General features: G+C 31.7%; 2 protein-coding genes across 2 annotated transcripts; both read left to right on the top strand.

Moving 5' to 3' along the window:
• The first annotated feature begins 22714 nt into the window (after positions 1-22714).
• Positions 22715-40575, top strand: LOC143071014 (uncharacterized). Its single transcript, XM_076245103.1, has 5 exons — positions 22715-23192; positions 23814-23966; positions 37059-37211; positions 39213-39355; positions 40241-40575. Exons 1-5 carry the CDS (start codon positions 22715-22717, stop codon positions 40271-40273), a joined length of 960 nt encoding a protein of 319 aa, XP_076101218.1. The 3' UTR covers positions 40274-40575.
• Positions 40576-44171: 3596 nt separating this feature from the next.
• On the top strand, positions 44172-54096 carry LOC143070576 (schlafen-like protein 1). Its single transcript, XM_076244819.1, has 4 exons — positions 44172-44799; positions 48370-48522; positions 51788-51930; positions 53802-54096. Exons 1-4 carry the CDS (start codon positions 44295-44297, stop codon positions 53829-53831), a joined length of 831 nt encoding a protein of 276 aa, XP_076100934.1. The 5' UTR covers positions 44172-44294; the 3' UTR covers positions 53832-54096.
• Positions 54097-72089: the final 17993 nt, after the last annotated feature.

Genomic DNA, 72089 nt, shown 5'->3' with positions numbered 1-72089 from the left:
AAAAAAAAGGATTGAAACGTCTCTAAAATCGTTGGGAGACGATTATTCTTTTATTAACTGCAGAAATAAATAGAAATTGGACACTTCACCTAATCTTTATAACAAAGGGTTTAACTTCCGTGTAGGATCAAGTGTAATTCGAAATGATTTATTCACCTATGGTTGTGGTTTGTTATCTATTAATTTTCCACATAAAGTAATGAACGAACTGTTAGTATATGAATAAATGATACGAGATTGCGTAAGTTTTGTTGGCCTGTCATGCACCTATAGCAACGGTGATCAGTGAATTGTTAACAAAACATTCACATGTTTCACCTGAAGTCCACGAAATCAATCGACTAAATAATTGACGTTTAAACTATTTTTGAACTTGTCATTCTGGTATTAAAATGGACTTTTAAAGTTTGTAGGTTTTGAAAGCAATATAGTTTCAATACGAAAATTACATCCCAGCTCCTCTCTGTTTTGCATGCTTTCCTTTGTTCTGTGACATTTTGGCGGGAATGTAAAACTTATATACGGTAAAGACTATCTATCAAATTTTACGTAGAAAAAATCCATTGTCTATGCTGGGATTCGAACTCAAGACCTTTGGCATATCAACCCACGACACATACCACTACACCAGGACGACTGACTACCAACACGCAGTAATTTAACATATTTAAAGGAAGTAAGATATTTTTATAAGTGGGGCGAGTATGCAGACCTTTATTCAGTGGGATTTTAACCATTTTCATAAATAAGGCGAGTTGTCAGACTGGTTGTTCAATGGGATTTTACCCTTTTCATAAGTTGGACGAGTTGGTAAACAAGATTGGGGCGATTTTTTAGAAAGTGGCGATTTAGTGTGGGCCAATTGGCCAGTGGGGCGAGTAGACATGGTTTCATATTTAAACATCGTGTTCGGGGGTCATAAAGGGTATATATTATATAGTAATACATAATGTTTATTATAATGGTTGTGTGGCGTTCTAAACTAGATTTTATGAATTGTTAATGTTTTTTCGTCTAATTTAAAACAGCTGGGATGTAAAATAGTTATCCCATTCGGACTTGGTGTGTCAGTGTCAGATCACCCTCTGGCCTCCGGCCATCGATGTGATCTGACACTGACACACCGCGTTGTCGTGTGCTAACTATTACAGAAACATGTTATATCTGTGATTATTCCGGGAAAGTCACGCGCAAAACGTCGGGACATGAACTTAAAACGTGACGTCACTACACACAGAGGATATCGACAGTTACAGAAGCTAGGATTTTACGCTCACGACAATTTATAGCATTAGCCGATTAAATATCCAAAGGAAAACAATTGGAAGAAATGGCTTGAGAATATAGAGAGGGAATTTAGATATTTTAGAATAAGGGAACCTGACGAAAAAAAGATGCACTAATCATTTATGGAGAAAAAGACATAGCAAGACTAATATAAAGCCTGAGGAATGAAGCAGGAGAAGATGAATATAAAATATTGAAGAGTAAATTCAACAAATATAATATGCCAAAAAGGAAAAAGTATCATGCCATGCAGGTATTGATTTTTGAAAATGAAACCACTAAGAGATAAAAATTCAGAAACATAAGCAATGCTCAGAGGAAAGGCACATGCATGTGAATTTGAAGCGACTTGTGATGAAAGAATATTGGAACATTGAATTCTTCTATAAAAAATCAGGAAGTGATAAATAGGACAATAAGCAAAGGTTGGAATGTGGATAAATTTATTGAAGAAGCGGAACAAATGGAAGATACTTGATCCAGATGAAGGACATGAAAGGAGATCACAGCGATTACAGCATAAGTTCAGCAAATGAAATACAGAGCAACATGTCTTACAATAGATCACAGAAATTTGTATGAGTTATCATTATAGAAATGATAGAAATATAGCAACAAAGGCTGATTGTAGTTATTGTGGATATGATCATGATCAGGAGAGAAGATGCCCAACACACGGGAAACAGTGTAGAAATTATGAACGATACCACAATTTCGCATCAGTGTGCAAAGCAGAAAAGAGAAACTAAGAAAGATACGATAGTCAGCATCAGAGCAGATCTGTGAACATCCGTGAAGATATCTGAAGAAAACAACTGAAGATACAAACGAATCCGATTCAAATATAGACAAATCAGATTATGAAGAATATGAAGATTTTTTAAGAGATACTACCAAAGACATAATGAAAGTACGCAAAGTAAGGACCATACATGTAACAACTGATATTGATAAAAAAAACAACAGTGACAGTGAAAATTGATGATGTGGATGTGAAGGTCTAACCTGAAATCTAGTGTTAGAAAGGAGCACACTCAAATTGCAAACACTGCAAAATTAACTACCTATAAGGGGGAATTTACAATTATAATCAGAAATTAGACATGTGGCACAACGACAAAATGTTTTGTTGTTAAAGGAGAAATCAAATCTCCACCATTACTAAGTAAAAAAAACTTTGATCGAGCTAGGGATTATTATTATTATTTTTTTTGTTTTAATATTTTATTTGAATTTTACATTTGTTAGAGATACATGTACGTAAACGTTAGTATATAGCATTTAAATGATAAGGTTAGTGCTTGTTAGTGCACAATATATATAGAAATAATGACATACATGCAACTGAATAGAAATACGATAACATGATATATTATAAATTCTAATTCATGAAATTAATTTAATTTTTGCTGCAACCGGATGATGGAATTTTTCATATTTGCCTTCTTTATTTATCAATATTTCATGATATTGAAGAAATTCCTTTTTAAAAATTTCAAACACATTAATTTGTTTTGTTTTTTGTTCGTATATATAGTATCCTTTGTATACAGTAAAAAGTGTAATTGTTATTAAATCATTAATACTTTAATAACTTGTATCGTGTATTTTGTATCCGTACAAAAGTGATCTAATTGATATTATATGATGTTCAATTTAAGTTTATCAAATAACAGTTTTATTTGATCCCAAAATGATTTAATACATTTGCATGTCAAAAAATAGTGCTCATAATCTTCGATGACATCACAAATATTACATAGCGGAGTTTTAGTTATTTTCCAAGGGTAAAGTAATTGTTTGGTTGGTAAAATGTAGTGCAGAAATTTCCATCTTAACATTTTGAATTTATCATCTTGAATATAATAAAAGATATAGTTCAGCATTTGGTGTCTTTTGCTTGTGTTGTTTACTAAGATAAGCATGTTGTCCCATTTTTGTAATCCTATTTGTTTTTCATAATATCTATTTAAGAGGACGATGTAAATGTCTTTGGAAGAAATGTTTTTAAATGATACCATTTTTCCTTTTCTATCTTTAAATTTATATTCGGAGTCAATAGCAACTTTTGTTTTAATTGATTCTTCTTTAGTTAGTTCTTGTGAACACTGTTTTGGTATTGCTTTCATTAATTTAGAATATTCCGAAAACCAGTTAGCATGGCAGGATAGTTTATCTAAGATCATGTTTTAATTAAATTTTCCTTTATTATCAATAATGGCATTTACAAATAGAATTTTACTGTTTATCCAGTTTTTGAAAATGAGACATTTACCGTTTAATTTGATATGTGTATTGCCCCATATAAGCTGCTGTCTAATTTGTTCATATGATAGTTGATCTGATTCGTTTTCAGATTTTGAATTTATCTATGATATGATTATTCTTAAGTAAAATTGTGTAATTATTTCTTTCAGTTTATAGACCAAATTGATATAATTGATATTCATTTAAAATATAAGGAATTCTTGTTCAAATTTATAAAAATAAAATTTTGGTAATACTTGGCGATAGATCTTCGTTATCAATGAGATTTTTTACCCAACTAATATTTATCGCTTCTAGATATTTATCTATGTTTATCATTTTAAGCCCGCCAGCATGGTAATTTTCACTTATTATATCCCTTTTAACTTTTCTGGTTTATTTTTCCATATAAAACTATATATTATTTTTTTTAATTTTTGCTAGGTATTCTTTATCAATTTCGGTTACAGATGCAACATAAGTGATATTCGGTAAGATTAATGATTTAACAATAGTTATCTTACCTAACATAGTTAAATTTCTTGTATTCCAGTCTTTAATTATTTTTTCAGAATTTTCGTATTGTCGTAGCAAGTTTAATTTTTTACACTCATTCTTATTTAGTCCAAAGTATATTCCCAAAACTTTTATATTTTCTTTTGTAACATTAATGTTTTCAATCTTATCTTTGCAGGACTTTAAATTGACGAGCCATATTTCTTCTGTTTTGTTTCGGTTAAGCTTTAGACCTAAAAGTGATCCAAAAATTTCTACAATTTTTAAAGTTAATGACACTTCTTGTTTTGAATTTAAAAATAAAGTGGTGACATCTGCATTCTGGCTTATTTTAAGGTATTTTTTTTTTTATCTAGTTCAATTTGAAAACCTTTAATTTTTTTATTTTGTCTTAATCTACTGGCTAAAATTTCAACAGCGATCATTGTTACAACGTTTTGCATATAAGTGTTATTTATACTGCTTATTTATAAATATTTTAATATTACTCACTTATAGTAAGATTTGATTTTTTTTTACCGAAATTCTTAATTTTTCCAAATATACTACGTTGAAAATTTTTGACATTCTAATTTTGATTAACACTTCGGTGTTGACATGAATATCAATTATATAGTCATTTATATAAATTTCCTGTTGACAAAACTTTAAATTTTTCGAAAAACTAAAGATTTTCTTATCCCAGGAATAGATTACCGTAGCCGTATTTGGCACAACTTTTTGGAATTTTAGGTCATCAATGCTCTTCAACTTTGTACTTGTTTGGCTTCATAACTATTTTGATCTGAGCGTCACTGATGAGTCTTATGAAGACAAAAGGCACGTCTGACGTATTAAATTATAATCCTGGTACCTTTAATAACTATTTAATCAAATTTTAAATGCTCCAACAAGTCATTTGGAAAGGTTTGTTAAATCATGTCAGTACCGAAGTGCTGACTACTGAGCTGCTGATACCCTCGGGAACTGATAATCCACCAGCAGAGGTATCAATCCAGTGATGTAAACAATTAGAAACAACACGTTTAATAACTTCATGTGTCCGAAGCGCCTTTCTGGATTTACCTTCATCAGGAACGCTCCAAGCCAAACATTTGAAATCCGAGGATGTTTAAGTACCAAATATCAAAATGGTTAACACTATTACCTGCAAAGAGTATGCAGACCAATACCACAAAAGAAAAAGCAAGCTATCACCTTGAGTATAACGTCGAAAAGTATTTACATAGTACAGTCGTTTAGAAGCTCTTATAAGATTACATTATTAAAAGAAACAAACTCAGTTTCTGATGTATATTTTTTTCTAAATAAAAGGGAAATAATTTTACTTTACAAGAAGAGTTAACATGAAACATGTATCAACAAACCAAACAAAGTCAGGATATGTTAGTTAAGACCAAATTCATGAAACGTGTATAAACTTCTAACTTATGAATACAATTATGAACGCAATGTGTGTACTATAAAAACATAGTTAATTGCAAACTATTTTTTTAAATCGACACAACACAGACATTTAAATGAGTAAAATGAAATGGGAAGTAAATAATCAAAAACCTTTGTAATCCTGTAGTAAACGGTTACCTGGCGTACCTAACCGTTTCCTAACATCGTTTAATAGGTTTCCGTCAATGTTGCAAAAATCCAGTACATATCCAAGTTTAATAAATGCTCTGAAATTTCTGTCACTAATGTAGTCACTGTCTACTACATCGTAGTTAATGATGATTTTTGTTTCCAAATTTATTTTGTAAGTATTCCATATAATTTTCCATTCATTTTCACCATACGTTTAATGAAAATAATTCTGACTTTATTATCCAAGACGAACATTTAGAAATAGAAGATATCATTTCCTCCTCTTGAATACCACCAAACGAAAAGTCTCGACTCGATAAAGTACTTTGTAGCGTTTTTCTTTCAAGAATCGAAGCAAAACTTTAACTATTCATTGTCTTACCATTTCATTTTCATCATCTAAACAGATGTAAACGTTATATTCTGGTAGACTATGTACTCTTCTTTTAAGTTTCTTAAATTTACCTGACCTCCAAAGCAGATAGATTTCATATCTATAATGGCGACAAATGATTGTTATTATCATAGTTATAACCAAAACAGATGTCAAAACAATGCTTATAAAAATTCGTTTTGTTCTATTGTCCTGGAAACAGAATTCACTAGGTGACATACTGCTTGCATTCCTACTATTGCTGATGCATTCAATACTACTAAACATACAATTTGGTAGCTTTTGTTGTTCAAGCCAAATAGGTAGCCATTGTAGTTCACAAGTACACTGCATGGTCAAATGGCCGAATAAAAGTGAACATATAGATTTTAAACGAACATCATTACTGAGTGTATCAAAACTGTTCCCGCGAAAATCAATCAGAATTAAATTCGGTATTTGATAAATGAATGGCGATATCGTTGTTATATGATAATTTGAAACATTCAGTTTTGTAGCTCGGTATAAATAACCTTTTCCGTCTAGATTAGAGAGATAATTCATACTTAAATCGATTTCTAAATTATGAAATATGGCATTTTATCTGGCATAATTCTTAATGCTAGACCCGAACAATTGATGACAGTTCTGTTCTTTGAAGGTTAGTGAAAACAAGTACAGTTATGTGCACAGGTAATATTGCATACTAACAGATGCTGAAGCTCATTTGTTTCATTCTTCTGAAAGTCGGTAATTACATACTTTCGTAATTCAGGAGGATTTGAACTAGGAATACTGTAAAAACTTACTGCACCAGAATGATAGTCAAATGCTTTAAGGAAAAAAGTTAAAATAATCGTTCCAAAGATTACAATCACAAGTCCAATTATTGTTTCTGAAAATCAATTTATACGTATATGCAAATCGTGTTACCGTATATTCACCTGCAAATCCAATCATTGATAGATTGGGAAAATGAGTGAATTCGTTTTTCGAAATATCAATGCTTCCACCAACGGTACGATCGCCGATATTAAATCCTTCCCAACCTTTTTCATTTGTTATTTTTGAAAGTTTGTTGCAAGATAAATCAATTCTATTATAAAAACGGCCTGATACAAGGTTTGCGACATCTATAACTTTTAAATCATTAAAACTAAGATCCATATAAAACAGACTGCTTTCTTTTTACGCAGTTATATACTTACATGTTTTATGTTCTCTGTCAGTTACAGAAAACGAAGTTCATTATAATATGATATTATTACGTAAGTATTTCTGTATTGGCCTTGTTATTGGTCCGAGGCTTGCTGTATTGGCCTAAGGCGAAGCCGAAGGCCAATACAGCTGGCCGAGGACCAATAACAAGGCCAATACAGAAATACACGTAATAATATCTTTATTAATTAACTACAATGTTACAATATTTTTTTAATTTCATTTCAAAAGAGATAAATATTTTTACCTTGAAGTGGAACTATCCAAATCTCAGTTTGTTTCTTTTTATTAGATGTAATACATAATGATCTGGGGCTGTTTCCAGGTGTCTTCAGCATTTTCTCATTTGATGAATTTTTCTACCCTTTTCAGTTACTATAAAGTGTTACAACTTAAATTTAGACGCAACACATAAATAGTAATTGGAAAGGTACTGCCATTGCATGTGTAATGCAGAAACTAATTTAAAATCGATGTGTACAATCGTGAAATTATGAGGTCGTCAAGAAATGAACTTTCATTGTGATAATCTACTCGTTCCCCAAACCTGAAATAGTTTTATCGTCACGTCACGTCTGCTTTCAAAATACCTTTTAAATGAATGTGACCGTCTTTCGCCTGAAATGTATGCCATACTGACATTTTCAGCATGTTTAAGATAACTAAATGACAACTGCGTCTTCAAAACAACTGTTTACTTTCAGTTTGTGTTTATCGTGACTTTCGATGTAAAACCTAGAGACGTTCCGAAATCCTGCACTTGTGTCAACTCGGCCAATATAGAATAACTCGGCCAATACAGAAAAAATCTGTATTGGCCTAGTTATTCTGTATTGGCCCAGTCTACACATTATATTGCATAGGCAGTTTTCATCATATTAAGTCCAATAACAGTGCAGTTAATTAATAATACGTATTACTTTAGCTATTTGTGTAGAATATATTGAACGCATTGTATAACACATTAGCAAATTAAGTGATGGATAATTCGTAAGGACACATACACATGCATAAAAACGTTGATACAACCATGCTCACACATAATTCTATCAAAATAGAGTGTGTATTTTCAAGTTTGTTGTGAATGTTTAGATTGACCTTCATACCGTCAGATTTAAGATTTGGAAGTAAAAATCCGAAAAAGGTACCGCATAAGTAAATGCAATTGGCCAACTTGAACATTGTATGGACATTCTTTGAAGTCGTTATCAAATTACTTGATAAATTCATGACAAATTCGGAAAAAAAAATTAAGTTCTATTTTTAAAAAGATTTCCATGGATTGATGTGGCCGTCCATCATTTTTGTCTATCGAGTTATAGTTCAAATCAAAGTTAGGGTTACTATTCGAGTTAACCTTCGAGTTAGTTTTTGATTTCGATAATCATAGCTCAAAGCCCTTGAATAACTATCAATATGAAAACATTAAAAAAAATTACAAAATGGAAGAAATAGCTTAACAATATATGTCAATGATACGTCTGGAATCAACTATACTTTTATGGCTGGGTTCATCGCCGGAGAACACTAAAACAACTAACGAGACCATGAGGAAAAATTATGAGCCGCTTTACACATCTAACAGAAACATAACTCGTAGGGTATTGAATAACACATCAAACAATGTGACCGTCATAGCAAAGAGGACCTTTAATGGATAGTATGGACCAGAGCTCGAAGTATAATTCAAAGAACACGTGTTACTTCAAAATACCGCTTTACGCGTGTCATGTTGAGTGCTGGCCCATCCCATGTCAAACATAGGTAACTTAAGTATATTTAATACCTACTCTCTAATTATATACCAGCATGTTGAGCGTTGGGCTATGCCATGCTTAGAGGGTATGGTATCTCTCTGCAACCTGAGACGGATAACCTCAAGTGAACAACCCCATTTTCACACTCAAACATGTATCAAAAAGAACTGTCAAACGGATAAACAAATGTTTCTTTCACTCGACGTGATGGTTGCCTAGTTACCCGCTATATTCAGGGCTGCCTAAGAACACAGGTTATATGTTTGTGACCAGTAAAGAATGGATAAAGTCCATTATTACATTGCACTCATTGCATGTTGCTAAAGCACATACCAGAATATCGGAGGTGTTATTTGTGGAATCCGTATGAAGTTAAACAATTTGAAAACATCAATAAATAAGTCAAGAATACGAGATAAAGTAAAAAATAGCCGCTGCATTGAAATAAACACTAACATAATCTTTAATTGACGAACATAAATACACATATAAAAATGTGTTCCAAAATAGACATTCATATAAGTTAAAGAAAAATGGATACATTCAATATGACAGCTATCCAACAAAACAAACAATCAAAATTTTCTCACATCCATATCCGTAGGTTCTAGGTTGATAATTGTCTCGTTGGCGGCCATTAAACATTTCCTTATTTTTGCATATAACAAAAAATAAGAATCGTTATTCAAAGCCGTTTCATAAGATACACAAGGATAAATATTTTCGGACTATCATACGTTTCATTTTAATATATTGAATATTACATGCCTGTAAGACAAGTAAATATTTGAATTATGGATAACATTTTGTTTGTAGTTGAAAAACAATCTGATTAACAGATCAAAACATGCTTAGAAAAATCATGTAATACGTGAGATATATTACACTTATCGATAGTCCAAGTTTGTGATCACGAAAAACAACTTTACATCATCAGATCTTCATGTCGACAATTATTTTTAATAAAAGAAACGTTTAACAGCTGGTAAAATAGAAAAAAAGTACTGCCTAATCATTAACATTAGATTAATTAAAACTATCTGTGAGGCCACACCAATTTGATTCCTTGTTCGACGGACCCGCCCGCACCTATTTTTTTCAAAACAGATTTTTTTTATTTTTTTTATATTCCCGCTTCCCGCATCCGGAAATGTACTCATGTCCATTTCCCGCAAGTTTTTTTTTTTTTGTGAATATTATAAAAAGATATCAACATTTGTTTTTAAAATCACAGTCTAACCTGTATAAAACGATTTTAAACATAAAAGCACCCCACCACACTGTGTAAATATCTGTGAGAATATTTGTTTCAGCATGAAACCTATTTATCCAAAGTGGGAGTGCTCCGTTATAAATTTATAACAGCGGAAATACCTGTAAAGAACAAAAAATTGGTTTCTTTCCCCCTAACTAATATTCCCTATCAAAAAATGTTCGTTGTTTAAAGTACAAAGAACTTCTGAAGAATTTGCCTTCAACTGCAATTATATGGTATGCTGGTGAAACAAAACTATCTATAGCCGCTGCATGTTTATGCACCTGTCCTGATTGATTCAGGGGCCTGTCGTTCAGCAGTTATCGTTTGTTGATGTTGTTCATTGGTATTTTCCCGTTTGGATATATAAATTAGATCGTTAGTTTTCCTATTCGAATTGTGTACGCTTATAATTTTGGGATCCTTTATAGCTTGCTGTTTGGTCTGTATCAAAGCCCTGTATAAAAGGCCGTACTTTGACCTGTGTTTGTTATTATCAGGTTGAGAACAACCCTCCCTCAGACAAGGGGTCATTTTACTGATATAGCAAAGAAAATAGAAATACCAAGGATTTGAATAGTTCTTCTATACAAAACCTTTGAAAACTTAGAATTTTGTACTCAAAAAGAGGAGAGTTACATCATATTATAAACAACTTTTTTCTAAAAGAGCGGTCCACTTATTTTGAATAATATTAAATTGTTAAAGTAAATATGAGCCCTTTTGTACAAACAAATATATTATAACTTATACTGTTCCCTCATAAAACATGTAAAAGGGATATTTATAACATTAAGGGGTTGCCCCAAAACTGATAATGACTTGGATGGAGAATTGTCTCATTGTCAGTCACACATACATAGACCAGATTTAATTATTTCTTGGTGAACAGGGAAAAAATACTTCAGAAATTAAAGAAATGTCAAAGTATAAGTGATAAATCAAGTTTTAATATAGTCAAAACCTACTATTTTAACGTTTACAAAAAAATGATAATCGCTCGCCTTTACTTTTCAAGCTTCGCCTCAAAAATTTGCAAATTAAATATTTTTTTATTAAAATTTTCAAATCGCTCGCTCGCCCCAAATTTTGGAGTCCAAAAATCCGTAGAACAAGAAATTAAATTGGTGTGGCCTGATAAGTTTTAATTCTTTTTATTCATTAATATTTTGTATTATTCATGTACGATATGTCGCCCTTACTATGCTTCTTTTTCGTATTTTTTTCTGTACATGAACCTAATTTTATTTATGGGTGATACCACTAATCTTTTCTTTTTCTATTATACAAACTAGACTATAACACATTTGTGTTAAGGGGTCAGCATGATCCCGCCTCCAGATGCGAGATTTTCTCGCTGTGTGTAAGACCCCGTTTCCATTCCCAATTTTAAGTATGGTTTTTTTTCTACCATAAAGTTCTAATATTTCATATTCCGGTCATTAGGTTGGTTTTCCTAGTCAAATGAAGGAAGTCAAATTCATGCCATGTGTTGTAATATAACATTTAGTTTATGACTCACAATTTATGTGTGGAAAGGTAATAGGATATCAAATATTATTAGCATATGAAATTTGAATAACCTTTGAGTGTTTTGCTTCCTTCGAAATAAGCTCAAGTAGTATATATTACCAAGTGGAAATGACACAATACAAAGCAATAAAAGTGTCTCGATTAACATAATTGGCCTACACTCTCAATTTTGTATATATATTTTGATAAAATCACATAACCAATAAATACTTTCCTAATACAAATATAAATCATTGAATAAGACATTTAGTTTCAGAATATCTTTAGTAGCAAATCTATACAAGATTAAAGACAAAATCTAAGATTGTGGATAACTTGAACTTATACCAACTTTATATTTATACAGATACATTTTATGTCCTGAAGCAGGTCTAGATTATTGGTTTTCCCGTTTGAATGGTTTTACACTAGTCATTTTGTGAGCCCTTTATAGCTAACTGTTCGGTGTGAGCCAAGGCTTCGTGTTGAAGACAGTACTTTGACCTAAATGTTTTTTTCTTTTACAAATTGTGACTAATTGGCACTCATACGTGACTCTGTACTTATACATCCCGTCATTGTGTTATTGTACTATGGTAAATTTGTGTATTCTTGTCTTTAATTTTTGCTAATATGACTGGTCTTTATGCCATTTTGTGCTTCTTTGCTACATATTTTTTTGTTTATTTTGTGATTAAAATTATAACACAATGTTGACTGCTGTACCCATATTTTCTGATATTTTCCCCTATTATGTCTGTTTGTTTTGTTCACGCATCGTTTTCAATATAATGGAAATTGATGCGACTGTCATACAAGTGAGAGGTTTAGCTACCTATAAAACCAGGTTAAATCCAACATTTTTCTGCATAAGAAAATGCCTCTACAAAGTAAGGAATAGGACAGTTGTTATCCATTCGTTTGATCTTTTTGTGCTTTTGATTTTGCCATTTGATTCGGGTCTATTCTTTTTGAAATCTCCTCGGAGTTCAATATTTTTGTGATTTTACTTTCTATTAAACTTTTTTATTTTCTTTTTATACAACAACTTCTAATATCCGTATAGGACTAAATATCTTCTTTATAACGCCACCGACTGTAGATTAAAAACATGATTGCCTACGATATATTTTACTTTAAAAGTGCTATTTTGACATCTTATTATTTATTTGTATGAGAAGATAAATTACAGTTTTATATATAATTTCTTTTTAAATAAATTAATATTTCATTAATTTATAGATACATTTTTGTCTTTTTCGTAATTAATTGTGTCTTCCGCACGACGGGTTGCTAGTAATATATATACCAGTTGTCCGTCCATCCAATTGTGCATACTTGTTAACTTGTATGTAAAATGTAAATTTTGTTTCCACGATTTTAACACATTTTGCCAATCAAATATTTCACGATAAAAAAAGGCAAATTTTGAGTTTTCGTAGTTTTTTTGGGTTAACATTTCTTCCTGTGTACGTATTTTTGATTTTCCTCTCACTATTCGCCCGTCAATGAAAACATGTGTTTTGTTGAAACTTTACATAAAATTAAAAATGGAAATTGGGAATGTGTCAAAGAAATGTAGCGAACCAGGGGTGACTAACCCAACAGAAAACAAAATTTAATCTCTGAATTCCAACCCTTTGGAAAAGTATAAAACTCAAGACTATGACTATTACTGACAAGACTGAATATTCTATGACTAACGGTTCTCCTGTTTTGATACAATCCGGACAATCAGATTATGCTGTCCTGGTGAAAAGAACACCAAACAAGTTTTGAAGTTTCCATATGTTTATTTATTTTTCTATACTATAGGTCATGAAGTTCACATCAAATATGTATTTTAAAATATAATATAAGTATACAGTAAATACATAATAAAATTTCTAGCACCTCTAAACCAGTCTCAGAGCTCTCAATAAAAATGAAGAACTCTAATCTTTTGACAATTTATCAATTCTATACGGTATTATTAAATGTGTTGAAATACATGGAAAAATAGGAGGTTGTGATCTCTGGTCTCATATAGTACTGTTGGTAGTACTATATAAGAATTTGTACTGATATATACGTGAACCTTTTCATGGTTGAGTCTTGCTATATAAATTACTTATTTAACTACAATTTCTATAAATATAAAGTTTAATAATTTGTGCAGAAGTTAATCAGAAACCTTTTCTGATTTAGATAAATAAGTTTAGGAAACTGATTCCTTATCAGTTCAAAATATGTTAAATAACTATCAGGTCCTTCTTGATATAAATACAAAAAAATGTTTAAAGAAATACTGTCAAGTCCTTACTTAGACAGCATTCCATAAAATCAAGGCAACTGCCAGGTCCTTCCTGAAACAGTACCTATTTTAAGTTAACAGTTAGATCCTTTCTAACTGTTAACGAATTTAAATATGGTTTCCAAACCTTATGGAAACCATAATTCCTAATTCCAAAGATTGCCTATTTATTCATATTTAAAGTGTTTTAAAATTTACAAACATCAAATAACTATATAACTAAAGCATTGCCTGCAAAATCCGTAAAATTAACAAAAGGTTTAAAAGTATTTGCTGAGGTTTCTTAAATTTAAATTAACATGACTGATGAGAATAAAAGATTAAAATCTTAAGAGCCCGGCTCCTAAAAGTCCGGTAAAATTAAGATTTAACTTTACAAAAACTAAAAAGACATTGTTTTACCTTTCTATATTAAATAACTATAAATTTAGTTAAAGTAAATGTGGAAATTTCGTCTAAAATTAACTTTCAATGAAAAATCTGCCTTAACAAGCCAAAGTTTTAAGCAAGACTAACGTTTTTAGCGTTTTTTACGTCACCGTTGGAAATGTGGGAAGTTGGAAGTTGGATGTTGGATGTTGGAACGTAGGAAATTCCCGTGGAAGTTAGATTTAAAGAAAATAATTATTTATAAAAATAATTCGTAAATTCAAATAAAATATATTTCTCATCTTATTTATATATAAGAGCTTCTACTATGCTATTTATTTCAATTCTCCTTGGCAACAATAAATAAAGTTACAACTGCGCCACCGGAAGTAGCGGCTTGTCTATGAGAACAAAACATGTGTGTGTTAACGGCTGACAAAATTACAGAATACGCCGCTAAAACAACTTGACAGCTTATAAAAACTATGTGAATACTTTATATACAACTCATGGATATACGAAATGCCGGTGAGTACAACTGTGAAAGCGTTAAATTAAAAATCGAACTAATAATCATCAACGATTACTTGACATGTTATAACTACTGCGCATGAGCAGGAATTTACACATTCATTCATAAAGATGAACACTCAGAACAGGTGCTCGTAATATTTACATTTCAAAGTCTACAATGGAAAACTTCATATAACAACGATTCAATCAACAGGACTGATATCAGGAATAACATTTCTTCATACAACAACTACAGTTTATTTACAACACGCATAAAAATAGCGTTTTCTAACAGTAACTCTATGTGGATTGACATCAGCACATGTTTAAAAATGCAAATTAATTTTGGAACGAGGCACTGGCAGCAGACGACACTTTAGCCTTATGTATCAACATGGAGAGAAGGACAAAAGTTTCAACAATTTCAAATGAATTAACATGGAAGTTATGTTAAACAAGAGTTTGTGATATAATACAGATATTGGGAAGTATGTGATGCCAATTTATTTCTGTTAAAAGCAGTTTCAAAGTTTTAAAACTATGTGCCATAAATCATTCAATATGAGAATATTACAGTTATGAAATTTTCTAGTAAATAATAAAATTGAATAAAATATGTTCTATTTCTATTATGTCACTGTTTCAGTTCTAAAATGAACAATTACAAAAAGATTAAAAATACTTAAAGTTGCTTGTCTAAACAACACATTTCGTATGGTGAACATTCAAATAAATAACATTATAAATCTATGCACAATTCAAAATACACAATTCAAACACTGCATGTACTTGTCATATTATACACACAATAATATCAACAACAAAATTCTTATATAGATGTAAGAATGATTAGGGGCTGGGGCCTTACAGAAACAACAACCCGACCAAAAATCAGACAACAGCCTGTTGGAACTGGGTTATCGAAATTTAAAAATAATGAATCGAATAGCATAAATTAAAAAAAAACTAAAAGTTTTGTATTTCAATTGTATGTGTTGTGTTGGTTTGAAGTATTGTTAGAAATATCTGCATTATGTATCATATTTAATTAGTCATAATAACTAATGTAGACATAATTTCTGACATTTCATAATTTTACTCTTGAACAAATATATCAACTTTCTCAAGACGCCTGTATCGTAGATTTGAGTTTTTCAATCCTGTAGTGTATCGATTAGCTGGCGGACCTAACCGTTTCCTAACATCGCTAAATAAGTTTTTCTTCATGTTGCAAAAATCCAGTGCATATCCAAGTTTAATAAATGATCTGAAATTTCTTTCCTAATGCAGTCACTTTCGGTAACATCGAAATTTATGATAATGATTTTGTTTCCAAATTTGTTTTGTAAATATTCCATATAATGTTCCATTCATTTTCACCATAAGTGGAATGAAGATAATTCTGACTCTGCAAAATTATCCAAGACGAACATTTCCAAATAGAAGATCTCATTTCCTCCTCTCGTATACCACCAAACGAAAAGTCTCGGCATGGTAGAAATACTTTGTAGCGTTTGTTAAGCGAACCTCATTACCAAGTGTATTTAAACTATTCAATCGAAAATCAATCAGATTAAGAGTCGGCACTTCAAAAATGATCGGTGATATTGTTGTTATTAAATTATTAGAAACGTTTAATTTCGTTGCTCTGTATAAATTGCTTCTTCCATCTAATTCAGAAATATTTTTTTTTACTTAAATCTATTTCTAAATTATTGAAAAGTGGCATTTTATCGGGCAAATATTTTAATTCCAGACCCGAACAATCGATGACCGTTCTGTTCTTGGATGGTTGGTAAACACAGTTACATCTATATGGACAGTTGTCTTTAAGAGTTAAATTACATATTAAAAGATGCTGAAGTTTATTTGTTTCATTTTTCTGAAAGTCAGTAACGACATAATTACGTAGTTCATGAGGATTAGAACATGGTATACGGTAAAACTTTTCTGAACTGGGATGGTATTGAAATCCTACAAGCATATATTTTAAATACTCGTTCCAAACATAGCAATCGCACGTCCAATTATTGTCCTTAGAATTCACTGTGTACTTGTACGCTAGTCGTTTTACGGAATATTCTTCAGCAAATCCTATTTCGGAAACATTTGGAAATTGAATGAATTTGTTATTCGATAATACGATTCTGCCACCACCATTACGATCATCGATATTAAATCCGTTCCACCTGTTTTCATTTGTTAGTTTTGTTATTTGGTTGTTGGAAAAATCTAAGCTATAGAAATAGAAATTAACCATAAAATTTGACACATCTAGTACTTTTAAATTGTTAAAACTAAGATTAATATACAGCAAACTTCTTGGTTGATATGCTAATGATCCAGGATCTATGTGCCTTATTTTATTTTTTGATAAATCAACAAGTCGCAGAAATGGTAAAGTAGAAAACGAACTATTTGTTATTATTTCCTTTCAAAATCAAAGTATACAGTCTGAATAAACAATGAATACCTATTAGTGAGTCGATTTCATTTTCAGATAAATCAACTTTGACAATGTCTTCAAACTCACAGATATTGTCAGGAAATTTTGTGAGATATCCATTTTTATGGATAACATCATAAAACGATCCTCTTGTTCCAAGAAGAAGATCTGCTGTTCCAAATCCAGACGTATATTCTATATGCAAGTTTACTATCAACTGGGATTGTAAACCCCAAACAGGTATAATACGAATATCAGGAGAGTAGGTGGTCAAACAGCAATGTATTAGTTTATCTACTGTAAAATAGACTGTTGTTAAGAAACACTCTCCAGATTTGCAACAAGGATGACAAAGAAGAAAATTATTTGCAATTGATCTGTCTGTAAAATTGAACCAACTAGCACAATCATCTCTATTCAAAACTATGAACAGAAACATATAGTTAGCAAACATCCCTAAAACACCTATAAAGATTTAAAAAAAAAACATTGCTAAGAATAATAACTAGCTAGATATACGTGTGTTTTGTGGTTAATGGTGAATCCGTATTTTTAATGTTCAATGAATAAGATATTATAAATTGGCTTGGATGCAGATTTTTTTTAAACCACTTAATTAAATATCCACGTTAAAACAATTTTTCCTCAATCCATAAAAAAATCTTTTTACGAACAAAACCCAGAAGAATTACAGTATACGATTTAACAATTTTGATTGATGATATTTTCTCTTGTTGGATTTTATTTATGTATATCACAATTTTCACAAGTAACTAGAAACAATGGATTAATGCATTATCTCATTCGATATATACAATTGATGTATTTCGATAGATTACTATAGAATACTCGTCTTTACCAAGATAGATATAGCAGGAAAATATACATTTTATCGAACATTACTCAAGTATATTTTAATGTCATACACTACTTTTGAAATTAATCAAGTTGGGTGATTCCCTCATTCAGTTTAGGTTTAGAATGTTGAAACAATGATACATGCTAGAAAAGTTTACTATGTATACTATTGCATTAAGATTCTGTACTCTTATATATATTTTCAATGTTTTAGTATCCACATACGATATAAAAGTAAACATATGAATATGTAAGGTATACTCAAACTTACTACTCCCAAGACTTTATATTGATGAATTTTAAAAAGATTTGGAAACGATCTCATTTAAACTTTGTTTCCAACAAAACGTATGTTCTCAATCTGTCAAATTAACATTCAGGTGACTGGAGCTGTCATTGAGATTTATATTTACAATACCACTTACCACATTATCTATAACGTATCAGGTGATTAAAGTTAATGGTTGTTCAATATTTATTCAAAAAGTAATATAGTTTAAACACTTATTTCCTGCAACATGAAATGCATCTTTTAACATAAAAAAACACAATTAGGAAACAGCAATGTATTTTTGGACCATATTTATCTTCAAAGTGCAAATTGAAGAAATTTATTTGAAAAGCTTGCTTTGATAGGATATTTTGACCATTTAGTGGTGAAGGTGTGAATGGATTTTCCAGTTTTCGAACACTACCTTTAAAGTGCTTCGAGTAGTGTTCATTATATTTGGATGACTTGTTTATATCTATCAAGATAACCTCCCTTTAGTTTTAAGGATAATAATGATTCTTATATTTGTTTCTTTCCCCTTTTGTTTCTGCAGATAAATGTTGGCAAATATGTATAAAACAAGATGTAGGTTTACGTTCATTTAACAGTAATAAAACTACACACAAATCAGAATTAAAAAAAGCGCCTCAAATGCATTAAATTAATAAGGAGACGACCATTTGATATTCTGATGGGGACCAGGATGATTTATTTTGGATCGGTTATTTATGTCAGTGAAATTGAAGAAGAGATAATTTATTTCTGCACTGTTGAAGCGTGATTTTTTTCATTTTTATTACAAAAAGGGATTGATTATTAATTTTCACAATTATATTTATAATATTTGAAAATTAATTTTAAACCATTTTGTTTTTAATTCCAAAATAGATAATACGTGTATAGTCAAATCATTGTGTACCATTTAATAAGAATTAATCATCATCCTCTTGAAAAAAATCTTCTAAATCCCAAATTGCATTTATTGCATACGTACAAGGTATAACTAAAGTGGGGCTTTAACTAGGATATTATATATGTGTTTATTTCAAAATACCACAGAACAAACCTTTCATATTTGTTATTATCAACGCTGAGTTATTTATTTTCTAAATCTTCCTGTGTTTTTTTTTCTATGTGACGTTTATAAGAATATATATTTGAAAATTATATGTGTCTAGTGGAAAGTAGACTTTTTCGAGTTGTAACCGGTTTTTTTTTGTCAAAGTAGTTGCTGTGAAGTATATTATAAATCTTCAGCATAAATAAGAAGATGTATTCCAATGACACAACTCTTTTCTAGAGATCCAATGGCTTAGTACGTTTACATTTAATGTCTTTCAATAACACCTTTATAAACAACTCACATGTACAAAGAAAGATAACTGAAATGCTATACATGTTCAACACGGCTTTTGCTAACATTGAAAATAAAAGCTCAGAGTGAGGTAGCACACAGTTTATTGTTGAGCGAGGGCATGATGTGCCTCGCTTTTCAAATAATCATTGTGAAAGCATGTTAAATATTTTATTGCTTCTATTTAATTTGGTACATAGGTGAATTTTGTGGACTAGAAAGGCGCACATTTTTGTGCAAAACAAGAAAAGAAACAGGTCTGTACAAACAGGTAAATAACAGAAGGTACACATGATTGAAACACACGAAAAAAAAAAGGTCGTGGGTGTAGGTCCCTTTTCAGTTCCATGCAACAAATCTTTTTTTGTAGAAACATGCAAGTATTGAAACACCCTATCATTATAAAAAGTACCTTAACATATTTCGTAATGAGTTTTCTTTTTTCTAAGGACCTTCAGAATTTTTGTAGAAACATGCAAGTATTGAAACACCCTATCATTATAAAAAGTACCTTAACATATTTCGTAATGAGTTTTCTTTTTTCTAAGGACCTTCAGAATTTTTTATTTATGATTATTTGAGCTTTTGTACGCATTTCAATTCATTAAATGGTAAATTGATGTTGAGTCGCAGACCACGAGTACTCATTTACTGTATGAATAAACAGTTATAAATGTTAGTTAAAAAAGCGATTGTTGATTATCCCAGAAAATAAAAAAAAATGAAATCTCTATTTTAAATATACAATGTATGTGCATAGCCATTATTGCAGGTTTCCAGTTACATGTAGAAGTTTTTTTTTATGTTGATTGAACTTTGACCTTTCGATAATTCAGGCGGGAGTGGAAAAATGAATATATATCACGCTAAATGTTAGTGTAGATTACTATTAATGAGTTTTTGGTATATTTTGATCTATTTTGTGGGCATTGACCCATGATAAAATTTCCTAGTACTTATATGGATCAAATTTACGATATTTCTAGATCAACATTTTGAACTCATTTTTCTTCGATATAAATATATGTTTCTGAGAAGTAGGAATAACATTAAAGGTAAAATAATTGATGGAATCAGATTGTCCTATGACCTTGACTTTATTTTCTTTATGAAGGACCTTTAACCATTACATCAAAATACCATATGTCCTTAAATGAGTTACATCAACATACCAAACATATATGTCGAGCACAAAAAACGAAATATATATGTTTTTACATGTAACCGAATCGCTTCGATCAAGACGGAACACAACGTTCTCAGGAAGTTACGAACATAGTGTAAAAAATCTTTTAAGCTACCTATATCATATTCAATTTTGGAGTTGCAATGACAAGAAAACCATATTACGTGGAGAAAACTCACAAGTATTTTTTTTAAAAATAAAATAACTTCGATATCATATACAAAATATATAAGCGAAATAAATGAAACAAAAAGGGACATTTCAGAATTTAAAACATGTAAAATAGGCGAAGGTATATAAAAATAATAAGAAAATAAATCAAAAGGTTTTTTTCATGGAAAAATTATGTTAACGAAGTGAAATGAAAGCGCCTAAAATTACATGGTTTACCTAATATATTGATTATGCTTAATTGCCGTTGTTCTAGCTGTAACACGGTGTTCCAATATAACGTGTCTTTACTATTTAAACAAAAAGGAATTGTAAACCTTTCATCGTTTTGAAAACTTAAACTTAGAACAAATATCATGTATAAAAGCGAAAAAATTTTAAAATATACAATTACATTGTTTCAATAAATCACGCCATTGCAATCCGCTATTCTACAGCTAGACTTACTACATGAACCTTCCTTAATTTTTGTTTTCAATTTTGCCGCTTTAATAATTTTACTGTTATAATAAGAGATTCCCATTATACTGACATCTGAGGATGGCAGTCAGTAAACGTATAAATTAGTAAGAAAGAAATAAAAGATTGAAAGGGAATTGCAGCAAGTCTATTCTACAGCCTATGTGCTCAGTTGTTTTAATGAAAGTTTTGCATGACTGGGGTTTGGCCATAGGACGAGATTTCAAATATATCAAAAATAATTATGTAATAATTTGTTAACCCGAAATTGTTTATATTGATAAACTCAATTTTAATAAATAAAAGTAGTTTATACGATAATGATCTTACAATCAAGCGTAATTTTTAACGCTTATCATTAACAAGATTATTGAACCAAATAAGATGTGTACAGTTGCAAACGCTTTCGATGTCTAAATCACTGTATCTATTGAACACATATCTTTTGTTGGTACCAGCATCCAATCATTTGTGACAATGTATGAGCAAATGATTATTGTTTGATTGATATATACAAATGCATATATGTTGAATAGATTTGTATATTTTAACACATAGTTTGTTCTCATGTACATACATTTGTTTATTATTAACATCAATTAATCGTTTGATCTCATACATTTTGCTTTTAAGTATACAATTATTTTTATGATAATGCATCTCTTTTCATACGTATATATATTACTGTAATAAATATATATCTCATTATACCCAGAGACATTCATTTTCTTTAAATAAACATGTATTCAATTAATTATTTTAAATGAAAAAACATATTATTTAAATATGCATTGAAAAAAACACATTTTATGTTTGAGAATATTGTAATCAATACTGTGACGTTTTAAGTCACAGGTACATTTGTGTAACATATGCTCTGTAGCGCTACATGAAATGTCGATTAGACCGGAAATAAGATACTTCATAGATAATTTACAAAATCTTCTTATCGTCGCGAACCTGTAAAGCTACATGTATTATAAATCTATGAAGACAGTGGTGACATATTAATCTTACAAAACATTCTGATAAAAGGGATTTTTATTTCGACATGTCTACAAGTAATCATAAAGTAATAATTAGAAATCTTACGAAAAGTAAAAGCATTGGTGATTCTAACTTAAAGGATTCAGTATTTGAGTTACTTAACATGTGCATAAAGATATCTACTTTGAGAAACTGTATAAAGATAAAAAAGGAAAAGAAGAAGAGATATGCCGTAATTGTTCTTAGAAATCCAAACGAAGTATTTGAAGTATTAGACCGCTTAAAGAACCGGCGAAGCAGGAACACCCTTGGATTCGATTTTCAGAGCCTTGCAGATAAAAATGTAGACATTGACGTTGAGATGGAATTGCCTGAAAGATACTATAGAAAAGGTCAATATATAGGCAGAGAAACTAGACAAATGGAATTCAAACTTGGTGGAGGAGACTATGTCAGAAAATATTTGAGGGAAGATGTTCTTAAGTATGTATGTGGGTATTTAAACGGAAGAACCAAAGGAACTCTGTTCATTGGTGTAAATGGTAGGTTTTACACGTGCTGCTTCAAAGCATTGAAAGTTATGTTGTATTGAGTTTTGATATCACCGTCAATCGCGCGTTAAGTAATACATTTTTAAAGATCGATTAACAAAGATATTCATGTCAACATTTTGTTTAAAACATACCTTTATGCCTCATTTTTTTAATTGTCGATATGTCTACATAATCTTATTAAAACGTGATGAATAATTAAAATTAAAAAGTTTGAATGTTCATCTGTCAAAACGGAAATGAAAAAGAAAGCAAAGCATATAATTTGAATGTGATTTACGAAAGCAACTACAATGAATATCACAATTCAAAAGCTCGCCTTTAACAAAATTAAAAGGGTAGACTTTTCAACATATTTTGAACTGTTCTTGTACAAATGTAAGGTGAAAATCAATCAAAGTAATCTTTATAATAATATAACACTGAAATAAAAGAAAGTAATCCTGAATATTTGGATATTTTGATACGACTCCTTTTCATCGGGGTGGAGCGTGGATATCATTATTAGTGCCTGTAATGAAGACCTTTCGAAAATGTCTCCTTAGAGAATACATAGTTCAGGTATAAAATCTGAAATGGTGATGGTTTTTTTAAATGTGTATTATTTTTCAGATGATGGTCATGTTGTTGGTGTTAATTGTGAAGAAGAAGATAAAATTCGTCGAGAGTATATCGACCAAAGTATCAGAGCAATAAAACCACCTGTCGATAATAAAGACTATAATGTAGAGTTTATTCCAGTGGAAGTGAATGGAAAACTAAGAGGTCATTTTACAAAAGTTTTTCTGTATAGTTTGTTTTGTATGCTTATCTTTGTTTCCAAATCCTGATTTGTGTGTCATATATTACATTGCTGTTGCCCGGTTGCAAATATGTTATATAGATAAGAAGGGGTATTGGTATGATTTAAGCAATTATAAGTGAATGTACGGACTATGAGTGATTTTGATATGACATGTGAAGCAATCAAAACGAAAATTCAACAACCGTCATTTATGTAGACGAAACGCGCGTCCGTCGTTCAAAACTTTATTGTGTTTATCCAGTAACCTTTGTTATCACAATAATTGAGCGTTGTGAAATAAAAAGTAATACTTAATGTCCAGCTCCAGTAAGTTGAGGACTCTGTCATGAATTTCAAACAAAATAATGACCTACTATAATATGAATCACTGATTTAGAAGGTCTAACTTTGACATGAATACTTCTAAAATAAATAGATTTTAAAAATATTTGATATTGTACTACATGTAATCCCAAAGGTTACTGAATAAGCACAGTAACTGCGGCACCAAATGAACCGTGCTCTGGAAAATAATTTCCTTTGTAAGTTCATTTAAATGAGTAGTATTGAATTCAAATATATTTCCATGACCCTCAAATTTTAACTTTTGAGTGGTTGACTGTAAACGCAAATTATTTTTCGTCGAACTACTGCCAATTTGTTTAAATAAATTGCTGCAAAGAAATCTGTTTGTGCATTATCAAATAAGATACTTGTTGACGACAAAAGGCATCTTCAGGAGAATATCTAACATTGTTAAATGGGTCATCACTACACTAGCTCTGTTAGTAACATCGCGTCGGTCTTCATCGTCTCACGTGTTGAACGTTAAAGTTGTCTACTAGGTTGGGTATATGAAAACTCGATGAAATGAAAAAAAAAACGTAAAATAGATTAAATAATCTCAACATAGATACCAGGATTAAAATTTTATATTTGCGCCAGACGTGCGTTTCGTCTACAAAAGACTCATCAGTGACGCTCGACTCAAAAAATGTTAACGGCTTAATAAAGTACGAATTTGGTGAGCATTGAAGACCATAAATTCCTAAAAGTTTTGCCACGTACAGCTAATATTATACCGCAGTCCCACTAGGCCACGATCGCACTACGATCTGTGAAAAAATGCAAATTTTGATGATCGTAGTACGATCGTGTAGATCGCAGTAAGGTCGTATCACGGTCGTGGTAAGGTCTTCAAGATCGTGATGAGCGTGGCCAACTTTGAACATGTTCAAATGTTTTGATGATCTGTTTTACAAATTCAAATGACGTAATTTTTTCGTCATTTTTCACAGTTTCAAATAGGACGTCACTTGGCGTTGAGGTTTAAACTTATTCAGATGTGTCTACTTTTGTGTTTCAAATGTCTGGTTATGTAAATGTATTTCAGTTGTTTCCTGTAATTAGTTAATACTTCAGTTTTATCATGTACATCTTTTGAATAGTCATTTTATAAAATTTACTGTTTGCAAAAGTATAAATTATTCTTAATAATAGGGATGTTCTGGTAACTAACAGAAAACCCTTGCCGTTTTTGGCACAACTTTTTTGATCTTTTGGTCCTCGATGCTGTTCAACTTTGTACTTGTTTCGGCTTTCAAACTTTTGTATCTAGGCGTCACACGTAGGTCTTGTGTGGACAAAATACACTTCTGGCGTATTAAAATTTTGAACTTGTTGCCTTTTGTTGGCTGTTGTTCGTGTGATTCTTTGTCAATTGTGTTCTTCAATTTATTTATATTGTAGTCCTGTGTTGTCATTTTGATGTTAAATTTCACATGGCCATAAAAGTGCGAGGTTTGGCATGCCACAAAACCAGGTTCAACCCAACATTTTTTTCTTTTAAAAATGCCCTGTACCAAGTCAGGAATATGGCCATTGTTATACTATAGTTCGTTTCTGTGTGTATTACATTATAACGTTGTGTCGTTTGTTTTCTCTTATTTTTGAGTGTAAATTCACATTGCGATAAGACGTGTCACGGTACTTGTCTATCCCAAATTCATGTATTTGGTTTTGATGTTATCTATGTGTTATATTTGTTATTCTCGTGGGATTTTGTCTATGTGTGTTACATTTTAGTGTTATGTCGTTGTTCTCCTCTTATATTTAATGCGTTTCCCTCGGTTTTAGTTTGTTACCCCGATTTTGTTTTTTGTCCATGGATTTATGAGTTTTGAACAGCGGTATACTACTGTTGCCTTTATTTATTCAAAACAATCGTGGTGCGGTCGTGGCGAAATAAGGTCGTAGTAGAAGCGTAGTGAGAGCGCACTAAGATCGTAGTAGGATCGCAAAGGTCGCTGTACTATCGTAGCGAGAGCGTAGCGAAAGCGTGATTCTATTCGGAGATATTGCGCTACGATCTCACAGCGACGTTATTACGACCTCACTACGACCATCACGTTCTCACCGCGGCTCAACTACGCTTCCACTGCGACTATACCACGCTGTTCACGACCATAGTACCATAGTACGATTCTAGCATGCCCTTGCCGTCCTCATCACGCTCTTCTTACTACGACCATCATTCTCATTGTCATTTTCACATAAAATATATTAAATCTCTCCGGGTTTTGTTTGTCTGTATGTAATGAATTTTGTAACGGCTCAACAATGCTTCTCGTTTTTATATAGATTGGACCGTTGATTTTTCCGTTTGAATTGTTTTACACTAGTAATTTTTGGGGTCCTTTATAGCTTGCTGTTCGGTGTGAGCTAAGGCTCCGTGTTGAAGGCCGTACCTTAGCCTATAATGGTTTACTTTTATAAATTGTTACTTGGATGGAGAGTTGTTTCATAAGCACTATTACCACATCTTCCTATATCATGACACATCTGTGTCATCTCTGCTATCGTACACTAAAAAATCGTCATTAGAGCTTTATGGACCAGTAATAGGTTGTAATTTAGGTTGGATTGGTCGGTCAGACATCTTCTGCTTTGCCAGGATTCGTTACTTTCAGAGCACCCTCTGCCTCTACATCAACCCCTACCACCACGCTCACGTGTTCTAATAGATTTTGGTGGCATGACTGTATTGTTTCCGAGAAATCTACGTAATAATCAGAAATAGAAAGAATGAAACTGTATTGATATGGAACACGATGTTGAAGTTATTGCTGAGAACGTAGTCAGATCGCGGTATGAACGTAGTAACGTTGAGCACGATGTTCCTGCAACACGGCGTTACACCACCACGACGTCAAAGAGAGTTTTCTGAAACTTTTGACGTATATTTATTCAATTTGTAAGTTTCATTTGCTTTTTTTATGTAGTTGGTTGATTCTAAATCTGTCTCTATTAATTTTGTGATGTCTATTTACCATGAATTTATTTACCTTAAGTTGTGGAAATCGATTAAATAATTTTTACCCTTAATTCACCTTAAAATGTTGTATTGTCGTAAGTAATGAACTTGAAGGAAGGAAAAATGGGAATGAAGTTTACGGTTTTCAATAAATGAATTATAACAAAACTTTAATCGCAGGCTGCTAAAATTGCATAGTGCATATCATCTGTCATTGTAAATTTTTCATATCTTGATTCAATCCTAAAACAAATATATCTGACACTCTGCAAGTAAATAAAAACATATTTACCCTTGATTAATTTGAATTGAATTGTATTAAAAATTTGCTTGACACATAACTTGTCGAAATACAACCATTAAATAAAATTACTATAACCCGATCTTGAAAATTATTTTCCCAGTCATTTGAAGTTGCTTGCTTTAAAAATGTACTAATCTTCTCCTGAATCGTCCGTATAATACGGGGTTGCATTAATTCAATGAAACTGTTTTTGTCGCTGTTTCCGATAAGTCTTTCAGTTTTCTCCGTTTCATGCACAACATGCACCGGGTTTTTTTTCGACAACCAGCAATTTTTTTTTAATTTCACCACGCGATTCGTTTTAAGTATCAGGAATATACAATGGAACAAATTTTGCACATGTAACGCCGTAAAAAAAAGCGTTTGTTTGGATTTTTCGAAGTTTGGACAAAATGGCTACCGTTTTGTAATGTTTCGTAGCATTTTATTCCTGCAAGACCCAAACATGCAGTTAATAAAAAAAAAAGAATCTAGACTTTATGTACTTTTCGTGTATCTAACTTTTGTTTTGGTAAATTAAAAATTACTTATTGAAATATCAGGTAAAAAAACCGCATTAATTGCTGGACAAATGAAATATCAACTTGGACAAAATGGCTACCGCTTGAAAAACGACTGTGTAGAGATGGTTGTATAGAATCTACTATTTTTTAACTAACGAACAATGAGGCAAATGTTTGTTCTTGCGGTAGATGTTATAATTATCTCACATTTTTTTAGACATTTTTAGCTATGTTTACTTATAAAACTACCTTTCAGCCGTTAAGTCAACGAAAAACGTCATTGGACATTTTTCTTATTCCAGCTTAATATGCAGCCGCCGAGTCAAACGAAATTCGACAAAAGAACGGCTTTAGTTTAACCGAGAACTGACACTTTTCGTTGCTTCTGCCAAGTTTCGGGAAGATCAGAGAATAAGAAATAGGATCACTATACATAAGAGATAGAACAGTTGTTTAAAAATGTAACGTTGGACATCCGTTTTTTTTCACTTAGCTTTGTTGTATTAATCCTCAAATATACTAGATATTACTAAGCATATGACCAAGAGCTATAAGAACATAAAGGAAAACATATACTGAATTTGTTTTTATAGTGGTTAGTGTTTGTTAACATTTTATTTTGTTTTGCGGAGGAAATTTCGAAGATTCTGTTTTAAATCATAGGGGTTGTAGGAACAGCGTGCGTGACGTTAGTATAATCGTGGTAAGAACGTACTATATTCGCAGTAGAAGCGTGGCAAGATCGTGTTGCAGTCGTATTACTCGTGGTATGGTCGTAGTGGGAACGTGATGAGCGTAGAAAGATCTTGATAAGCGTAGTGAGGTCGCAGAAAAAGCGCGATGAGAACGTGGTATAATCGTAGCGGGATCGTTGTAGAAGCGTAATGAGGACGTAGTAGCATCACGAAAGCAAAGAAAATTTACATTTTCATGCCGCTTATACCGCGACCTCACCACGATCTGAATTTATTTTAGATCGCGGTGAGCGTGGTGCGATTGTGGTCCAGTGGGACTGGGGCTTTAATAAGGTAATCAATTCATGAGGTAGAAAAGCCTGAGTATTTCAAAAATTCAAAGTTCTGTAAATAGGTTCTCAGTCCTAAGATCAAATGGTCACTTTTAGAAATTTATTTAGTTAACCAGGCCATATTAGGCAAATTATACAGTTAACACTTACAGTGACACCAACAAAATTCAAACTTGATCTTTCTGTGTATACATGTTTCATAAGATTTGATTGAGGCAAACTAAAATTATAAAATGGAAACCAACTTTGTGACGACTAATGTACTGACAAACATGGGTTAAAGCTACTACAACCCCCCCCCCCCCCCCTTCCCCCTCCAAAACAAAAAACAAAATTGCGGCACGGTCATAAAAGTGTTTATTTTAGTTTTTGCCCGGCCTTATACAAAATGTACCTTGAATCGATCAAATGTGTGCACAAAGAGTGGGACATTGGAAATTTATTCTTTTATTTCACAGGGGACACTAAAGTCTTGTATTCATGAATGTTTACAACTTGTTGGGATTAAAAAGCATTGATAATTACAAAGAAAAATAAGATTGTTATGTACTGCGCTGTTTCTAGTGTTGCAGTTTATTGAATGTGTGGAATTTGTCTTCAAATTATTACTGTTTTTAATCTTGTATTTATGCAGACATTCTCAGCTTAGTGGTTTCATTCCAAATCTCGGTATTAATGCAGTCTTTTGTAAAGGTTACAGAGACAGATACAGAAAATAAGGGCGTAATTCATGTAAAGTTTTAAAAAAACGTTGAGAATAGCAAGACATTTTTTTCGAAGATTTATCCTAACATATGATACCTCAATTTACAGGTCTCTTAAAGGAGAGGAGGGGGATTTCAGAAGGATTAGAAGTGTGTTTCAGCTGAACCCCCCTCCCCAACACACACACCCACACACACAAAATAAGATATTATGATATTGGAATCATGAACTTAAAAAATGTGAGATATATGTAGAACGACGCATAGTAAGAAATGATTCATTATTGATACAATTATATTGCTTGATAATTTTGATTTCATAGTTTTGCCGGTAATAGCATAATTATTTTACTGGGATTAGCACAATTCTAACTTAGCAGAAGTATTATATTTGTCTATCTCGGAGATCCTGAATTCCAATTGCGGGATAGTAGTACAACAAAGCAGTTATTAATGAATCAATTATACTGGACTTCCGATATTAGCTATCACCCATTGACTATTATTATTTTTTAAGTCACCACCAACTTAAAATATGTTCAATTTGCCTGTCCGTCTATCCGCCCGTCCATCACACTTCAGTTTCAGTTTAGAAATGCTTTGACCAAATTATTGGTTTGTTAATATTATGTTACGGGTGAATTTTGTGATTTATGCTGGTGGAATAACATCTCAGACGGATGTGTGCCATAAGAAATTAAGAATTGTCTTACAATTGTTAGTGCCATATCTATCTTGCCTTTCCATAAGCCAGGTTGGCACGGCTATTGCAATCCCATGAAGTTCATCATCTGTTAACCTTAAACCAGATGCTCAACAGGGCGCAGCTTTATACGACCACAGAGTTCGAACCCTGAACAGTTGGGGCAAGTATGGACACAACATTCAAGCTTGATACAGCTCTGAATTTGGATTGCGATTAAATAGTTGACACAACATAGTTTTCTGACACAGAATGAATGTAGTCTAAAAACTTAAACTTAAGAAAACCAAGAAAAATGCTTAATTGGGCCCCATTTTGGCCCCTAATTCCTAAACTGTTGGGACCAAAACTCCCAAAATCAATCCCAACTTTCTTTTGTGTTCATAAACCTTGTGTTTGAATATCATAGATTTCTATTAACTTGTACTAAAATTATTGTGTGAAAACCACGAAAAATGCCTAAATGAGCCCTTTTTTGGCCCCTAATTCCTAACCTGTTGGGACCAAAACTCTCAAAATCAATCCCAACCTTCCTTTTGTGGTAATTAACCTTGTGTTTAAATTTAATAGATTTCTATTAACTTAAACTAAAGTTAAAGTGCAAAAACCAATGTGTCTTCTGACGACGTAACGCAATTCTCTTTTTCTCAAGTATCTACTTGTATGCAACATTTTAAAAAATCAATATACCCCTCCCCCCTTTTTCCAAGCCCCCCAACCCCAATGTTTCGTTACATATTAAATTTATTTGACCATCTGAAGAAAAAATGTAGACAAGACTGTGAGTGAAGCAAAGAAGGAAGTCATATTCCAATTTGAAAATTAACACCCTTTATTTATGTATTTTTTTACATAAATTTCTATTTATGCAGTTTTTTAATGGATGTTGCTATGGATAATTTGTCTTTCCGTGGTAACAATTGAAGTCAGCAACACTTGACGATAGTAATTTAAAGTTTGCGTTAGCTTTATGTATTTTCTTATAGGTTATAAAACAATTCAGGACATTTAAGCTCTTAAACTGCAATATTCTGCAAATGAAAACTCCGTTTCCAAGGAAAAAATCGGTTGCTATGGTGAGAAAACTAAAAAAAATCCCACGCATTTTTCTATTAAATTTGGTAAAGTAGTATCCAAACTTCATAACTACAGTGCTAACTATTCTGTACACATTTGCACTTTTCTGAAAAACACCAGAGAACATTTGATAATTTCGCAAAAATCCCAATTTCAGAACTCTGCCTGGTTCTTATAAAGAGCTGTACTTAAAATGTCTTAAAACCGATATACTCAGTATTACGCAATAGAAAATGTAAGAAATCGCAAAATGAAAAGAAATTGAATATTGTATTGCAATTCACAGCAATCAGTTTTATTTCAATAAATATGAAACATTATTTTTATAATAGGACAAACAATAATGCTTGGAAATATTTACCAAAAATAAAATAATAGATAAGGAAACAGTCGGGTTGCTTTTTTTTGTCGGGTTGTTGTCTTGACACATTCCGCATGTCCCTTCTCAGTTTTATTTTATGAAACAGAAATGTTCTTGTTCTCTTCCCTTATTTGTCCTATTGTAACCTTACATTTTCCCTGATTATTTAAAGTCCATACACATAAATAGAGATGCGCTTCTAATCAGCATACGCAACAAAACAATGGACACATAGAAAATTCCTTCTTATCGTAACCTGTTTCTTTCGAAATATTTAAAACAAATTCTCTTCCTCTAGTATATGATAATTTTATTAGCAAAGAAAATAAAATGAACATGAAGTAGAAACAAGTATCTTTCCTTAGAGAGAGATAAATCATACTTTGCGAAAAACACTTTTATTCAAACAAAACTTCTCTGAAACTGACACTTTCAAGTTGCTACATATCTTGGTTGACATATGTTTCAAGGACGTGGTTTTAAACGAAGAATTGGCATTCCAATAGGGACCAAAAGTGCGCCTCTTGTACCCGACTTATCCTCTAACTAAATAATTCGACGTTAAGCGGCTGTTCAGAATGCATATATACCATCGAACTTGAAATAATGGATACATATTTTGACACACATCTAGATATCATCAATGAGGGTTGATTGAGAATAAATTTTACTGAGATGATTTCAACTTCGAATTATAATCTTATCATTTCTATAACTGTACATACATTCAAATAACGCCTGCAATTGGAGAATATATCTTCTTGTTGATACGATATTCCTGAGCTTGCATTTTCTGGCATGATTACCTTAGCGAATGGTTGCTGCTTGCAGAGAAGCTATTGAATCAAGAGTTCCATATGATTGAGTTGGGATAATCCCTTCGAAAATTTTATGAACTCCATCATGAGTTAACTTTTAAGGTATTGATGGATTTATTATTGTGAGCACAATCCAAATCTCCTTTTCTCAAATGTGACATACCGAATTAGACTTATACACGTTATATACGTTATACTTTAAGGAATAACATGATGAGTGCTACATGTGGAGTATGATCTCTTTCTTTTCCGAAGCACCTGATTTCACTCTTTGTGTTGAATGAGGTCTGTGTTTCAGTCTTACGTTTTTTATGTTGCATTTTTTGTATACTGTAGTTTGTCTTTTGGTCATTTATAATTTTTTTGTCATGACATTGTGAGCTCGTTTTCGATTGAGATTATAACAATAAAAAGATAAGTATTATTGCAAACACGGACAACATGACAACAAATGTAGGTGACGGTACGGCCTCTAACAATGAGTAAATTATAGACCGCAACTTTTAAAAGTCAACCACTGAATTACGGGCTCCTGGCATGGGTCATGTACATACAGAATGTGGCGGAGTTCAACCCTCCCACTACCCGGAGCAGTTGTGTAACAGCATAGCATATGTACTAACCATGAAAATCAGTTGAAAAGGGTGAGTTTTAATATCCTTTTGGTATATTTCGCTTCTTGTTTTTACACTATTATATAGCATATATTTATGAATTTTAATCTTTTGGTGTTTGTTCCATATCAAACTCGCAGTTATGTTGCGTTGCTGTTTGTAACACCGGTAGGGGATTTGAAATATAAAAGTAATTATTATAAAGGCATTCGCACCTGTCTTGAAATATACTAATATTTTGCAAATAGAGGTTAAGTGATCAGTCAGTTGAACAAAATTTAACAACAAACCTACAGTTTGTCGTTTGTTGATGTAGTTCATACGTGTTTCTCGTTTTTCGTTTTTAATGTATTGTAGATCGTTGGTTTTTCTGTTTGAGTGGTTTTAGACTAGTCATTTTTGTGGGCCCTTTATAGTTTGCTGTTTAGTGTGAGCAAAGGCATCGTCTTGAAGGCCGTACTTTGACCTATATATTATGGTGTACTTTTACAAATTATGACTTGGATTGAAAGTTGTCTCATATCACATATGAATATATGAGATCAACCGATAGGTTGTTTTTCAAATCATTTATTTGTAATTTACAAAATTATTAAGAGAGATGACATACAAATAAAATATTAAAAAAGCTATCAGGATTTCCAAAATAGTTGGTAAGACCACTAGTACCTGCATCTTTCTGAATGACCACATGTGGATAATAAGTAATAAAAAAAGATCAATCTTATTTTACAAAACGCGTTGTCAGCTAAAGAGATTATTCTATCAACAAAATTTAACAAAAGTAACGAACTGTTTCTAAATTTTTTGATATACGGTTCAGTTGAAATAAAATGTGAAAAATTGCAATTTGCAATCGAAAAGTCATTTAAACGAAAAAGGATCCTGACAATAATCCGATACAAATATGATATAAGAAATCGGAGACACGGTTTTGGAGGCTGTGATATATTTCTTTGGAATATGAAAATTGTAACAAATTACAATGACTTAAAGCATTTACACAGCTGTATGTATACACGATATAAAACTTTCGACTTCCATAGATTATATATTAAAATATTAACATTATAACCTAATATAAGTTAATCAAAAACGAAACTAAAATTGAAAATTGAAATTAGTTCAAACGTTATTTTAAATATAGTATTTATACTATAAAGACGGTGGTCACATTTAACAAGACATTTTGATAAAAAGGATACTTATCTAGAAATGTCTAACAACAATCATATTGTGATAATAAGAAATCTTTCTAAAAGTAGCAGTACCAGTGATTCTGAATTGACAAATGCCATATATGATTTACTAAATACTTGTATGAACATTTCGACTCTAAGAAACTGTATACAAATAAAAACTAAAGACAAAGAGCGGTCAGCCGTGATTTGTCTAAGATCTCCTACCGAAGTGTCCGATGTATTAGATCGCTTAAGGAACAGGAGCAGCAGAAACTCGCTTGGATTTAGCTTTCAGAGAATAGCAGATATGTATGTAGACATTAACGTTGAAACGGAATTACCTGCGAACTTCTATCGAAAAGGCCAACACATAGGCAAGGAAACTAGACAAATGGAATTCAAACTTGGTGGAGGAGATTATGTTAGTAACAATTTGAGAGAAAATGTTTCAAAATATGTATGTGGATATTTAAACGGTCGAACCGAGGGAACTCTGTTCATTGGTGTGGATGGTAGGTTTATAAAACAAAACCATTGACACGCACCGCTTCAATTTATTTTAACTTTCACTATTTTACAATCTTTTTTTATTAAGTTGTAGTATGCATATCATTAGATTAAAAAAAAACAATCTACGACTTGTAAACAATATCGTAGGGTCTGCATAACAACTTATCCTCGTCTGTGTCAGCCTTATAATAAATTATGTTATTTGCACTGTGTAGTACACTATTAGATTATATATATTTATCGATCCTTTTTAATATGTATTTGTGTGATTTATACGTGACACAGACTATGGATATTTTTCACTCTTTAAGCATTGTGATATGACAGGATTAGATTTAACGTCAAAATTTTATTTTCGGACAGGTAGGTTCCCCTACAAATTTGTAATAGGGTTTGTGTGTCTTAAAATCTTAAATTTATATGAAATGATTTGTGATAGTCGACTTTTCTACCCCTTCCGCGTGAAGTATGCCTCAGACTAAACTTTAAGTCGGGCCAAATTAGTTCAGATTTCATTCGAAAAAGAGAAATGTATAAAGGAACGAATAATACTTGAACAAATTTATTCAGATTGAAACAAAAACGCATATGTTTGTCCACATACTTGCTTGAGGTCAAAGTTTTAACATACAATCGGGACTTCTTTTGGGATTCGACTTTGCTCATTTGTTTGTCGAATGGAGCCTCGAGAAGAGTGACCAAAACCCATTACACTTTCAAGTATTATAAAAAAAAACAAATGACGCAAAAGAGATGACGTCTATCGCTTAATAGTTCATAAAATGATTCACAGATATACATAAAGCTGCTTTATGCCTTTTAAAAATTCATAATGAGGGTCGATAAAGAAGTACATCGAACAATTAAAGAAATGATTTAAATGTTCTTGTTTCGGTGTAGCAAAATTTTGCCATTTGATTAAGGACTTTCCATTTCGAATTTTCCTCGGAGTTCGGTATTTTTGAGAATTTACTTTTTTTTTCCAGCAGCAACTACAAGTAGATATAGGGTTTATATCTCACAGATGACACGATATTTCAAAGCTTGCATTTGGTATAATTATTTCTCTGATTGAAAACACTACAAAAAATATCAATTGGTAAAATAAAAACGGTATTGAACGTCTCTGTCATTTATGGCCTAGTATTAAACTTACAATTTCTGAATGCGTTGTTTAAAATTTCAAAGATCAAATAAACGATACAACGGTTTATAAGTTTTGGAATTATAAAGAAACTAAGGTTTTAAATCTCCCAGACAAAGTTGACCTTGGATGATTTTTTTTTAAGTTCCTTCTTGGTCATATGACACCTCAACTGTGTCGGTTGCTATATATGGTAGACTTTTAAATATCCGGCTTTTAGCGTTCCCGATGAGAGTATCTTCGGATACATAGAATTCATCATTTGTCATATTCCTTTTTACAGCACAATGTTATATTCAGCTGAGTAGTCATTACTTGGGTACTGAAATTATTTGTAACAAACTTATCTAATTTGTCTGTTTATGAATTGATGAATTTTAATGAAACTATCATTTTAACTCACCCATGCACAATTGACTCGGATTTGGATATTTTTTTGTCATTTTCTCTTCTATTGTCTATTGTTCCTATGCATCCTTGGGTTTTAAATATTTGATCTGTGTGTGTTCGTATTGAAATTTAATCCAGGAAAGTGCTTCGGAGGCATGTTAATCATAACGTGTTGTTTTCATTTTTTCATTTTTTAAAAAGAAAAATAACAAAAATGCCGAACTCTGAGGAAAATTCAAAAACAGAAAGTCCGTATTTAAATAGCAAATTCAATAGCCCAAACGAATGGGTAACAACTATCATATTCCTGACTTGACACAGGCATTTTCCGATGTAGAAAGTAAATATCGTTTTCAATGATACATGTAACGAAAATTGATATATGCATTTTCCTTTTTATTAATTATTGTGTTCTTTTGATCAGATAAAGAACATGTTGTTGGTGTCAATTGCGAGAATGAAGATCAAATTCGCCGAAGTTACATTGACGAAAGCATCAGAGATATCAAACCACCTGTAGATAATAAAGATTATCAAGTAGAGTTTGTTCCAGTGGAAGAAGATGGACAAATAAAAGGTAACTTATAAAAGAATAGTGATAATAGAATTTTAAAATGTACTTATTTTTATAAGTCCCTTTCCAATAGTGCGCGGTGTTTTGCAGATTCAATAAGGAAACACAGGGGTTGGTTACTGTTTGTTAACAGCCCAGTGGCAGGTATCTTCTGCAAATTGAAGAATTAAAAAAAACAATAAATGAATTAGACAGCTTCTGCAAATTAGGCTAAGTAAGAATTATTTAAAAGGGGAGCGGTGTGCTCTGTCACTGGAAAAAAACATGTTCTGTACATGTTTGTATCAATTTTAATATTAATCAAATTTGGACAGCATTTCTGAGAAAGCTATTTTGTATATATTGAAATAATCCTTGATTTGTAGCAGTTGTGTTATCGACATCTAGCAAATACTTCTGCTTGTCTTGAGGACCTCGCCCTCTGCAGTAAGGTGTAAGCTATAAATCCAAAAACCAATCGTAGAGGTTGAACAATAAAAATTCAGATATCCATATATTTACACACTGATCAACCTGACTTTGCTGAACAAATGAGTTTGTTTTACAAATTGTTTGGGCTGAGAAATAACTAAATAATAAAAACAATAAGGTCTTTTCTAACGTACATGTAGAGGAAAGACCTTAAAAATTGCATTTAGAACGTCTAACTTGAACGTAATTGATCAGCACAGTCGGTTTTACAAATCCACATGTAATGCAGGATCTATCTACCCTTCCAAACATGCAAGATAACTCCTGATATTTGATGGGGTTCATGTGGCTCAGACTTTTTATGAAACTTCTAGTTTGTTTATGGTCGTTTTTGTTATTGTTTCACCAACGCATTTTTCGGTTTAATTTCATCGTCCAATTTGTATCGCATACCTTTATAAAAAAAACATTGCATAGAACAAGGTACGATAAGTTTTTACACTTGGCCCCCTATTTATAAGAATGAATAGAATTCAAGAAACATAACTAATTTTCAAAAGTATAGTGTCTCATCTGACGAAAAAAAACAATGAAACTTTCTGCTATTTGTGTGTGAAAATAATTAAATACCACTCTCTTTCTCTTGAAATAGTTATCAAAGGTACCAGGATTATAATTTAGTACGTCAGACGCGCGTTTCGTCGACATAAGACTCATCAGTGACGCTCATATCAAAATATTTATAAAGCCAAACAAGCACAAAGTTGGAGAGCATTGAGGATCCAAAATTTTAAAAAGTTGTGCCAAATACAGCTAAGGTAATCTATGTCTGGGATAAGAAAATCCTTAGTTTTTTTAAAGATTCACAGTTTTATATTCAGGAAATTTATAAAAATGACCACATTATTGATATTCATGTGAACACCGAAGTGTTGACTACTGGGCTGGTGATACCCTCGGGGACGAAACGTCCACCAGCAGTGGCATCGACTCAGTGGTGTAAATAGTAATCAAAGTTACCAGGATTATAATTTAGTACGCCAGACACGATAACGTAAATTTTATGACAATCAGAAGTCTTTGTGCTTGTTTGCGCAATTTTTTACTATGAGCGGACGCGAGTACCACGAAGATATTTCAATGTGTTGTTTGTTGGAGGCAAATAATCTACTGCTTTCAATATATAGACGTAGTACTCGTGTCTGCTCAGGTAAAAAATTAATTAGTCTGCACTAAAAAATCCTTCTTTTATGGATAAGTTGATAATATGTGAACCAAGGACCGGAACGAACTTGCATTTCCGAACCTGCATGAGTATTGTATTCTCAGGTGTTCTTGATTGAGTTACAAAACATCAATGCCAGGCAAACAAGAAGTTTTTTTGTTCTTGATGTTAATTTTTTAGTCGGTGTAAGTTAAGACACATTTAATTTCGCTACATTTTCTCGTAAAACATATCTCTTCAAAGATTAAACAATTTATTGAGGTAAATCATACGAGTTATAATATTGCAAACTTACAAAATTTACATTTAATTTAATTGAATTTATATTGCCATTTAGTAAATTTTTGAAAACCTCATTTTCTTTTCAGCCAATTGTAAAGTAATCAAAATCACTGTCTACAAGAGAAAACAACTGAACAGATTGTTTGACAGTAACGAACACGTTTACATGAGACGTGATGGTTGTGTACGTGATTTTTCTGCAGCTGAAGCACAAGATTGGATCTTACAGGTTCATAGTAATTGTAGATATGATTAAAAGGCGATGTTGGGTATACTTCCGTGACAGCAATCAAAGACAAAAACATCACACATACATTAAGAAGCCATCGTGCAAAATTTAAAACGGTCAAGGTTATGTAAAAAAATGTCAATATCAAACACGCCCGGAGTTGCAATTAAGGTATTATCAGTAGTTCAAATCTCATAAATCGAGTAGAAATACAATCGTAAATACAAGTTCTTTTTATCAATCTTCAACCCACCATTTTTATTCCCCTTTAAAAATGTCCTGTACCAAGTCAGGAAGATGGCCATTGTTATATAATTGTTTGTTTCTGTGTGTGTTGCATTTTAATGTTGTGTCGTTTGTTTTTCTTATTTTTGAAATATTAAGATAAGACGTGGCACGGTACTTGTCTATCCCAAATTCATGCATTTGGTTTTGATGTTATATTTGTTATTCTCGTGGTATTTTGTCTGATGCTTGGTTCGTTTCTGTGTGTGTTGCGTTTCGGTGTTGTGTCGTTGTTCTCCTCTTATATTTAATGCGTTTCCCTCGGTTTTAGTTTGTTACCCCGATTTTGTTTTTTGTCCATGGATTTATGAGTTTTGAACAGCGGTATACTACTGTTGCCTTTATTCATGCATATGGTAGCATTCATTGTGTAACCAATGGATAATGTGTTCGCGTGGGTTGATACATATTCATATTCATATATGTACACATCAATTTTCTATCATTTCGTTGTTTTCATAAACTTAGCTTTACCAAATACGCTGTATTTTTAAGAAACAAGGACCCCAACACCTAACTTCCACCAACAGTTTGTAAGTTCTTCAAATCAAAATGCTGTAATTGTTATTGAATAATGGGGATGTCTGTTTCTACTTACAGAATCATTCCTCAAAAGTTTGCATTCTGCAATGATATTCGAATATCAATGGAACCGAACTTAGATTACTCACATGGCGACCAGTACAGTTTCCCGTCATGTTCATGAACTATACTACCCACTAGGATCGCTAAATATTCAGCTGTTATACCTTAGACGTTACATTAGTATAGTCAGTTTATATCAATGACTGTTTTCTCAGGTGTATAATATGTCTTTATTTTTTATATTGTATGGACAATCCTGTATGATACTGTTTGTATTATTTGTAAAAATTCTATCCGTCAATTCAATAATTAATATTGTTGTTCAATTTATTATTAAGACTTACTTGACCAAGCGCGTGTTATGACAATGAATATGCATATGAGGCTTGTAACATCAAACTAGAGTAAAGAAATGGTGTGATTTACATAACTTATGACTCTTATAACATAACTCTACTTGCCGACTTGTTTCTTTATTATTATGAGGCTGACTTCATGCAGGAACTTCTTAGGAAGAAAGATAAGAAGATAGCAATATCCTTTAACTCTGCTTTTCGCTATATAGATGATGTTCTTTCACTAAATAATTCAAAATTTGGTGACTATGTGGAACGCATGTATCCAATCGAGCTAGAGATAAAGGATACTACAGATACAGTTAAGTCGGCCTCATATCTTGACTTACATCTAAAATTGACAATGAGGGTCGGTTGAAAACAAAACTTTACGACAAAAGAGATGATTTCAGCTTTCCAATTGTGAACTTTCCATTTCTAAGTAGCAACATTCCAGCAGCACCTGCATACGGAGTATATATCTCCCAATTGATACGATATTCCCGTGCTTGCATTTCCTATCATGATTTTCTTGATAGAGGGTTGCTGCTCACAAGGTAGCTATTAAACCAAGAGTTCTAAATGGTGAAGTTGAAATCATCCCTTCGTAAATTTTACGGACGCCATCACGAGTTGGTTGACTGTTATGGAATAACCGTTTCACAAATGATATCGGATATGTTCCTTACGTCGTAACTTCAATTCCCTTCCCTTTCATGAATGTGACCTACCAAATTAGACTATTTACCGGATTTGTTATCACATAAGCAACATGACGGGTGCCGCATGTGGAGCAGGATATGTTTACTCTTCCGGAGCACCTGAGATCACCCCTAGTTTTTTGGTGGGGTTCGTGTTGTTTATTCTTTAGTTTTCTATGTTGTGTCGTGTGTGCTGTTGTTTGTTTGTCTTTTTTATTTTTAGCCATGACGTTGTCAGTTTGTTTTAGATTTATGAGTTTGACTGTCCCTTTGGTATCTTTCGTCCCTCTTTTATGAATTCGACGATCGTCGTTCCCGCGTTTATGCTACGGGCCATCATCAATGTTTCTTAGAGACTTGGGAGATTTAATCTGCAAAAGAACAAGCAATGTGTTTCCATTAGATTGACAAAAATTCTGTCCGCAGTAAAAGCGAGTCTATAGAAATACTGAACTGTTTATTTTTGTTTATAGTGAGCAAAAAGGTAAAACCTTCAACACAGAAGAACAATTTATCAGTATTTTGGAGTTTCTCATTGACATCATATTTGTTGCATTTGATAGATATTTTCAACAAATTGTCGGGACGATATTGGAATGAACTTTGCGTCTCTCCTATCGACTTTTACTTATTTTTTATATGAGTCAGAGCTCCTTCAGATAATCGTCAAAATAGGAGGCTCAAATAAGTCACATCGTTTAATTTCATATGCAGATATCATATAAAGATAATACGACAATTGTTGTCCATTTGTTTGTTCAGTTTTGTCGTTTGATTTTGCCATTTGATTTGGGACTTTCCGTTTTGAATTTTCCTCGGAATTCAGTACTTTTGTGATTTTATTTTGTTTCATTAACAATCCCATTTTTTTCTGATTTTGCGCCGTTAACTAGAATTAAGAGAACAAATGACATGGCGTCTTCTGTCTCAAATGTAGACTTTGACCTGAAATTTGACATAAGCACTTATCTCAGTACCAGAAAGAGGGACGAAAGCTACCAGAGGGACAGTCAAACTCATAGATCGAAAATAAACTGACAACGCCATGGTTAAAACGGAATAGACTAAATAAAAGTCATACGCATGACACAACACAGTAAACTAAAGACTAAGCAACACGAACCCAATCAAAAACTGGGGGTTATCTAAGGTCCTCGGAAGGGAAAGTAGATCTTGCTCCACATGTGGCACATGTTATTACAAACCCGTTCAAAAGTCTAAGTCTGTAGATTACATTCGTGCAAAATGAAGGGGATTGTAGTTATGACGCAAGGGACATATCCGATATCATCTGTAAAACGGTTATTCCATAATGGTCAACCAACTCGTGATGGCGTCTGTAAAATTTACGAAGGGACGATTTCAACTTCACCATTTGAAAGTCTTTGTTTAATAGCTTCCTTGTGAGCAGCAAACCTCTATCAAGGAAATCATGATAGGATATACAAGCACGGGAATATCGAATCAATTTTGAGATATATACTCCGTTCGCATACGAGACGATTTTAATTTTGAAATTATTAATTTCCGCCACCTTAGTAGCAATATACCAACCTCACCTGCAAATATTCAATAAATCCCCAGACTCATTCGATATTCAAAAGCTTGCAGTTACTACTCAGACTTTGTAAAACGCCACCAGTGTCTGAGCAGTAGGTTGATGAACCATTGTGTATGTCAAAAAAACGTAACGTCCTTTTTTCTAAAAAAAAAAGTTCATCGGAAGATATCAAGACCTTGTTGATAAATAATTCGTACCAACTTCATCAATAATACACGATGGTCTTCAAGTACAGATTCTAGGTAATTATGTTGTTAATCTTCTTAATAACATGTAATACTAGTATTCGTTTATCTGGTTTTTTTTTAAATTATTACTTTTACTGGCTATTTTTAGAAGTATCCATTTGAAGTGGCTAATACTTATATATTTCATTATTGTGCTATGATAAATTTTTGTATTCTTGTCTTTCGTTTTTGATAATGTGCCTTGTCTATATACCCTTTTCTTAACTTTGTTGACATATTTACTTTGTTTTATAGTGATTAAGGATATTACAAAATGTTGACTGCTGTACCACTATTTTTGACATTTTTACCTTTTTTTCTGTTTGTTTTGTTCTCACATCGTTGTCAATATAATGGAATTATATTCGACTGTCATACAAGTGAACACTTAAGTTGGCTATCAAACCTGGTTTTCTACATACAAAAATGCCTGTATCAAGTCCGGAATATAACAGTTGTTTCCATTCGTTTGATGTGAGTGAGCTTTTAATTTAGCCATTTGCGTAGGAACTTTTGGTTTAGAATTTTTCTCGGAGCTCGCTATATTTTAATATTTTTTTAAAATAAGTGTTCATGCACTCAGATATTTAGTGATAAAGGATGTTATTTTGTATTTGGTATCCTCAACTTTGAAATATACTTATAATATTGATCGTAGTAGATATAAAATCTATGTTTTTTTAATTCATTAATGTATATGTGTAAAACTTCTATTTGAATTAAACAGTGAAACTGTTTAATATGTTATTAGTCAGCTTAGTATAACGTCAAATACTTAACAGCTGCATCAATTGCTTTATTTGGTTCGGTTTTATTATACTTGTTGTATTTTTATTATGTACTCGTTTTCTTTATACTTTATACTATCAAAATTTATTAAGCTTTATCAAACAGTAACAAAATACATTATGTAATTAAGATATATTGGAGTAATGACTTACAACTAAAAGTATAAAAAATAGACATATATATTTCCTTTTTGGTTCAAAAACTTACACAATTTTAGATATGCATGATTGATTGCTTTCAAATTCATTTTAATACATCTCTTGTATTCAAAAACTTTAAATCGATTGCAATATCATATTTAGATTTTCAAAAAACAAAAGAGAAAGTAGATATTTTATTTCTGTTTAATTAGAAGTTTAAATTTAGGACAAACATAATTTTCTGATGGGTTTTCCAACGTTGGACTATTACCGTTTTATACATTAAGGTTTTACAGAAGTGGTTATATTTTTCTGTATGTTTAACAGAACAATTTTTAACAGGATGTCCGACAGCAATCATATTGTGATAATAAGAAATCTTACGAAAAGTAGCGATATCAGTGATACTGAATTGACAGACTCTATCTATGATCTACTAAATACATACATGAAAATTGCTACCATTAGGAACTGTATACAAATAAATACTGAAAACAATAAGAGATCTGCTTTAATTCGTCTAAAGTCTCTTACTGAAGTGCTCAATACATTAGACCGCTTAAAGGATAGAAACAGTAGAAACTCACTTGGCTTCAAGTTTCAGAGAATAGCAGATACAGGGGAGGCTATTGAAGTTAAAATGGAGTTACCCGAGAGATACTACCAAACAGATCAAAACATAGGGAAAGAAACAAGAAAATATGAATTTAAACGCGGGGGAGGAGAATATGTAGACAAGGTTCTGAAAGAAGATGTTTCTAAGTATATGTGTGGGTTTTTAAACGGACGAACCAAAGGAACTTTGTTCATTGGTGTGGATGGTAGGTTGTCTATTCATATCGATACGCGCCGCTTAAAATCATTTTTATTTACATTGTTTTATTTTGTTGATTGAGTTTAATAACGTAAAGTCAAACGTTTTACGTAATTTGTTTTAACAACTATCAAACAAACATGATAGTAATTATCTACTATAGCTTTTGTCCACCGTCTAGTTGAATCGATTTTTCAATATGAATGGTTTTTATCACACGTATCTATACTATTAAACGAGAAGACCTCATTTTGTGTGTCGCTTCTCTTCCTTTCACGATTAATTAATCACCATGCCTCTGTGTTCTATAGGTAACATGCATAGTCGCATTTGTCATCCATTCTTATGATTATTCAGATTGAGTTATTTTTGGAGAAAAACGACAAAAAAGGAGTCCGGATATTGATTCCGTCATCAGACTGACTTTTAGTCATAGATAAGACATCCGGTTTAAAACAACCAATCGTATGATAGGTAACAAAAATCGAAAAATAAATAAGCCAATCAGAGTGTTCTCCATATCATGGTGTTTTAGATCGCAAGAACCACAACTATTATACCTCCTTAGAGAGGACAATTATTTTACGCTTTTTATCTACATGTAAACTACGATTATGCAACTTTAATATATAGTTCCTCTCTGTATTCTGTCTACTGTTTTCTTTAACATGTTTACTATTAAAGTGGTCATACCTGTTGCCTATATATTAAAATAAGTAAAACATGTGGAAACAAGAATGTGTCCATAGTACACAGATGCCACCTCGACACTATACTTATTAAGTTTCGAATTGATTGGACTTCAACTTCATCAAAAACTACCTCGACCAAAAACTTTAACCTGAAGCGGGACAGACGGACGGACGTCACGAACGAACGGTACGACGGACGGACGTCACGAACGAACGAACGAACAAATGAACGAACGAACAAACGAACGAACGAACAAACGAACGCACGGATGTACAGACTAGAAAACATAATACACATATATGGGGCATAAAAATTTATTGTTGAAAGTGAAAGTAGTGATTTGGCAAAAATGAAAGTAGGGTAGTGACAAGAAGGAGGCAGGACCTTTTTCGGGACTTCGGGATCGGGTGTTTTTAAGCTTGGGATCTGGGGATTGATCAATACGAGACTCGGGAATATATTTTTCGATTTCGGTATTTCGGGATATGAATTTCTTTAAATTCTGCATCTCGGGATTTCATGTTTTTAAGACCGGGATTTCGGGATCAGAACCGCTCCGATCACCCTCAAATTAGCCTTAGTCGGTCTTAGTCATTTATACACGATTCATATCCTACCATTGGCATGTTAATACGGCTCTCAAAAGAAAAAGCACTGATGGATCAGATTGTCCTAGAAGCATATTTTATAGTAGACTAATAATGGTCTATATATAAGTAGTTACAATTATTTCATGTTTGAAGCGGTGCAAATTTTTAATTTAATTTGACTTTTACCAAAAAATGCATTGTAGCAAAGGAGAAGAATAATTGTGGTCTGAGGCCAGAAACACGAAAATAGTTAAATTTAACAGAAAGGAAACAAATATCGAACTTTGGAAAAAGGTAGAGGGCTTTTGATACCTTTTCTGAGATTCTCCATGATACATAAATATCTTTTACAAACGTCATCCTACAACAGTTCACAAACTGTATATGCCCGCGATTTCGCGGGTGTGTTCTAGTTAAACTTTTAATATGAAATGATCTTTATAATCGTTTCGGTTCATTGTTTCGTATGTACAACTTTTATATATTTAAAATGACTGAATAAATAGTCAACGATCAATCTTACAGGGCGATAGATCATGTAATATGATTCTGTACACTACAAAATATAATATATAACTAGTCAAAAAGGGTACAACATCACCATTAAATAACTATAAAATGAACAAATATTAGATATTTCGGATAACTGATATCCTTCTTCAATAATAGCACGACGTCAAATGAATCATATAAAAATATTCAAACTGAGAAACTTTTTCTAAATCTCGAAATTTATACAATTTAAGCGAACACCACAGACGCTGATACAATTTTAAAATTTCCAAACACGGCGCAAAGTTTAAAAAGATATGCCAAATGAAAATAGTTATTTTCGATATGAACTGGCGCAATTTTAAATTTCTAAAGGTTGTGACAGTTTAGATGTTATAATTGCATTGAAGGCAGTCCTCAAACAAAAAAAAATCAAAAATGTCCTAACCGATCCAAGTTTGAATAATATTTCAAATTTGACAACGGTAGGGCAATTGCAACAGGAACTACATATTTAAGCCTCCCAAACGAATAGCAGTCTAATAATGATTAGAAAAATAAGTTTGATCTAATGAGGTAAAATAATGAAAAGATTTTGGATAAGAAAGTTACGGACAGTTTCCCCAGTGGGCATAAATGAAAAAACATAGAATGAGTCCTTAATTTTCCTGTCTTCACTTATTTCCAGTAACTCCGGCTTTACAGTTCGAAATTCTTTTTAAAATACTAGTTTAGATTTCAGGGTTTCATTCATTCTGGATGGATGTACAAGTACGTAGCCACGTTCAATTATTTTACCTCATTAGATCAAACTTATTTTTCTAATCATTATTAGACTGCTATTCGTTTGGGAGGCTTACATATGTAGTTTCTGTTGCAAATGCCCTACCGTTGTCAAATTTGAAATATTATTCAAAGATGGATCGGTTAGGACATTTTTGATTTTTTTGTTTGAGGAATGCCTTCAATGCATTTATAACATCTAAACTGTCACAACCTTTGGAAATTTAAAATTGTGCCAGTTCACATCGAAAATAACTATTTTCATTTGGCATATCTTTGTAAACTTTGCGCCGTGTTTGGAAATTTTAAAATTGTATCAGCGTCTGTGGTGTTCGCTTAAATTGTATAAATTTCGAGATTTAGAAAAAGTTTCTCAGTTTGAATATTTTTACATGATTCATTTGACATCGTGCTATTATTGAAGAAGGATATCAGTTATCCGAAATATCTAATATTTGTTCATTTTATAGTTATTTAATGGTGATGTTGCACCCTTTTTGACTTGTTATATATATATATATATATATATTCTGGTTTGAATTGGTCCATGGGTGTTTATATCAGGGAAAAGTTAAAAATATATTGCAGACCGAGTACTTTTAAAAGTAACCATAATCTCAATTTCACTGGGGAAAATGAGATAAAAACATTCAGAGACGTTTGAGATTTTGAGAAACATGACATTAATATATATCTTTTGTTATTGTATCTTTTTTTCTAGGAGAAGGTTTTGTCTGTTAACATATTAATCTACCAATCTCAACACATCTGTTGGCGATCAGAAACTCGAGCATTCTCGTGCTTTCGTCGTTGGTTTATTAGGTTAGTTTTTAGATCCGATGCAATTTGAAACAAAGGAAGATTTTTCATCATTTAAAACACAAAATTGTATCTACTACTAGTATATGTATTCCTTTTATGTAGAAAAAGCTGATATGTATGATATTTCATTTGAGCATGGTGAAAGTAGTGTACAGTGATTTTTCGGTCAATCAATTTGTTTGTGTGATGTTTTTTAGATGATGGTTATGTTATTGGTGTCAACCGTGATGACGAGGATAAAATTCGTCGTGATTATATTGACGAAGGAATCAAGGCAATAAGACCACTGGTAGATAATGATGATTATCAAGTAGAGTTTGTTCCTGTTGTGAAAAATGAAAAAGTGAAAGGTATTTCTTCGTAAAAAAATCCGTATTCATATAGATTTTTATCATTACTTATTTCATGTATTATTTTTTTTTTTCTTTTTGTGTTAATTTCATTATTCTGAAAATAACATGACAAAAATACCACGATCACTCTACTACCTCAGAAATTAAAGAAAACTTTTAGAAGTCGTATCGTGCTGGTCGTATAAAGTACGTGCCAAGTCTTCATGAATCGTAAAGGTCGACGACCAACTTTGAACATGCTTATATCATTCGTACTACAGTCATGGCCACAGCTAGTCGACGTAGAAGCATAGGTAGGTTGTCATAGGGCAGAAGTAATTTGGCGTTCACTCAGTGCCAATAATGGCTCCAGTTTGAGATCAGACAGCGCTAAAACACGAAATTATTACTTTCCTCATTGATCTGGAATATCCTTACATTGTCTTAACGAAGTCGTATACATTCGTTACAGATTTCTATGGATTGGGATAGTCTGGAAATGTCGGTCAAGCACCCCGACAGTTATGTGCGTCCCGTAACATTCGGGAGAACTCAACCAATTTTGTCAAGTCGGATTACAATCGTGACTATGTCGTGACAAATTCTAATGTATCGGATTAAAATCGTATCAACGTTCTGTGTTTTCTGGACGTTGTTCTCTGGAACATGCATGGTCTGGAGAAAGTTATCATTGCTGTTTTTTTGCCAATTAAGTCCAGATTGCTTCAAAAACTTGCTGAATGCGAACTGTCTTTGCCGAAACAGTTCCGTAATTCATACGAAATTCGGCAGAGATACTATGTCAGAGACCCGACCATGCATTACAGAACACAATACGACTGAGTCTTTGCCAAAGCCGCGTGCACTGCAGAACAGTAGACTATGATAGTATTGTGTTCCGACAGTACCTGATCCCGTATGACGACAGTTTTCTAACAGATATCTTCCATCAGTGTCGGTTCACTGAATGGTCACTGTCTGATCTTTGTCGGATTACATTCGGTAGAATCGGGATGGTTTTGTACCTTGCGAAATATACAAATCGTATTAGAATCGGATATAGAACGGGTATAATCGGGACAAATTCGGTAGGAAACGGCTGAACCTGAACGCTTCCTGAACAATATCTGATTGTTGTCGTGATTATGGTATCCTCAACAAACTTGGGGTGACTTACTGTTATTCTACGTTTCTTTTTCTTTATTTTTTTTCATCCTTTTTGTCCACTCTGGATCTCGGAATTGAAAGGAGCCTTGTTGATGGAACTATACAATAATTTAAACTAATGTGCAATTGGGGGGTTGGCATATTCAAGATGGATAATGTTACTGGAAACAGCAAAAATACGAAAAACAGAAAGTGTTCCAAACGTAAAGAAACTTTTCATAAATGGTAACTGTCATGTGTAGAATTGAAGTTCGAAACTGGAATTTCTAAAATGGCCGCCGTTACCATGGAAACAGCAAAAATGTAAAAAAAATCAAAATGCTCAAAATTTAATGAAACTTTACAAAAATGATAAGCATGTGCAGATGCGTTCTTTGCCTTTGTAATTTTCAAAATGGCTGCTGTTACCCTACCAATGGGGAAAGGTGCCATCCGTTATTGCTAGAAATTACAAATCTAGTTTAATAAATGTTTTGCAAATTGTGATTTGAATTTTTGAATTTTAAGCCGCGATTCAAAGGATCTTGATCAGAATTTTGTAAAATTTTTATCGGGAATGATCCTGTTAAGGACGGCAGTAATAATCGTGAATGTCTGACCCCAAATTAATATCGGGATGGTCGTAGAAACATCGAATTGGAACGTGGTGCATTGAAGAAAGCCAATGAAAATTATTTCTACAATTTCACGGAGATTACCACGACTTTTTAAAAATCATTAAAGGATATGGTTTCTAACTATTTACAAGGAAACTTTCGTTTTAAGTCTAATATACGGTAGTACTTTATAAATACAATATTATTTTTAGATGACTCTAGGGATCATTAGTTTTTAATTAATGGGATTATCCTCTTTAAATAAAGACTATTTATTTATTCATGTATGTTAAGGTCTTTCCACTTTTCTTTTGGAAGACCTATTTGTTCATTTGTTCTGATTATCAGTATTTTTGCTTGTCTGTGGAAAGACCTATCAATTTTGGTCTGATTAATATCATTATTAGGAAGTTCCACTTTTCCGTAAAAACCCCTATTGATTTTTTTCTGATTATTATATTTTTTTCTTCTTCCGCCACATTTTTTTCTTGCGGTGTGTAATGGTTTCGCAAGATGTCGCTTAAACTGTTTGCACATGATATCGGACAGTTATTGGAAACACAAGAAACATTTTGGCCGGAGCGTTCCGGAGCCTGCATATGAGAGTTATTTGCCCTTCTGTATTTCAAATAAGTGAACTGCAATTATAAATAGTTAACCATAAGTTAAAGAGACATAGGTTTTTTTTAATATTAGGTCCTTGGTCTTGGTTCAACAAAAAGAAAATTAGTTCAAGATCATATGTCAAGGTCAGGTTCTAAATTTTGATTTTGGCTTCTTATTGCTTCTTTTCATAACATATTTTTACTAAATTGTTAATTGCGACATGTCGTTATATATATATTATGATTAAAAGGTGTTCAGATTTGATTGGAGTTTCCTCCCCTCTCATACTTGAAATTTGATGTATTGGTATACAACTAATTTCTCATATATAGTGGAGACGAGGGTCTTGATTTGAGGTCACCACGACCTCTGAATGTTTTTGATACCTTTAGTGACATGTTTTCTAAAGGAAACTGGTGTGTACAATGGGAAAGTAAAATTATTTATAGGAAAGAGGAGCGTAGGTCTTATCAGTTGTCGCAATATCGTGGTAAGATCGTCACTAGAACGTGTTACTGTAGTAGCGGACTCATAGCTTCATTTAACTGAATTATAGTAAGGTCATGGTATGAACGTGAAAACTATGAAATATTGAATATTCAAAACATCTCATAGATCGTAGTGGCATCTTCATGGTATCGGTAAAATGTGATGGGAGCTTTAAAAAGAATATTCAAGGCTACATCAAAGAAAGCAAAACATATGTGAGATAGTTTCTATAAAAAGGTCAAAAAGATTATTATACATGTATATAAGTTAGTAAAAAGGTATTTTTGAAATTTTAATTTTGGTATGAATATAATTGCTTGTCTGAAGATACAATACTTTACCAGTCAAATGTTAAAATCTGTATATTTCACACAACATATTCAATATTTACCTGAGCATTTCTTTTATAACGATTTTCACACCAGCGTATTGTAACGTCATCGAAATCACAGTTTTTAAGCAGAAAAAACTCAAAAGACTTTATGATAGTAAGGGTCGTGTATATCTACGACGTGAAGGCAGTTTGCGGGAGATTACTGCGGCTCAATCACAGGATTGGATAATACAGGTATACTAGTATTTTAATGTAAGCTATGAATAAAAGGTGATAACATATGTGTCCATTAGGGAGACAGAAACAAAAGAACATAATTGACTTCAAAATTTAAACATATGGTGTCAAACAAAAGACAAGAGTTTGTATAGTATGTCTAGTTCTGAATAGGCCGAAATCCTTGAATGAACTTCGTGAGATAAACCATCTCAGATCTGGTATCGACACACAATTTCCAAACGAAAAAATTAAAGAATTGAGGATAACACCTTTGACGAAGTCTCTTATTTTAAACTGTCAAATCTATAGTAAGACATAGCATTGCAAACGTATGTATTTCAAACCACTCAAGAGAGTCTGAAAAATTGCTAATCACATTTTTAAAAATAAATTACTATTGCAACTGGAATTATGTCATTGCATATTCTACTTTTACTGTTAACCTGCATTCTATATTTAACCTAAATAGGATTTTTTTCCTACATGCTTACATGCAAATTTTGGTTAATTATGATTTAATTACATACATTTTATTCTTAAGTAAGCTTTCTACTTAAGCAAATTGTTTGTTGAACGGAAACATAAATCATTTAATCATTCACTAATATATATTCATATTGTCCATAAATGTAGTCTCGATAGGCAGAATAATTCATTTTCTATTTCACTTTATCAACGCTGCATTACTTTTACATATGTGTTAAAATTGAGGGAATGTAGCGAACCCATAATTAACACTTCATGTACATAGATGCCAACCATTACGATTTTTCCGTAGTTTTTCCGATTTTGCGATAAAAACTACGCTATTACGGTAAAAGTCGAATAGTTACGGATTCCCAATCATCGACGTTCAATTTTGTAAAACGCGGATTTTTATCATTACTTTTCCGTCCTGGTCCAGTATTTAGGAAACGCCAATGTAATGCTTCCGGTTTCTCGGGAGTTATCAACCTATTGTTGGGTAACTAACTGACTTCCGAAGAGGCAAACTTGCATTTTATTAAGTAGCTTTCCCCCTTTTTCTACTTCTTCTTGACAAAACAAAAATGTTTGAGTCGAGAACATCTGAACAATTAATGAATGGAATACATACTACAGACAACATGTTAAATGACAAATTTTAGTGTACATCACTTTGCAACCACTCGTCAGTAATTTTTATTGGTAAATGCACGTTTATGAATGATTACTGAAAACTTTTCAAAAATACGGAAAATTTGATAGTTTGTTACTGATTGTGTCAAAAGGAGGTTGGCATCTATGCATGTATGATAAACCGATCCAACAAGAACGGTAATGATAGCACTTCTACATGAACGTACATTAAAATAAAACAATCTTTCGGACAAACTTTAAGAAAATACACACACATAAGGAGTAATCTACTATGAGATGCTTCTTGAGTGTAAACTTAACATGCTTTGCCTTTGACACTCATCTTAAAGACGTGTTGTAAAAGATAAAATCCGATAAAAGATTATTAAAGACGGATGATATGTTTGTGCATAAAAACACATTGTTCTTGAATAGCCATCATTAGGTATGGTCGCAACAAACATTTTAGAAAGCCAAAATATAAAATTAAAAGTGGTTAGCAGAAGCACCACAAACAGCTTTAAGAAAACAGTCAATTATGTCATCGTTAAATTTTGCATGTGTGAGTTTCATTCACAGCTTTATTATAATATATTCAAGGTATTTATACTCGATTGCGGCAGCATATTTTCTCCAACTTTCAACGGTACATTAACGTGTGTTAGTATTAATTATATATTTGTTTTAATATGTTAAAAAGTGTAATTTTAAGTTCATATTTTTTTTATTCCGAAAAATGTTATTGTTACTAAATACATGTAATTGGTTTGTTTGTTTTTTATACACAGAACCACTCAAAGACTTGCATTTTGCAATAATGTTCGAACATCAATTGAATAAAACCTCGACTACTCATGTGATGACCAGTAAATGTTGATGTCATGTTCATAAAGTATCTAACCGGACATTAATTAGATAATAGACCTTAGACGTTGTTTTGCATTGATAACATCATTATATCACGTTTATAAAATAACTGTTTTGTGACAAATACATGTATTCTATGTGTCTTTAATATCTGTGATTGTTTTGGAAATCTTGAACGATACTATATGTAATTTTGATACTGTGATATCCGTCCATTAAAACATATATCTTCTTGTTAACTTTATCATAGAGGTTTAGTGGGTCGTAAGCAAGTGTTATAAAAAACATGAGTGTGTGTATTGTAAAATTCAACTATTAGTAAGTAAATAAGCTTTAAATTTTAGCGCTGTTGAAAATATGATTTTTGTGATAACTTTTGAATTCGACGATCGTGCATTTATGTTTTAAATCAGCTTTGACAAGACTTGGGAGATTTGGAGATAAATATATATAAATGTTAAGGCACCTGTCTCATGTGATGAATACTGTATAATGACCACTTTATCTTTTTTTTTCGCAGCAGTTATCGCTCTTTTGGTGATGTCATGTAGTTACGAGTAATCATAACTAGAAACAGAATTGATAGCAATTCCTGTTGATGGAAATACTACAGCCAAAAGAAGTTATTATAATGAGGCAAAAATATTGAACTCTGAGGAAAATCCTAAACGGAAATTCCCTAATCAAATGCCAAAACCAAAAGCTCAAACACATCGAACTTTTGAACACAACTGTTATATTCCTGTCTTGGTAAAGGCATTTTCTTATGTAGCAAATGGTGAATTAAACCTTGTTTTATAGCTAAAACATTGACAAAACATTATTCTGAGAAATCGTATAATATATGATGCAATTATTAATGGCTCCTATGAAAAGACATTGTATATATAATCATAAATTTAAAATAATTTTATGGCGATAGGGCCTGGACAGATTGTAGAAAACAGAAGCCAAGTTACGAGAAGACACACATCTTTAAAAGTTACCAAAGTGTAATTCTATTCCAACTAATAAAAAAGCATATGTCAAAGAATAAATATTATTCCGTACACATCCAACGCCCAATGGATTTACAGTTCAAAGACGTCTCATGCATATGCACACGGGCACGGATATTTTAAAGATTTCCTTAACATAGAATATATGTATTTGCTATGTGAATCAAATTCGTATAAAACGATATGTTCATGTAACCGTCCACAATGCATAATGAACATCATATTGTAAATTGATAAATATACAAATATTGATTAAGTTTGTCATGTCGTAGCTATTTACATAATAATGACGATACGATGTATATTTTCCTATTTTTTTTAGGACGCACATCGGACTGTTGTATTCGCTTACCTCCATGTATTTTGGACATTTATGAATATAGTTATCGCATTTGCATTTATACAAAATCTTCCAATTATCATATTATCAATATAGATGGATGTTTATGTTCAATTTTATTGAACTGCCTTTATTTGTGAATGTTCGGAACATGTTATAGTACATGTGTAATATCTAAGTGTATCTATCTCGTATACTTTTAACTAACATCGATGTATACCGTTGATTATAGACTTATTTTGACATCATTCTTTTCGCTGATTTAGGAGCTATGATAGAACCTAAATATGTACTTGCTTCTGTTTACTTAAACTTTTATTTCTTTCGAGATGGGTTTTACGTATTACTTAACTTTGTCAACCCTTGTTTAATATTTTAATCTTCCATAGAGTTTGTTAGCAAATTTTCTTGCTTTACATTCTACGACTGGCGTTTGTGTGTGTGGTAATACCATTTACGCATCCAATACATCATTAGACAAAGTGGTATTCATTAGACGACAGTTGATTTCATTGTTTTCATCTCGGAAAGATTTGAGTTTTAAAAAGTTTTGATTCATCATTGTTGTCTTTTATAATGATACTTGCTTGGTTCTGTTGTCCCTTTTAGCCAAACAGCTCTTCATGTGTTTCAGTATTTGTAAATTCTTGAATTAAAATTTTTTGGCTCTGAGATTTCATGATGATAGTAAATCTCGAAAAACGCTTCGAACGCTTAACATTTTAACAGTTGCTGTTTTTAGTACAACTAAACAAATGATTATACCTTTATACAGTCATCAGTTCTCTTAATACCATTTCATTCCGTTTTTCCTACTTAAATAGGTGTACATTGGATTATGTGTTTTTGTTTTATTGATGTTGAAATAATATGTATAGTATTCAGGAAATAAACTAATCTCAAATAGTACATAAAATCTTTATTGACCAAGCAATTTCATTTGGCTTTTAATCAACCGAATCGTTTTCTTATGCATCATGACACAACAGACTAATTACTGCTTTGTTTTATTTAAGTGGCATTGCTATTAATTTGATATTCTACGTAAGCATTGATTACTTACCAATTTAAATTATTGGATTTTCTTAGTAATGCAATTGAAAATTGTACAACTCGGATCCAATATTGCCTACAGTGCATTTCTTAGTTTATAGTTCAAATTCAATAATGCACAACTGTATGACATTAATGCATAAAAATAAAAACACTTAATGTTGTTTTCATTTTACCATTTTTTCATTGACACATTGATTTTCATATCCTCCTCAATACCTTATCTCCCTTTTTATAACTCTTTCTTTTGAAGTTTACTTTTCATTTTAAGTAGTCTTCATTCAGTGATTTAAATACAGCCTGCACTTTTATGCCACTGGAGAATGTCATTTCCGTGTCTTTTTGTCAATATTCATGTTATTGTAATAAATACTTATCTCCAGAATACAATTAAGTAGCTGGTTCCATGAAAAATAGCTGTTACTGCTGAATATCAAAACGAAAAATATGTCGACAGAAGATTGATAAGTGTTTGCTTAATATGCAGAAACGAATAGTTCTTTTACTTTTGGGGAAGAAAACAAACAATACTTCAATTGTTACTGTATAACATTTGTGTTGAGTGGGAACAACGAAACTAAAGGGTGGTCACTTTTTATAAACCTGATGAGGACCGACGTATTCGTGTTAAAAAAAAATGGAATAAAAAACACTTAAGCTGTCTCGTGGGTACAAAAATTTCAGCAAAAAATTAAACCTTTATTTTTTCATTACAAATTTTATTTATTACACTATTAGTTATTACTTTATGATATGGTACAAAAATCAACCTAAAAAAACGATTCGGTTTCAGATAACTTTAAAATGTTTATATCTTTGAAAAAGCTCCAAATTATCTCCCTTTGGTGCAAAAATGGTATTTTTTTGGCATGAAATTTGAAATATCTTTTTTAACTCATCGGTGACCTATATTTTTTATTATTGTTTTCAAATAAGCTGTACATAAACTAAATAATTGTAAAATTTAAGCGATTTCTGTAATTAGGTTATTTTTTTATTTCGATATTACCTCTATTTCTCTTATTAGCTCAACAGAAAAAATAGACATTAACAAAAATTGTATGCTTCTTCCGGCGGCAGATTGTGAGCTTAAATGAACGGTGACCCCATTTTTTTATTTCATTTTTTCTTTTAAGTATATGATAAAGTTCATTTATAAAAAAATATAGCGAAATCCTATATTAGAAAAAAAAATAGATTTATACCCAGGAACCCCCTTAATAAGGGAAAAGGACGGTAAGGGCTAATTTTGGCTACTTCAGTTAATTCAATTACTTTATGTAAGAAATTGGAACAAATTTATGCTCAAATTCAAGCTTTGATATGAAAAATCTTTAAAATATGCCATAAAACGTCACTTTTCTGACGGTTTTATCAACAATATAAAGGGATACATTCGTGTTTAGTCTCAATCTTTAAATATGTTATGTAATATCATCAAATACTGCATATATTTAATAGCAATTCTCTGTAACCACCAACCAAGTTGCGGCACGCATAATCTCAGATTTTCTTGAAACCTGGTCTGTTGGTAACTATCGATAAACTAACAAGAAAAATGTTGACAAAAAATTTGTTTATGCCCCTGTTGCCATGGTTACGGGTCACCTTGAACTTTGCCTCAAAAATGCATATTTTGAGGATTAAAAATGACCCATTTTAAGCAGTAATCATGCATACATTTCAAGTTTTATGAATATTTTGACTATAATTCATTAAGGTATAACACTTTATAAGTAAGATGAAAAATACAATTTATTTCTGACAAAAGGGAAAGAAGGGGCAGCACTGGTTCAAATAGTGGAATTTTCAATGTATTCAAAAAGGCAAATTATAGGCATTTTCCATGACATAATTTTACACTTTTGCATCCACAACCAATTATACTAAAGTGATAAATGTAAATTATGACTAATTTATCATTAAAGGTTTGGGAAATAGGTTGCTAGGGTGGTTGCTATGGGAACATAAAAGTGTCCTTTTTTGGTATTTTGAAGAAAAAATTTGACATTCTTATTTAAATAGTTTAAAAACAGTGACAGATACAAAATAAAAATCACTTGGGACATGTTGTGCATTCAATGACCTGAAAGTTGACCTCAAGGTCAAATACTATTTATGACCTTGACTTTGACCTTTGGTCTTTTTGTATTTAATTTTGTTAGAAATTTTATCAAATAAACCCAAAAAGTGTATAGAAAAAGTATTTAGACAAAAGTTTGCTCATGTTAAAAGTTCTTAGCAACGACCCTTACTTGATATAAAAGTACCTAGCAACCATACATAGTTGGGTTCTGATTGATATTATCTATGATATACATCCTAATTAAAAGTTGAGGGGTCAATGTTTTCAATATAAACTTTACCACCCGTTCTCATATAATCAGAAAATGCATATCAATTATCCTTGAATTGGTGCTTTACTAAAGTTGTAATTCATTCTTCCGTTTAGACTCTCAAATTTCTTTAAAAAACAGGTATTGTGTTTCTTGAATAATTCACATACATGAGTTGACTCTGTTCTTAATCTTGAATCTTCAACGCATGTAAAAAAGTAATGTAACAAAACAAATTTTTTTTATTGAATCTTATATGGATAAAAGAACAATTGTTAATAGTAAAAAGTACCAACAAGACTCAATCATTTAATCAAAATATTCGAAAATATCATTTTACTCCATATAGGAGTTTTGCCTTTTAATGAATACTAGTACTAATGGAGAAAAATTCAAGTTACAGCATTTTTTCTTATTTCGTTATCCCAATTATGTACTCTTTTTTAGTTACTCTTGTAGCTATACTTAGCTTATTCTATATTAATATATTTCTGTTAATACTAATTGACGATAGTTACTCCAAATTGACTTTAAAGGGTATTTCCTCTTATTAGGGGTTGTCAAATGAATTCAAGGTAGATTAATGGTATATCGCCATCTTAGATTGCACAATCACAGTACACATTTGTCTAGTTATTTGCCTAAATCGGAAAAGGAGAAGGTACATATGAAAAGGGGCGTTTTTGCCCCCTCTCAAAAGAAGTCTTAATTCATACCATTGCTAGTCTTATTATAGAAACTTTAAAAAAAAATGATATTTTTTTTGTTCCGGTAAAAAGAATGTTGCCTAGCAACCATTTTTACTGCATAATATAATTAGCACATACGAATGGATGTATCTGTACAAATAACAATATTTTCCAGATAAGATGGTTGATTTGAGATTAACTTGTAGTTACAAAAAAATATTAAGATTGAACACAAATGCATCAAGTTTTTTTTTTCGGAAGAAAACGTCTGAAATTGTGGAGAAATGATTATGTGTGATTATTGTGATGATTTCAGTATTTTGAATGAATAAATGATATATGTGCATTGTATTATCAAGCAACAGCTGAAATTTGTCTAAATAGAAGTATTTTACTTTCCAATAAAAAGTTGAAAATTAACATTTGACTTTCGAATATTCTGTATTTTTTTTAACAAATCAGAGGTTTGACCAGTTTTACTCCTTTTCCGAGGCGGTTTTCTTGATGTACCTTGATCAGGAACGCTCAAATCTGAATATTTAAATATATCTTTGACCATTTTGGACAATTTAATCTTTTTTGGGGGTTGCAGCTCTGTTGTTGACTATTTTATATATATCTTTGTCAATTCTCAACACCGAAAGTATATACACTGGATAGATAAGTAGTTGAAAATTATTTCATAAATTGGTGAATATGCACTTTTCAGTAACAGAAAACACCTGAGGATGGTAACTTTACACTTAGTTGTGTTTATGTTACATTAGCAATAAATTGAAATCGACTGAAAGAATTTTCAACAATTGCATACATCTAAAGTAAAGTAAATACTTTGCAACAATTAAAGAATTAGTTATTTTAAGATTTCTAATTTAATCAAAGAGGTCTAGATCGTCTTCAGAATTAATTTTACATTAAATAAAGAAACATTTCTCAAAATGAGAATTTGACTCTTACATGATTTTTATAGTTGCCACACGCCAATTGTAACACGATAAAATATAAAATTATCATTCTAAAGAAGTTTCTCATCTTATTAAATCATCAATTTTCGATAACGCTATAATATGTACTAGTAGTTCTATTTCAAAGAATAACATTTTCATAATTCGCTAATACATTTTGCAAATTAGGATGATTTTTTTCAATGCGGTCTCTCTCTCAAATGTCATTGTACTCTCTACAAATGTAAAGAATCAAGAAAGAAGGTATATATGCACTGCGTATTTTACATAATTAAAGTCTTTTGAAGCGTTTTTAATATGAAATAGATATATTATGTGATTGTAACTTAATGGGTATAGCGCCTGTAAATATTATTTTCCTCTGCAGGCAATAAAACAGCCTTTTGAAGAATAATGCAGTGGAATTGTTCCTAAATCGAAAAGATGTTGTCTTTTATTGTTACTGGATATACATTGTAAATATATTTATCTGATATGACATGAAAGAGTACAAAGTATTTAAGAAACCCCTAGTATGCAAATATTTCTCAAAATGCATTATGAATTTGTTCAGGTCGAATTATTTAGTGATACTGCATGATAGTAGGAACATTTGACAAGTTTAATAAAGTTTGAATCATTTAACTAGTATTTATATCAAGGAATATCTAATTCTAACGAGATGTTGAACCTATTTTTCTTACATATAAAGTTTTCAATACATAGCAGTTTTTGTTTTAAAGCCTCGTCAGACGGACGGGGACAAATACAAGACTTATGTCGGTTGTGTACGAAAAACGATGCAATCAAATGCAATTATTTTCTATTCTGTAGTGGCTTCGAGTGTCAGAATTCACCACGAGTCGACAGTAATTAAAATGGTCTTGTCTGAAAGAAAAGTGTTTGACTGAGAAATCATAAACAGCTGATAACTCTTTTTAGAAATGCAACACGATGTCAAACACTTCATCCGGGGAACCTGAGTTTACCGGCGTGTTTTGTATCAATATTCAGTTTACCGTGTCTTGTTTTGTTGACTGCTGGTTGTCATTAAAAGTGTGTGTGTTTTTGTTTTCTTTTTTACTTTGTTGTTTACTGTTTTCCTTGAACGATATTTTGTTTTTGCGCTTTTACAACATACTTTTCTTTGTTTACTATGTTATAACAGTATATGTATGTTTGCTATTGTTAAGCAAGGTAGTTGACTGGGATCTTTTTTGTCATTTGTTGATTATTGAAAAACACATTTCACATAAAAAATCCAAATTTTTTAAGACGTCAGTTTTATGATGTAAATCTTTTATATTCATTTGATTAAATTTACTGTTTGCAAAAGCATAAATTGTTCTATATAAGGGAGTTCTTATCACAAGCAGAAAACCCTAGCCGGATTCGGCACAACCTTTTTCAACTTTGTATCCCACCCCTTTTTTTGACTTTCGACCTTTTATATCTGGGCGTCACTGGTAATTCTTGTTTGGACGAGGCGCGTTTTTGACGTAATGAATTTTAAACCTGATGCCTTTTGTTATCTGTTGTTAGTGTGTTTCTAATACGTTCTCCTATTTGTTTATATTGTGGTCCTGTATTATTATGTTGTCATTTTGATGTTATATTTAACAATGCCATCAAAGTGCGAGGTTTGGCATGCCACAAAACTAGGTTCAACCCACCATTTTTTTCTTTAAAAATGTCCTGTACCAAGTCAGGAAAATGACCATTGTTATATCATAGTTCGTTTCTGTGTGTGTAACATTTTTACGTTGTGTTTCCGTTGTGTCGTTTGTTTTCTCCTATATTTGAGTGTACTATAAGACGTGTCACGGTACTTTTCTATCCCAAATTCATGTATTTGGTTTTGAAGTTATATTGGTTATTCTCATCGGATTTTGTCTAATGCTTAGTCCGTTGCTGTGTGTGTTACATTTTAATGTTGTGTCGTTGTTCCCCTCTAATATTTAATGCCTTTTCCTCAGTTTTAGTTTTTTACCCCGATTTTGTTTTTTGTGCATAGATTTATGAGATTTGAACAATGGTATACTACTGTTGCCTTTATTTAAAAAGAATAATTTACAATAAAAGTTCAACATTGATTTTAATAACAAAAAATGTGTCTGTCAAAAATACTCGTGACAATAGACTTATTGATAAACGTTTTTAGTAATACTGTTTAACTGTTGTTTCACTACCGCTCTGATTGTTCTATCAATGTGTCATATTTTTTGGATGATCATCAACTCGCAAGTTTATATTTTGGAGCATGGTATACTATTTTCTTCATTATATTTCTCTGCTGATTGTTTTGGGTTTTACACACGATTTCGTCTTTCATAACAACCGATGTTAGAGTGCTGGTGTAATGTAAGATGATTACTAGTTCATATCAGCATATTTCGGGTCTTGAACCTGCCTTAAGGAACTGTGAGCATTCTTTAATAGTTTTTGTATTTTTTTGCTATATCAATTTTGTCGTTATTTTTCGAGTTCAAGGATTTTTCTGTATTAGGTACGCTTACATTGTTGGGCATGGATATTGTTATTATCATACATTAATAGTTAAATGGAAACAATATTTTCCGAAATATTAAGGATTTCCAGTCCTAGGGATAAATTAACTTAGCTGTATTCGGCAAAAATCTTCGCCGCCTTTGGTCCTCAATCAAATTTTAAATAGAGCGTCACTTTGTAAAACGTCACCAGTGTCTGAGCAGAAAGTTGATGAACAAGTGGTATGTCTAAGAACGTCTCGTCCTTTTCCTTAAAAAAAAGTTCATCGGAAGGTACCAATACATTGTTGATAAATATTCCGTATCAATTTCACAAATAATTTATATGGTCTTGATTCAAAGATTCTGCGTAATGACGTAATATATCAATTCAAAATTTGGTGACTATGTGGAACGCATCTATCCAATCGAACTAGAGATAAAGGATACTACAGATACAGTTAAGTCGGCTTCATATCTTGACTTACATCTAGAAATTGACAATGAGGGTCGGTTGAAAACAAAACTTTACGACAAAAGAGATGATTTCAGCTTTCCAATTGTGAACTTTCCATTTCTAAGTAGCAACATTCCAGCAGCACCTGCATACGGGGTATATATCTCCCAATTGATACGATATTCCCGTGCTTGCATTTCCTATCATGATTTTCTTGATAGAGGTTTGCTGCTAACAAGGAAGCTATTAAACCAAGAGTTCCAAATGGTGAAGTTGAAATCATCCCTTCGTAAATTTTACGGACGCCATCACGAGTTGGTTGACCGTTATGGAATAACCGTTTCACAAATGATATCGGATATGTTCCTTACGTCGTAACTACAATCCCCTTCCCATTCATGAATATGACCTACCGAATTAGACAATTTACCGGATTTGTAATCACATAAGCAACACGACGGGTGCCACATGTGGAGCAGGATCTGCTTACCCTTCCGGAGCACCTGAGATCACCCCTAGTTTTTGGTGGGGTTCGTGTTGTTTATTCTTTAGTTTTCTATGTTGTGTCGTGTGTACTATTGTTTTTCTGTTTGTCTTTTTCATTTTTAGCCATGGCGTTGTCAGTTTGTTTTGGATTTATGAGTTTGACTGTCCCTTTGGTATCTTTCGTCCCTCTCTTATATCATCTTAATAGCGTGTTATACTGTTCTTTTAGTTTTCTTGGTTCTATTATTAATATTTCTTTTACTGTTTGGTTTATTTTTTGTGATATCCATTTGAATTGGCTAGGTACTTATATATCCCGTCAATATGTTTGTATTATCTTTCATTGTTGCTGGTGTGTTTTTACGTGTTTCTTCGGTACACATGATGTGACTCTGTACTTTTAACGAACCCGCCATTATGTTATTGTTATATTATATATAATGCCATTACAAATGTATGTTATTGTCCAATTATAGTTTTGAAAATACTTTGAACGACAAAATTTTATTACTCGCGTAGTGGTATCAACTATATGTGGATTGTTTAAAATTCTATAGAACTTTTGGATAATTATAAATCTCGGTCTTTTTCTGAAATTGTAAGTACTTACAAAATTTTTTTTTTTAACCCTGTATACCACTATTTCCAATGTGAAATTATAATTGTTTTAAAAATACTTTAAACAACAAAATTATTTTATACTTTTTCCTGTGTGACGTTTACTTTTCGGGCAATGAATGGGGTTATTAAATTTGATGGATGTTTTTTGTGCTTCTTTGTTAAATATTTGTTTGTTTTGAGATTGTGACACAGTGATGACTGCTGTACCCATATTTTGACAATTTTACCTATCATGTCTATTTTGTTCACGCATCGTTGTAAATATTATGGAATTTGATGCGACTGTCCTACAAGTGAGAGATTTATCGCTTCAAAGCCAGGTTCAGACCCCCATTTTCTAAATTTGAAAATGCCTGTGACAAGTGCTAGGAATATGACAGTTGATGTCCATTCGTTTGATGTGTTTTATCATCATTTGATTTTGCCATTATCTAGAAAAGGGACTGTCCGGTTTGAATTTTCCTCGGAGTTAAGTTTTATTAATTTATATAAAAGATTAAAAATTTCTGTTAAATTTACCGTGTATAATTTTTCTAAAAATGAATAATTATGGAGTACGTAAAGAAAAAATGTTAGACTTGAAATAAATTCATTCAAATAAGACGAAATTACATTATAGAAACCTATACTTTTGATCAACAAAAATTATACATCATATTGTTTGAATTTAATAACCGAATTGTTTTCTAAACTTTACAGACAACGATTTGCATTATTAATTATAGCAGTTGATGGTTCAAACAATTGCAACGTTCCGTAACAGCACTTTCGGTATTTAGTTGTAAACAGTTCTTACAAAAGGTCTTATTGTTCTTTCGTGATTGTTTGTCATGTATATCATTCCATTATCAATCCTTTCATTACGCCATTACAATTAACCCGTTAAATTAAGCATTCAGTGTAGAACGTTAGCCTACACAATAATCATAAACATAATAGGAAAGCCATTAACAGAAAGAATGCTCAGAATAAACGATTGGACAGGAAAGGTCGACATAATACCGAGTAGTTTGTGACAAAACAATAGAATTTATATAATGTACAGTTATCGCCTTGTATCATTTTTCTGACAAGAACATTTTAAGGTTTTCTATATAATTCATTTAGGAGGTCCATTTGTATAATTGTGTTTGTGGGTTGTAGAGCTGTTTCATCTTTCAAACATTTCTACATATGACAGCAAAACTATCAGGCCGATTTATTTAAGTACACTATTATTTACTATTTTAATGTAAACATTATTTACACTATTTGTAGTCGTTGGTACTTTTAAAAGTGATAATATTGTCAGTTGTACATGTATCCACATTTTAATAAAAGTACGATTTATTTAAGTACACAAAACATTATTTACACTATTCATAGTCCTACTTTACGTTGGTACTTTTAAAAGTGCTAATACTGTCAGTTGTACATGTATCCACGTTATAATAAAAGTATTTTTATCATGTTAAATCTAACCTGACATGAGAAAAGTTGTACATGTATCAATATATCTTCTTTCTAGCTTCTGTTCAGGGGTTATCAAACTTGAGGTATGATTCTGTTTTGTTGTTGTATGGGGCTTCTTCTTTTTTTAAGAGCAGGAAGGTTAAATGTACCTAATTTATTGTTAGAAATATTGACTTGCGTAGGTTTTTTTCTTCGAAGGAAACAGTAAGATCTTGATAAATTAATGTTTTACGCTTTTTTAAATCTGTTTATTTGTTTTTTAATGCAACTGTATATCAAGATAAAGATACAATCTTTGATGTTATCGATATGTTTTTATACTAGTATACCACTAATGGGGTTGATGATTTATACTATAGCATTCATTATGTATATTTAATTTAAGAATGCAGAAGAATTTTATTTAAGGTAACATAAGCTGAATAAATACGTGAAAAGCCATACAATTGTATTAGAGTGTACTAGTACCCAATAACACATCGTTATCATTGAAATACCGCTTACAAACTAGTCGAAATGATATATGATCACTCTCCTAAACTTATGATTTATTAAGTAAATAACATAACTTTCATTAAAGCTGCAACTATGATTCCAATTTTACCCACACATCTCTCCCCATCGCTCTTCACGTTTCGTCCACCTGCAAAGGTGTTAAGTACAATACGGGAATTCATATTAAATAGGCATTACATGAAAAGTGTATAATAAACATTATAAATAAAAACAGTTATTGGGTCTGAACTTGTTCAACTTTACGCTACATGGGGGTGTTCATTATAAGTTGCTTTCAAGATGTCATGTTTTCTCTGAATCTGATTAAAAGTGTTGTTTTCACTACATTGAGAGACACTATCAATTATCATGTTTTATTTTAAGAATAAGAACAGAAATAAAACCAGCAAAAACAAAACGTAATCTAGTTATGCTAAAAAAAAATATGTCAAAATGGCATAGTAATTAGGAAAACTACATTTGATGCTGCCGTTTTAACCCATTATGTTTTTGCTTTTGAAATGTTGATATTAGAGTTTCAGCAAGTCAATTAAGAAACGTGTTTTCAACCGTATACTGTTACAGACTATGTGGATTAATCGCTATCTGCTTATGTAGTTACATCTCAGATTTCAATAAGAATAATATTTTCATTACCGAAAAACTTTTACAACAGGGATTCATTTATCATATATTTGTTAAAACATCTAACATTGTTAAAAACAATGTTAAAAAAACCAGTTCTATATTATCTTTGTTGAACCAAAGTTTTAAAGTACAGTATATGGACCATATAAAAGAATAGTTTTTAGTTGCAACTGAATTTCTTTTGGATTATTCATATATTCTTTTATAGTGGCCATCTGATCTCGTTTCATATTGCATTGATGATTTTGTATGTACATTCTATGAAGTATCTTAAGTTATGTTGTTACATGTTCATATAAGAGGCATACAAAATTAAAGATACAAAAAATCATAAGCCGAGGAAAAATTGAAAATTCATAAGAAAAACGAAAATAGACGAAAAGACACACAGCAGTCTACAAAACACAAAAACAAATTCTGAGAAACATTTTTCTGTTTTGACTTACCTTACTTTCTATTATATTTCGGTTAAAATTTTACAGTATTAACTTGACATTATTAACTATCAAGTTCGCTTTTTTTATTGTTGCAAGTTGACATTTCTATTTTCTTGCAAGGTTATTCGAACATTTCAAACATCATTAATCAGCTTTTATATTTTTGTCATTACTTCACTTTCCTGTAACTGTAATGAAAACCTGTATTTGATCTGTTGAATTGTTGTAATGCATCAGTACTATATTTATATCCTGGCTTTATCATTAGTTATGTCCATGTTTTCTGTACTGACTGTAATGTAAATTAAAAACATAAAACAAATGTGATGGTTGTGTGTACAAGACAGAATGATTATCTTATATCATTTTCGTGAGAAGTGTTTTTAATGTGGAGGCTTGTCAATGACGATATCAAATTAACGTAACTTTTCTCTCTACATTGGGACATCACCGATTGCAACATATAATAGACCTTCATATTTGCAGTACAAACATTTATGAAGAAACTACTTATCCTTCCGGAGTACCGTATATCATTTCTTGTACAATGTACACAAAATTTTGTGTATTGGTTTAATATACGCCTGATATTTTAGTCAACCTATTACAACATTATTCAATACTTCATTGTTTTATTCCCGAGTGTGACACTTTTACTGAGTTAGATGTCCGATGATTCAAGTATACCAGAAAACGCTTATCATTTTGACTCGACCGGTCAACTCCTCTTGGCGTTCATGCAGTTCCTTCTAGTTTTGTTAGTTGCCTTAATTTGTCCCTTTAACATCGATTTACGACAATTAAACATCAGTATCAATCGTGTCAATTAAGTTTGTTTGTTTTATTGTTTCACACCTCCCCAACTGAAACAATGTTCTATTTCATTCATTGCTAAATTTTCGTCTATCCTATGTTCGGAATAATGTCGCACGATAATGATTCAACTGAAATAAAGTATACTGATATAATTTTAAATATTGATGTTAAATTATCATTAAGTAACAAAGCTTCACGTGATTTTATGTGGACAATTTACTAAAAAAAATAAATAATTGAGAGTATTAGCAATGTTTTTGTTAATGTTGTTTAATCTCGAGATAAATCCTGATTTGTAAAACCACCGTCGCTCTAGTCTTTTTTATTACCGTTAACGTGATTATTGCCTGAAACAAAGAAGGCCGAAATTACCCTGACTGCTCCCTACGTGTACTTCCTAAAATAATAAATAGGAATAATTGTTGTTATCAATTTCTAAGTTTTGTCATAACACAAACCCTGCTTAGTGTTACCGTACACACATACATGCTCATTTTTTTTTGTTCAGTTCACCCTTGAGCATCTTAGATATGACTCTATATTCCTGCGTGATAATCGGAAAATTGGCAAATTTAAAATTTCATTAACAAAAATCAAAATTAAAATCTTTCGTTTGACTTGAACGGAAATTAAAAGATCTTCCAAACGCGAGGCTACATTGTAGCAGCTATTTTTATAAAATCTAATTTGATTTCATTTTACATGTTCGTAATTAAACTTTTATTTTTTACTCAATGTGACAGGAAGACCATCGCACTACAGCGTAACCACCACCGCACTTCAGCGTAGATATCAACAAGTTAACGTCATAATGTAACCATCGCACTTGTTTTTAACTGAATAGGTATAACATTTTAATCCTCTGTATTTCATTCATTTCTCTTTTCTTTTATTACTATTCTAACATAATTTGATATTCAGTCATTTTCTCCGTTTCATATGAAGTTTTTATAATATAGTTGTTAAATAACCTATATATCATTTCTGAGTGCTAGAAAATGTAAAAACAAAAATTGCTAAATTCAATTTCAAATGAAAAACTTGAAAAATATTATCAAAGATTGACCCTGGAGTATCGTCTATTTCTTTTATTGATGTACATCGGATTACATTATACAATGCGTGACAGTACTGTTGTGAATTTGACATGAGACTGAAGATTATTTTGAAATAAAAGAAAAACTAGAAACAATTTTAATAAACATATCCCCGAAAGGATTGCTAGAACTTTGTAGCATATATTGTTTTGTATTTGTCGTTGTCATTCTATAATATCAATATAACATAAGTCGAATGCGTTCCGAACTAGAGGTTTGTCCTTTTCCCTTTCAGAAAATATTTCTCTATTGCTGGTTTATTAATATATAACATAAATTTTCTGATATTTTTCAAACTGGAATAAATAATTTTGTGACAAATTTGTTCAACCACAACTGCAGTGACTAGGGGTATTAAGGTACACCTGACCAATAATAAAATCATTGCAATACAAACGCGATGCAACATAAAATCATATTTGGTGAAATCTTAATCGATGATCGATGAAAAATTTCTGGAAAGAGGCCTCGACAATTGGAAAATATTTGTATTTGTCTGTGACTTCAAGCTGTAGAATATTTCGTGACCAAGTCCTCTCTTAAGCACTAACACTTCAAAACTGCTTGTGTATAGGCCTTAGTCTCATTTCTTTTGTTCCGATTTCATATTTTTTAGTTCCAACTTGACATTTCTTAGTCCCAATTTCCCATTATTTGTTCCAAATTCATATTTCTATTTATGTGCAATGTTACCTGACATTTCATCATTCATTAATTGACTTTCAGGTCATGTCAATACTTCATTATTCAGTAATTGTGATGATTATTTGTATATGCTTTGAAAAATCATTGTAATGCATCTTATTTTTACCTTGACTTTATTTTCAGTAATCTATTTTAACCTTTCTTGACTGTGGTAATTTAATTCAGCTACTAATGTATAATCAAAGAATCGACTACTTTTTATTTACAAAACACGCTTTATGTGTATGAGTCAATTTGATGGGGGACTGAGACCTTACTTTTCCTTCGACATTTCATTGATAGGCATAAACATTATGAATCGATGAGGTATATTGAATTAAAATATTAACTTATTTCAGATGAAGTATTATGTATGTACGTATGTCTGGCCTACACAATTATGATCCCTATATATTTTATGATCTTTATTTAAATGGGTAATTAAATCTCTAAGATTTTTGTTTTACTATTTTTTACAGAACAAATGCCTTTTCAGGAATATGGCAGTTGTTTTCCATTCGCTTGGTGTGTTTTAGCTTTAAATTTTGCCATCTGATAATAGACTTTCTGTTTTTGAATTTTCCTTGGAGTCTCGTGTTTTTTTTTATATAGCCTTTTATGTTTCATCAAAGAATTATCGTTATAAAGTCATTTTTTAATATAACGTGTTCTCGTTATTTCTTTTTTCACATCATGTAATAAGAAATCCCATCTCGAATTTTACAGTAACTTTAATATGGGCTCATTTATCTAAAAATCAACTGTGATATATGTCCGAGTTAAAAATACATAAAATATTTTTTGTCAGTTTTAAACATCACATTTGTTAAATAACACCGCTGTTGACCTTAAGGTGTCTTTTATTTTTCTTATGAATGTACACCTGCTCATTTTATTAAATGCGTGACAGCACTGTTATGAGTTTCTTTATGAGACTAGATTCTTTTTAAATTATGGGAAGATTAGAAAAATATAATTGTAATAAACATATCCCTGGAAGATCTGCTTCAATTTTATTATAAAATTTGTTTTTCATGAATTGAAATAAATTTTGAATGTTAGATGAGTTGTAGGCATTTCATAACAAAAAAGGATTTACGACATTTCTACCATAAAACTCTGTTGCAAAACACCTACGCAATAAATTAATATATTGCTTTTTTACATAGAGAATAACATTCATAAAAGGCAGTATTTATCAAATTTGGCTAGTTATTATAATAGTATATAATTTATGTATAAACTTATCATAGATACCAGGATTAAATTTTGTATTTATGCCAAACGCTCGTTTCGTCTACAAGAGACTCATAAGTGACGCTCGAATCAAAAAAGGTTAAAAGGCCAAATAAAGTACACAGCTACTTTTTCATAGGTACTATTTCTGTACTAAAAAATTGTAGTACTGGAAATTTACTTGCAATATTCAGTACTATTGTGTTACTACAAAATTACTGTAAAATTTAGGTACCTGTATTTTACAATACTGTATTTGTACTTGAAATTGAGGTACTACAGATTTTTGGTTACTACCACTACATTTTCAGAATTTTGTAAGATTTTTCTATTTCAAATCTCTCAAAGTTATGATTTTCAAGCATGGAATATTGTATTATTTCTGTACAAAAATATTTAGTGCAAATCAAGTACTATAAAATACAAGTACCTAAATATTACCATAATTTTAAAGTAAAGAAATAGTACTAAATATTAAAAGTAATTTTCCAGTACTGCATATGTTTAGTACAGAAATAGTACCTATGCAAAAGTAGCCGTGTACGAAGTTGAAGAGCAATAAGGACCAAATGAGTGGAATTGAATTGATTGTTTAAACTAGCATTTACGCCTCTTTTCCTCATTGGTTGAGGAATCCAAATTGCCCAGACTAAACCACCGATTTTGGTAAACAACTAACAACATCCTTGTCAATATAGTTTTGAGTTGCGCGCATCTGCTACAGGATTGATTCGAACCCGAAACATCTAGTAGCTTGTGATTCAATAGTTACATTTCTTTTACCACTCGGCCACCGAGGCCAAAAGTGCAATTTAAAATAAGACATCAGATACATTTTGTAAATCATTCTTCGTCGGTTTTTTTTTGCATTTTCTGAGCCACAGGAATGGAACAAAAACATAGTGGAATCAAGACTTTTTGAATAAAGAAATAA

The sequence above is a fragment of the Mytilus galloprovincialis genome, chromosome 4 (genome assembly GCF_965363235.1).
Source record: "Mytilus galloprovincialis chromosome 4, xbMytGall1.hap1.1, whole genome shotgun sequence".
NCBI classification, from domain to species: domain Eukaryota; kingdom Metazoa; phylum Mollusca; class Bivalvia; order Mytilida; family Mytilidae; genus Mytilus; species Mytilus galloprovincialis.
The sequence above is the reverse complement of the archived record's forward strand: the minus strand, read 5'-3'. Positions and strand labels throughout refer to the sequence as shown.

Bases quoted from the DNA above. Each gene is read 5' to 3' on its own strand.
- LOC143071014 (XM_076245103.1), top strand. From the start codon at position 22,715: ATGTCTACAAGTAATCATAAAGTAATAATTAGAAATCTTACGAAAAGT. The intron at 23,193-23,813 runs GTAGGTTTTACA...ATTATTTTTCAG, and splicing joins TCTGTTCATTGGTGTAAATG to ATGATGGTCATGTTGTTGGT. The intron at 37,212-39,212 runs GTAACTTATAAA...TTTTCTTTTCAG, and splicing joins AGAAGATGGACAAATAAAAG to CCAATTGTAAAGTAATCAAA.
- LOC143070576 (XM_076244819.1), top strand. From the start codon at position 44,295: ATGTTTAACAGAACAATTTTTAACAGGATGTCCGACAGCAATCATATT. The intron at 44,800-48,369 runs GTAGGTTGTCTA...GATGTTTTTTAG, and splicing joins TTTGTTCATTGGTGTGGATG to ATGATGGTTATGTTATTGGT. The intron at 48,523-51,787 runs GTATTTCTTCGT...TTTTCACACCAG, and splicing joins GAAAAATGAAAAAGTGAAAG to CGTATTGTAACGTCATCGAA.